We start from the raw sequence: 64,204 nt of genomic DNA on the forward strand, positions 1-64,204 counted from the left end.
TTCAGGATCCTAAACCCTGTTCATGGAGCACAAAACAGCTGCAAGGCTGTGCTGGAAGTATGAAGCAGGCTCATCACTACACTACAAATCAAGACAGGATGTATTTTCTTTCATTCCCATGCATCCTTTGGCTATTTGGGTTACCAAGACAAACATCTGTGAGCCCAGTTGCAGATACTCGTGAAGTCCTATGAAATGTAATTACTGAACAAAAGCTTCTGTAAGACAGAAGTCAGTACTGAGAATACAGCACAGCATCAGAACAGAAAAATGAGGAATAGAAAGGAAAAATACCAAAGAATGCTCACTTACATTCAAGACAATTTGAAATAAAAAAATAAGATTAAAAGCTGCACAGTAATTCACCAAACACAGAATGAAAGATTTACATTTAAAAATAAAGTTGGTAATGCTCTCTGCAATAACTCCATGCCTCAGTATTTAATCTTGTAAATATGCTCGTCCTCCCAGATAACAACAACATAAATAATATCCTACAGTTGGTAGCAGCAAGGTGACTTTTTATTCTCTCAGGTCAGTGGGAGTTTCAATACTTTCATATAAATCTAAATCAGAATCTTGAGTGTTCTAGGATAAATTTGGTGCATCATTGGGACCATTTATTAGTTTTTATAAAAAAAAATATTTGAAAAACTAGTTAAAAAAAAGAAATCATGCTAAAGTTAACCAAAAAGTACTCTTTATGTTACTAAAAATATGAATCCTGGTAGAATTTTGCATTATCATGAATTGCAACTTGCCAGGTTTAGGTGAAAAGCCCTATCCAAGACGAAAACTTCTCTTATGTTTTTTATACACATCCAGGGTGTGTGGTAGAATATAAAGTCGAATATTAGCTACATATTAGATAAATAAAAGGTAGAATATTAGACTTAATGTAATTGAACACATATGCTCTTAATTCTTTACTATTACAAAAACTTTTCAAGTGTCTGACTGAAGACAGACAGCAAATATCACTCCATCAAATATCCTTTACCTTCCTAATGCCTCCCACATGCAAATGAGTGATATCAGGGTAATATTTATTTGCCATGAATACACAAAAGAAGAAACTAAAATTCAGAATTTGAGATACACTGTGGATACACTGGATGTTGAAAAATTACATCTCATTCTGTAAAAATATTCTTTGTATTTCACTACCCAAGTTTTACTGACATGGCAGTGAGCTTGACAAACAGTAGAACAGACTGAGCTCATCAGGCTATTTAGGTGCATGCATGTACATCTCAAGTTAGTTTTTGATCAAAAAGGTGGAGTGGGGAACAATCAAGTATCAATACCTGATAAAAGACTCCACCCACTGAACAAGAAATCAAGGAGTTTGGTGAATCATTGTGTTGATATGCAAGAGTCTTGCTAACCAAATCATGACTCACACAGTCCTTCACTACCATAAGAGACAGTCAAAGAAAAAGTAAAAAAAAGTCAGAGAAAAGTCAGATCTCTCTAGAGGGAAGAAAACATTGAAACAGATCAAGAAAAATGCAACATTTTTCCCCCCAAGCTTACTCTGAGGATATGTAAGACAGCTAAAACCTTTATGAACTTGCATTTACATTGCCAACTCCACAGCAGGATTTATAGCAGGTAACAATTCTGAAAGCCACAATGTGCATCCAAATTAAGCACAGGGAAGAATGTCATCCTCCTCTGACAGAAAGTTCAATTTTCTGGAACAAAGCACACTTTCATCCATATTTCCTTGGTCTAGTGAGAGTAAGAGAGAAAAATAGATGGCAAACAGTAGTTAGGCTTCTTAAAGAACAGCTGGCAGGAACTTAGGTGCTGATAGTGAGAGCAGAACTAGAAGCAACACGGACATGGTAACAAAACTAATCCTCGTTACGTGGTCTAACCGTGACAGCAAAGGGGAAAAAGGGTACTGTGAAAATTAATTTCATGATTAATGGGATTCAGTATCCATTCTGCTTTTGTTTTATTTGCATTGATTAATGCTGTCAGATCTTTTCTTCAGACACTGTGGCTAGATTCTCCCTGTGCACAGTTAAATCAGAGAAGGGCTCATGCTCACTTTAGCCCTGTGTCTTGCAGTGTGGTACAAAAAATAATGAAAATGCTGCTATATGTTACTCCATTGGTATTTTAATTGCAGTAATATACTTCTGCTGTCATAAAATTTTAGATACAATTTAAACTTGGTGGAGCTGTGAGACATAAACTAGATAAAGGGGGAGATTTATAAGCAAATTCACCCTGAACTGGAGGATTAATGAAAAATGAAGCATTCTGGTTGCAACATTAGTCTCTGGAATGGCATTAATAATGTTATAAAGGAAAAAAAATATATTTTATATTATAATCAAAATTTAATTAGCATTTCAATAAACTGAAAGTCAGTGATTAGAACACCAGCAAAACTAATAATTTTTAAAGTCCACAGCAGGTCTGCAGGGGACTTAGTTCATTTATTCTAAATGTGCATTTTAATAGTCCATTTTGCCTTTGGAAAAACAAAAACTTTGACAATTTCAAGATTAATCTTTGCAATTGAGGGTGCTGTAAATATGGAAGAAAATGAAACAGCATAAAATGTCCATCTCCCTCTTCTCCTTCTCCCTCCCCAGTCCCTCTGCCAGGAACTACATATGAAAACAGAATTCCATTTTATTTCTAAAGTAAAGTGCCTGTACATATTTGAGATCAAAGAGTAAAGGAGAAAATCCTGATTGATGAATCACTCAAATAAGAGGTCCAGCATTACTGAGTTACTTTTTAGTGTGTGTTGGACTGACCCTGGTTGGAACCAAAGCTGCACTGACACTGCCTTCCTCACCTGGGCAGGGGAGAGAAAATAAAAGGCTCATGGATAGATATTACAACAGGGAGAGATCACTCAGCGTGGGCAAAACTGACTTGACGTTACAATATTTAAAAACTGATTGCCATTTTAATTCAGTTTTAGTTACACTTTTCATTCTTCAAATCACCAGCTAACTGATAAATCAATCAAGGTTTTATCAACAACAAAAAATAAATCTGCTATTGAATATTGAAGTTCAAACAGATTTACCTTTAAATTTAGTAGACAGAAACAGATATTTCTGTTGATGACTCATCTAGTCTAACAGATGTATCAAATGAGAAAAAAACACTCATTGAATAATTCAGACACCACGGTATTGATGAACACACAGAGAAAGTCCTCTTTAAAATGTGGTTTCTGATGCTGAGGTAATCATCTTTCCTCTCTCCTCTCTCACCTGCCTGGACATAGCCACAGTAGGAGCCTTCATTAGATATTTGCCCTCCTCTAGGCCTCCCTGGAAATCCTCTTGCATAAATGTCCCTGTGAGTTCCTCTGTGCTCCCCTTCCATCCCTTGTTAATGCACAGGGTCCTTAGGCAGACATGAGAATTTCCAACAGGTGAACACCCAAAGGATCATACTGATGGGGAAAAGGGGGGAAAATTGTGGGGGTGTGTGTGGAATGTGGGGAAAAAGCTGCATATGACTGCCATGGACACTTGATTGAGAAAGAAAAAGGCTCACAAGGACTCATTCAGGTGATATCCCCAATCAGGAAACTGTTGGAGGATGTGATTTGAGTCACAGGCCTGATTACATACTGAAATTCATCAAATTAAGACCAGCATGTTTCAGATTGATTTCTTTTCCTAGATTGAGGTTCTTTATAGAAAATATGAAAGTGGTATGGATCAGGAAATCTTTTGCAGAACAAAATGCATTTAGGATACCTGTGGTCTCCAGCATGATCATAGTGAGAGGATCATGCTGAAAGACCCCTCAATCAATCAGCTGTGTGATGAATCCTCCTCTCCCCATGCTTTCATCTATATTTTTCTTGTCACTCCTATATCTCATAAAACATATTACTAAATTAAAAATAAAATTAATAGCATTTATTCTATCTGTGTTTTTTTTAATGCTTTTCCCTTTGCCTACAGTATACTAATATTAATCTGATTTATGTTTCTCCTATTTTTCCTATGCTTTCACCAAGCCAGAGAAGTTACAAGGTGGTAGGGATTGAATCCTAGTTTATTTACATGGAAGAAATAAAAAATGCACTTCTATAACTGTAATTTTTCTCTTGAAGCTCTATGAACCCCTGAAGAGTCACATCATTCAAGTTACTAGTTTTCAGTAAACAAGCAGCTGGATTTTGTTGTATTTATTCCTTCCTGGTCATTCAGTCTCATCTACTATAATGATGTAGAAGAAAAATAAAATCTATGGTAGCATATTTTTATCAGAAAAACCCATATAAAAGACCTCTGAGACAATGTTTAGTGTCAACTTTATAGTATTTTCCAGGATTTTGTTATGGAAACATCCACATTATCTATAGAAAATGATCCTGATTTACAACAGCAGAGCTACTGAACGTTTAATGTTTTCATAGAACTAATTTGCAATGAACAAATTCTTGCTGAGACAAGAGACTTCAACCTTTGAGGAGTGAGCTGAAGAGACTGACTACTAGGGGTAGGGGAAGACCTCAATTAGTCCCAGCAGCTTGACAAGTTACTAGTTATTGCCTTGACCCAGACCCTGTGGAAATCACCTCCCTCTCCTATGAATGGTTCCTCCACTGCTGCAGTCAAAATAAGCTGAGCTAGCAAAGACCTGTTTCTCTTTCCAGCCTCTCCAAACGGCAGCACTTGCTCAGGTCAGCAGAGGTGGCAGCAGAAGGCACGAAGGGCACTGAGCAGAGGGAGAGGGAGCAGCAATTAGCAAGGGAAGGCTACAGGCTGCAGCCTCTGGTGGTGACATATTTGCAACCCAAGGAGTTTCCTCTTTAGAGGAGTAGCCACCTCTAAGCCCCTACTCCCTGTGTGATTACAGGAATAATCAGTAGTCTTGCACTATGCAGTTTCCTGCAGTTGACTAAAACTGTGCAAATTAATAAGTTTCCGTCTATTCTCTACTCAAGAGATGTGTAAAGCTAGTTTCTCTTCTCATTAAATTAAAGCCTAAAATTATGTTCTCTGCTGCTAGATGTATAAAACTACTTTCTTCCCTCCAAAATAAATGTGGCAACTAAAAATACCTTTAATTATTTCACCCACTGACCTCTAATTGTTATCTCCATGGATTTATGATCAAGCAAACATTTAATTTAATTTAATTTAATTTAATTTAATTTAATTTAATTTAATGAAGAGGTGCATGCTTACTTCAGAGATCTGAATACATTATAGGTTACCAGATGATAAATTTGATAACACAGCTGCTGTGTTCTGCTCAAATGAAAGAATAAAACTGCCATGAGGGTTTTCACTGACTGATTTTTCCTGATATCAGATGGCTCTGTGGAAACAATTTTGTTTTCCCTAAAAAACACAAGGAGTTTATTTGATCTGGCTTATTACAAAATTTGAAAATCTTGCTTATTATTTCTGTGTTTAGTCAGGCTTCATTTCACTCTATTGGCAGATTCAAAATTTCCCTAATCCTTGTTTTCTAATGTTCCTTGATATTCCTACTGTGCTTTTCAGATTTTCTGTTTTTCACTTAGAAAATACCTGAAGAGATCAATTTTATCTTAAAACTGGGTATAGGTTCATGAAGAAGCAACACAGCCTGCTGGATGACAACTCAAGGTTTTAAGAGATTTTTTTCTAAAACTGCATCTTATTTTTATAAGGGATTGGCTTTCAGCTACTTTGTCCACATTTTACACCAGCCCCTGACACTTGTAAACCCAGGCCTGTCCACAGCTCTCCACAGGAGCTCACCACTCCAGGTGACGAGATGGGCATTTCAGCATTTCTCACTCCTTGGAACAGGCTGCTCCGACTCCCACGTGCGGTCCTGCCTGGGATGGGGATGTGATGTGATCACACTTGGGAGCTCAGCTGCTGGTAACAAAGAGCAGCACGCCAGGAGCAGATGGAGCACATGCCAACAAGGCAGCCCCATGCCACGCGTGGCACAGCAACCCTTCGGAGGCTGACAGCAGAAACGGAGGGAGGGATATAAGGGTTTGTTGGCTACTGCAACACTTCAGCAAAGCCACCTCATCCCTGCAGCTGCACCGTGCATGCCAGGGGTCACACTGCAAGTCACAGCCAGCAGTGCAGCTTGGGAGCTGGGGCCCAGCTCGGCCCAGCCAAGCCCAGCCCAACCCAACTCAGCCCAACTCAGCCCAACTCAGCCCAGCCCAGCCCAACCCAACTCAACCCAATTCAGTCCAGGCCAACCCAACCCAACACAGCCCAACCCATCTCAGCCAAACCAAATCCAACCCAACCCAACTCAGCCCAGCCCAGCCCAGCCCAAGCCAAGCCAAGCCAAGCCAAGCCAAGCCAAGCCAAGCCAAGCCAAGCCAAGCCAAGCCAAGCCAAACCAACCCAACCTGGCCCAATCCAACCCAGTCCAGCCCAGCCCAACCCAACCCTACTCAGCCCAGCCCAGCCCAACCCAGCCCCACCTAGCCCAGTCCAGCCCAGCAGGACAGGACAGGAATGCTAGTGGTAAGAAATTGCTATTTCAGTGACAACTCCTGCATGTGAGAAATGATACTCACTTCTACAAATTTTAAAAGTTTTGTTCAAACCTTATCAGAAATATGAGAGAAGACTGAATAGAGAAAATATTACAGTGCTGGGAGCAAAGGATTTTTCCCACCATGTGCTCATCTACACAATGGATGTTTTGCCTTTTGACCTTTTAGCCCCTCCCAAAGTTCTGTCCATTGACTCCTCCTTCTCTCTCCAGTGGTGGAGTTCACTTCCTTACACCTTGATTGGAGGTCAGGTGCTGCCAATGTAACAAGCCTTCCCTCCCAAATGTCTCAAACTCAGGACATCCCGTGATAACAATGCAAGGGGCGGTAAAACATATCTATAAAACTTCTCTTGACATATACATAATATCTGCCTTTTAATTGTGAGAGTAAACCATAACATTATCATGGTTTACTCTCACAATTTAAAAGTACCAGCTCTATCACATGCGTGAGCTGGCACTTTTCCAGTTTTGAGTTCAAACTTCTGACCATTCTTTAGTTTGGGGTAGAATTTTCCTGTCATGTTAATGCAGGTAATGACTATCTGGGTTGTTGGTCTCTTGCTTTACCTTCACTGCTTTATATATTGCTTTAACAATACTGCCTTACATATAAAAAAAAAGGAATTCAAACATAGCTGTACATCTGCTGAATTATGTATTTTGGAAGTAAATTATAACATTGAATGTATATTATTAGCATTTTCAGTAATGAGACAATATATTTTTTTCACTTGCTTTAGATTTTACTGATTAAATCTTGGTGTTTTTAACACGAACTTTTTGTTAGCACAGGTTATGTATATTTGCACCAAATACTTAGTCTGAATCATCATGCAAGAGCTGCACTTTCAAAAGTTGCTATCTGAAATATAGTTAAGAAAACGTATTGCTTTAATTAGAGAAAAAAAGAACTTAAAGCTCAGAGAGTGTAGATTGTATTGAAATCACAACAGAATTGCTTCTCACCATTATGAAATTCTTTTGGGGTAATTTAGGGTAAATTGTAATTTGTTCAGTGACTGTAGAACTACTTCTGAACTATTTTCTTTCTCTGTTTTTTCTTGACTAGAGCTCTAACTTTCTCTGATGTTTATAATACATTTCTCTTTTTAGCAACAGTTTCTGCATGTTGCATCTTGAAGACAGTTGCTCATATCCTAATTGCTCATATCCTAGACTGTGACACTAAATTTATAGCTTATAAACTAAATACACAGACTATATTTTTTTTTCTGAGTTTTGTGTAAATATCCCAAGTTTTGAGAACTCAGTCTAAACAGTCTGTGAACCTTTTGACATGAGCTGACCTGCTGACCATGCACTTGAGTAAAGCCTGTTGAATAATTCATCATAAGTAGTAGTCAGTGTGAGTTTTCACATTTTATTGCAATAGACATACCCCAATTAATTCTACTACTGGATATTTTAGTAATTAATCCAGAGCTTTCACTTTTAATTTTCATTCAGTTCTTTGGCCAGAGTAGGGGCAGGGATGTTCCTTCTATGACATGAGATTGCCACAAATTCCAATGTGTGCCATGACTGAAGGATCAGCTGCAACTGCATCTTTTTCTGGATAATTTGATTACACTCACTGAGGGCTTTATCGTTGTCAGTACATTTACTCTATATCAAAATAAGACAAGGGGCAAAAATACTTCTTTAGAAACTCTGAATATAGAAAAAGCTGGTAATAATATGTGTTGTCTTTTATTGCATCTTAAGCTTAAAATACCTCCTCCAGGAATTATGGCTAACTGTTCTCAGTTCCTCAGGTCATAATTTAGTATTAAACTCAATTTTTCTTACTTTTTCTTCAGATTTGCCTCGGTATTTGTAAAGAAACTCCAGTTCCGTAGGAAACAGTTGAGGCATTTTTTGCCCTGAAAGTCCTCAGAGGTTATATTTTTATAGTAATATTGTGTAAAGTGTTACTAATACCCATTAGATGAAGACTCTGATATCAAGGATTTTGGGACTTGAAAAAGAAAGGTGCTTAAGTATAAGTCAAAGAACTAAAAAAAAAAAAGAAAACACCACCACATAATCTTTATTCTGACCCCCTAGGTTTTTGGCTATGACAATTACTTTTTCAAGTGTCTCCTCCTAATATTAATATGTGATTCTGGAATTCCTTCCAAATGTTAAACTGTGACAATGCTAGTTCTGGCCAGACTTACTCAGAACACAGAAAATCAATCTTTTGACAAATTTTTAAAACTTTCTTCTTTTAATCTTCTTTCTACATTTCTTTCTCATATCCTACATGTTTAATTATTATTACTGTTACTGTCCTAGTCAGCACAGCAGTCCCCAAAATGAGGACAGAATAATTACATGTGTCCTGAGAAAAGTTTCTGGATTGCATAACTCTGATATTGCTGTTCATCTGAATCATTTCTCTGCCTGGTCCGGTTGTTCTCACATCACAAGTTGGAGGGAGAAGGGGATTACTGGAGAGATGGCACACACTGAATCTGTTACAGAATCATAGGGTTCCAAACTTGTAATGCTAGTTATGTCCTGAAGTACAGTTACATAACACTATAAAAATAATTGGCAGTCATGAAGAAATTTGAAAGGATATGTAGCAACACTGTGTGCAATATTGTTTTATGTTTATTTGTTTTGTAGCAGCATTAAAGATGAAAATATTTTCTGTCAAAACTATTCACATCTAAGCAGCATTAAAACGTTGTTTGCATTTATATGAAAATCTCAGGGGTTCAAAAATTGGGCCTGGTTTCTTCTGAGCTCCAGAACTTATCCAAATGTTCATCTAGAGACACCTCTGGGGAACTGGCTGAACAGTGTGACTCTGCAAGGGCTTGAGACAGACCTCTAGATGAAAAAAAAAAAAAAAAAAAAAAGTTGTAAATTGCTAGTAATTGGAGAAGAGCTAGCTTTGTGGAACTCTAATGGTTGCAAAAATAATTAAGCCTCTTAAGATAGCATCAGTGGCTGCAAATTTATAATAAGTATAAACATAATAAAGCTCCTTTAGATATTGTCATTTCTAACAGCATTAGCCACTGTCTCATGTGAATAGCATGGATATAAGGAACATTTGTGCAGACAAGATTGTTCACATAGCCTGTTACAAAGTCTGTTAGGATCCCAAAATATAGCTAGGGTAGGTAGGTATATTTATCAAAACTGAACAGGAACTTAAAGCTTATTAAATAAGAACTCATATGTGATGTAAGCCTGGAAATCACACACTCTAAATTCTGTTAACCAGTCCGATAGTAATAATTTTATTGATATTTGTATTCTATGCATCCTATAGCACTAAAAAATTAGAAGTGGATGACTGTTAATTGAATTTCTTAAGAACCTTAAGGGAAGAAACTATGGTCACAAAAGGGACAGTGGTCAAGATTATTGTTGTTTTATGAGTAGGAACTGATATATTCTTAGAGGAGAATAGCAAGTTAGGACCCCAGGCTCACAAAATTATTTTATTTTTGTTTTATATTCTCAAATGAAAGGTTACAATGAAGACAATCGCTGTTTATTAGACTCTTGAAACATAATTCAATAAAGTTCAGAGGGAGAAGAATGTTGTTGCTGTGCATCTGCAGTGTGAAAGTGTTCCTCTTAAACAGAAGTTTTGAGCTGGCAACTGTCCTGTTAGTTTATTTTTCCACAATGAAATAATACATCCTTCCTTATCTTTAAGAGGTATAAAATAGGAAAGATTAATAAAAAATCCTCTTTCTGAAAGTTTTCAGTTCTTAATGGGACATAGTGAATTATTTGTATTTTATGACTGGAAAAAGATGGACAGTTTATACCACTACAATTTAGACTAGAACTGATTTAAATGAGCTAGATGCTGGGATCTAAATGATCATTCATTTGGTGCACCATTTCTTTAATCAAAGTAGAGTTCTACCATATTTCAAACAGGAATGCGTTTCAATGGATTATGCTTATTTCAACATTTGACAAGAAAAGTAAAAAATTTCCATCTCATGTTTGGTTTTGAAACTTATTTGGGGAGAGGGGTGAACTAGATTAAATGCTAGATATTATTTTTACATAAATTATATTTTATAGAATAATTATATATATATATATATATATATATGATTCAGAATAATAAAGTCAAAATACATCATCCAAATCAAACATTTAGATCGATGGGATCAGAATTCCTTTTCTAAAGGAGATCTTATTCTTCCTTTACTGCGTGACCCAGCTCATCTGTTGGGTTTGCCAAGTGTAGGACACCATTCCCTACTCCATATGTACAGGAATATGTAGCCAGCATCTCTGTGGGAAAATACTTGATGGCTGGCAGAACAGCTAAAAATTGTGCTCTGACTATTTGAGAGCTTCAAAGACTGTCAAGATCATATGTAGTTTGCCTAGGAGATAAGATTCATATGTTGTTTTTCACATCAAAGAAAGTGCTATTTGTTCTCCTTAATTTCCAAATAAAGTATATATATATGATACATATTTTTATATTGCATATTTTTCATTACAGGTAAACCATTATCTGATCGTTAGTCTCAATTTTGACCTCTGTGAGGTAAAAAACCATATATATTCTTTAGAATGTATTTCTGTGTATGTTTTATGAAAGCATTTTATCCTTATGTGACTGATAAATTGAGTATACAGAAACAGCTTTGAAATAAATTTAGTAAGGAACTATCTGTTTATTACTGCATAGATTACTTGCTGACAGTAAGCAAGTTTTAAGATAAAAGAACTTCCAGTGAGGGTTAAAAATAATTGACTTTAGTTGGTTTTTCATTGTAAATCCTTAGGAAGCTTGAAAACATTGCTTTAGTCAATTTGCTGAAGAAGGCTTTCATTAGTAATATACTGAGCAGCACTTTAATCAATACATAAATCCACCAATTTCAAATAATTGGTGCTAATCATCATTTCTCAACATAAAAGGACTTGAACAAGGATTTTTGTCAACAGCAAAGTTGAATGATACATGAAGGCCCAAGGCCTTTCAGTCATCTTGCAAGCTCACCCTCACTCCTGGAACAGAGCTGTTCACTGCTGAACGTGTGCTAGATGCACCAAAGGCCACAGACTAAAAACAGTCACACCTGCAATTATAAATCTTGGCAACTTGCAAGAAATCTGTTGTCCAGTCTGCATTTTCATAACAGGAAGACAGGGCAGGTAGCACTGAGTGATCAGGCAAGTATGCTTAGTCCCTCCTTACCAAAGCTGGATAATGGCATCCAGTCTGCTTTCTTTTGGACTCTCCTCGGTCCCTCCTCACCCTTAAGCAGTGACCAAGAAGTGTTTGGAAAGCACAGGAGTTTGCACTGGCCAGTTTTGCCATGGACTCTGCTAACAGTTCAGCACTGTATTTTTGTTCTATTACAGATGTGGCCCCCTTTCACAAAGACTGAAGTGCCTGACAAATACTGTCCAAGATACTCCAGCCACTCAAAAAAAATGGGAACTGGGGAAAAACTGGAATCTATTCTCCTCTATCATGTAGTAATGGCATAAGGAGGTAGGCATAAGGACGAGAAAGTATTTGGGTTTTTTTTAAGAAGTGTTGGCTATCATGTTTGAAGATTAACTAATTATTTCAAAGATCATTTGCATGAAAAGTATATTGGTGAGTTCAATACATTTGTTAGTCCCAAAAGCCTCAAAGGCCCAAATCTGTCTATTAAAGACAATGTTTCCCTCAGGTCATTCTGAAATTTAAAAAAAAAAAAAAAAAAAAAAAAAAAAAAAAAAGAGGATTATCTTGCCATGCTCTCACTAAAAATATGGATAGTTGTACAGCAAAAAGATTTGTTCATATGTGACAGAGGAGAAAAAATTGTGTTATGGCACAGTGGGACATCAGTTTGCAATAGGACAGCTGTGAGCTAACCATCTGTTTTGGGATGCAGCCTCCACACATCGAGAGCCAGAACGGGAGGCTCCAAGCACACCCTGTACCTTGTTGCAGACCTTGCTGGTAAGATTTGGGCTATAATTGTCTAAATGGTTCTCCTCACCTGACCCAAACAATAGGCTTTTGGTTAGGATTGTTACCAGCCATGGAAGCATTCTGGGCTTGAATCCCTTCAAGGCTGAAAAGGGAATTCAGCTGGTCTCTTTTCTTCAGGATAAGTGCTTTAAATTATAGTTTATAATATAAAAGTTGTGAGCAGTATATTTATGCTGTTTTAAAGGTGGGTCCCTATAGTGAGTTTTTCAGCTGACTAAATCATATGTAAGTTTTCTAGGACAGGTAGAAGAGGTCTCCATTCATTTACCAAGTCTCTGCTGACTTGGTAAATGAATGCCTAGTTACTAGACATGACTAGTAGACAAAGTTGGGTTATTAAAATCAGGTTTTTGAAAGCAAATATGTTAGATTTTAAAATGCAAGTAATTTTTCACATGTTTCAGATTTAAATTTTTTAGGTCTGGCTTTATACCTCTCAGATGGCTTCTATGAGAAACAGATGTCTTAAGTCTAACAATAATGTATATGACATGGTCTCCCTTGCGAAGTAATTTTAAAAATGTCTATCACAGAATTCAAAGACTGGCAAATATTACACCAAAATTTTCTAGTGAACCAACAGTTTTTAGATGCTGTTTCATGGGACAGGAAGTATTCTTCATCCAGACATGATTTTAAGATCTTTTTTAATGTTAAGAACATAAGAATCACCTTCTTGGAACAGATTCCATGCTGTCTGCCAGGGAACAGTGTTAGAGTCTTAATGTCATAATGCTGTATCTGAGACATCAATGCATAATAATTTCCAGTACAAAATCATGCAGATTTTGGCTATACAGTAATCTGTCTAATATCATATTCCTCTTATGTACTATCTTATACATGCTTAATTTTTAATTTTCCACTTTGTAAAATATAAATCTAGTTTCTGAGCAGAATACCATCTTCCCCAGAATCAGCTTTTCTTCTGCAAAATGAAGTAATCACCTCTGCACTGCAAATATGTGTGAAATGCTGTGGTCAGGAAAAAATAGGTCAGAATAGATGGCCATTGAGGTGTTTTCTGGTGAAAAATCTATGCTACATAATACTGTAACCATGCACTGTGTGATTTTAAACTACCTGAAATCCACGTGGGCTTAGCTAAATTAATGCCCAGGTTTTACAGCCTATGACATCTTCCATTTTGCAAAGTTCAGCTGGCAAAATATAACAGGATGAATCTGGGGCTTTGTTAGGCATATCTGAATGGAGAGAACATAATGTTTTTGAAATAGAACGTGGAGCTTTAGCCACCTGTCTCCAATTATACTCAGTGTGACTGCAAGATTAAAATGCCATCTAGCTCACTGTGAAAATATGTCCCATAGCATCTCCTTTTAGCTCAGGAGCATTAATGCTAATAACACCCCAACAGAGAATCAATTTTATTTTGATACTCTCAGTGATTAAATATTTTATACAAAGCTGTAGCAACACTTTCAAAAACTCTCAAACACAAAATTGGAGTTGAAAACGTACTGACACTGACAAAAACTACATGTGAAAGAGTTTTTGTTAATTGAATGACTAGCACAAGTGGTAGCCGAAAGAAGTATATTCACCTGAAAAATTCATATGAAGCAGAACATGGAATGAAAAAAACAGTGAAAAATCAAAAATCAAGCATTGATTTCAAGTTGATCAGACTGGGATGATGTTGTTGTTGCTGTTGTTATTATTTTGAGTGTATGGCTACTTTGCCCTTTGAAAAATCTATGCAAAACTGGCCAGTACTTTGGTACTTTTACTGTATGTAAAATTCTGTAACTGGTATTGATGCCAGATTTGCTTTCTAGACTTCCTCTGTTCTTATTCTGAGTTACAAGGCTCCAAGGTCATAACACCATTAAGAAATCAAGTGAAAACTATAACAAAAGTCATTCACAGTCTTTCAAGTTGATAGTTATGTATTATTTCTGACAAACTCACAATGTGAAAGTAAAAAGATTAGCAAACCTGGGCCATCCTGACAGAAATATTAGCTATTGAGATGCTGCTGAAGGCATCATTATTATATTTAGAATGTTTAAACATGAATTTCCATTTTGAGGTTGAGATGTTTAATTTCAAATTACAAACAAGTACATTTACATTAATTACAGCTGTCTAAGATTTTCTGTGTTGTTTAACAAGTGCTCCTGTTTAAATTCCTTTCTAGAAAAAAAAAGGCAAAAAGAGAGTCTGAAAGAGAGTAGCCATTGAATCAGACTGAGAAATTTCTATCTCACATTTTTATGCAAGATTCTGATCCTAAATAGGACATTTATACTGTCTATACTACCTCATACAGTCATGTACTTTAGAGATGTTAATTCTGGAGAAGGTTAACAAACCAAGTACTAGACTTTTTCACAGCAGGGATCTTTGAATTACCTTTAATGCCTTTAATATCTAAATCAATGCCCTTTTTTTTCCCAGATAATAATACTTCATAATCAGTTCATGGAAGAAATCTAATAGTCTGCATTTGGTATACAAAGCACTAAAGATGCTAATTTTATAGAAATACTTATATTAGAAAAAAAAAGTTTCCCTTTCTGCTCCATAGTGGTGAATCATTTAATCTCCATATTAAATGTCCATAATGCTGTCATCTCTGCAGAATTTCAAACCTACCCTTGCTGCAAGTCACAGGGACTCAATGCCATGGCCACTTCCCTGGAGCTGATAATGTTTGTCTTGTGCTTCACCGCAGAGTTTACACAAAACATCTCAGGGCTTCCAGATGTTTGGGAAGTAGTTGGCTCACATATTTCTGGAAAAATGTGTCCTTTGCAATGATATATCACCAAAACCAAGCAAAGAAGCTGTACAAGTTCCTTCATTGAATGGCCTTCAAAAGAAAGAATGGGGTCTGTAGGCAGGCTGAGCAAAACCAGCAAGGGCAATGGCTGGCTGTGTAAAACTCAGACCTGGCAGCTCTGAACCCATCTCTAACAGCACTGACCTGTTAGAGGAGAACACACAGCAATTTGTTTTAGTTTGAGATTCTTTTACTAGGATACCTAAGTGTGATGAATAATATATGTATCTAGCTTGCAAAAAAATAGGGACAAAAGCAGAAATATTTAACATTTTGCTTTTCAGTTTCTTTCTGGACTTTTGCTTCAAATTTAAATCAGTTTTTGCTTTTACCTGGAAATATCTTGGAAAAAACATTTATTATTTTAGATGTTCCAGTTTTCAAAGGGGGAGTCAACCAACCAGTCTAAAACCTGTGTGTTGGGCTTTTACTGTTATCTTCAAACTTCAGCAGTCTCTGCTTGTGGAGTTTCAGCTGCAGACATGGGGGAAATGTGTGCAGTCCAGAGACTCCAAGAGAGTTACAAGACAGCTGGTTCTGGGAAAAGGAAACAGACTGCTAATAGCATGGTGGTACATCCAAGGAAAATTTGCAAAACTTATTTCCATCACCATGGCACCATGTGGATGTCAGAGTGTGGTTGGTTTGACCTTGTTGGAGCAACATTGTGCACTGCAGACATATTTCATTCTAAAAGACAAGTCTGACCATTTTTTACCTTAAATTAGAGGAAATTACAAGGACACAGATAAAATGTGGATATTTTTAGCTTCTCAGAATTATAGACTTTAGCAGCCCACCTTTTATGAATAAAAATAGTTCTGCTTTGCTATCCAGCAGTTATAACCAGTCATTCAGGTTTTTTCACTCAAGGAAAAGAGGTAAAAAAATAGTAACCTTCTCAACAACTCTGACACAGGTTGCTTTTAGAAATGCCATAATCTGAACAGATTTGTCTTATTTAGAGATACATATAAAACCAAATAGAAAATAATTTAATGTCTGGAAAATGCATCAACTGCCCAAAGGATATTTATAAAACAGACAGACAAAGACAATTTTGGGGCTTTTATTCTGGCCTTCAGGGCTTTTAGCCAGTTGCTTCTTCCTGCTTTACCTGCACCTTGCTGTGAAGTTATATGTGTCTCAAAGTCAGAAAGGACTGGAAGGTACACTTAAAAGAGCTGTGTTCTGGTTTTCAACCTGAAGCTAAAATATCAAATTTTTTCTTCCTCAGCAAGTGAAATGTTAGTAATGATATAGTTGTTTTCTCAAATCTAAAAGTAAGAAAGACAAATTACAAAGCCTACTGTTGTAAGTTTTGGTGACAATAAACCTCTACCCAATTAAAGAGGAGACCTCATGGCTGCAGGGCTCAGCATTTATAACTGCCAGGTAAATTCACATATGAAAGGAAACCATCAGATCAGAGCTGGCCACTGTGTAGAGAATCACTACAGACAATAGAACAAGAATTTCTCTTTTTTTATCTGTAATTCAACCTGACTTACATCTATAAATTCAGTTGTACTGTTAAGACTTAGTGTCCCATTGCTTCAGAATAAAATAAACGTTGTGTTTCATGAAACATCTCTGTATATTTAGAGCTCTTATTCCCTAGGCTCAGCCACTGATCCAAGATAGACTAGCAAAATGGATTATATCATCTCTATGCCAAGGGATCAGGAGCAATAAAATCCAGTTTTGTTGTCATTTACTTTATTTTTCTCTGAAACTGAGAGATACAAAACATAAAAAATTATATACAAAACAAGTGAAAATACCCTCTGTAAGCAAATATATATCATAATAAAATACACAAGACACAAGACAAGTTAAATGTAGAAGTAGATTACTTGAATCTCTGATAATTGGATAGCCACTCCATCCCCTGTTGGAAGCTGCTCATGGTCTGACTCTCACATTAGAAAAAAGAATCACCAACTCCTTTAACTTTATCTAGTCATTTTCCAATTTGTAATTTAACTCTTCTTCTGGGTTTAGTGGGTGATCTGCATTGATGCCTTGGCAAGTAAAGTCTTGCTATTTTGCTACTTTTTATATTCTTTTTTTCAAGACTCAGTCATGATTTATAAGATGCTTTTGAAAATACAATGTAATTGAGTAATTAAGGATTTTCAGCCCCTTAAAAAAAAGGCAGCTTTTGCTGCATTGCATTTTCAAGTTCCATAGTTTGCAAACATGAAGGGGACCCTTATATATGGAATTGAAAATTATCTCTTGAATGATCTGGGGGACATAGCATCTCAAGAAAGGGAGATTTATAATAATGGTTAATACTCCAATGGAAAAAGTGGTAATGGAATCCAATATTTGAAAAATGAATCTACAGGGATTCAGATTAATATTGAAACATAAAAGTTTAATCAAAGACAATTAATTGCACAAACTAGCCCTATACCATTTGTTGTAGTTTTAAATCAAAACTGAACATCTTTCAAAAGCCTACAATGTAGATACAATATTGCAATTATGTGCTTGAGACAGATATTCATCAGTTCTTCTGTCTTGAGAAATCTAAGAAAAAACCACTAGTTCTTACAGTGTTTTACCATTTAAGTAATTAAAACTGTCATTGATATTTTGATAGATGAGGATTTAAAAATTCCATTAATGAAGTAGCATTGTTACATGTTCCAGTGCTTAAAGTTACAAAATGTCAAAACCCAGTTTGCCAGCATAGAGATTTATCAATTGGGCAAATATAGCGATATTTTTGTGCCAGCAGTCAATGACACCCCTGAAGCTAACCAACATAGTGCATATTATATAGCCTTTCCAAAAGAAGGAAATAGGGATTTATTGAAAACACCTTGACTGACATATATAGATATGTGAATATATATATAATGGAATATAACTTTGTAAATTTAATTTTAGACATATCAATTTTTTCTTGGTTGAAGCTTCAAAAATATTCCTGGGAAATTTCAGCTTACATCATTAAGGTGGACTAAGAAGCAGGTTAAAATGAAAATGCTTTTTTTACAGATGAAAATCTTAATCAGTCTTATCCTCATATAAAATTAGCTGCAAGATTTTGCTATTTAACAAGTACAGAAATTTGTGTTGATTCATACTGAAACGTGGCTGTGTATTTTAGCCCACCATGTTTGCTCATTTTGAGAGGGATTGGTCTTACCCACCATCCTCTCTCAAACAGTCTAGTTCAAGCAAGTCATGTATCCCCAGGTTAGAAAAGATGTAAATGCCTTCAGTGATTGATTTGTCCTGTTGACGTCTAGACATCAGGATGACAAACAGACAGCTTCTAGAAGAGCTTTCCCCCTTGATGACCGTAAAAACAGAATCGAGTGATAAGCCTAAACCGAACTTTAAGCTTTTAAATTGCAAAAGTGATATGTGAAACTCCAACAGTTTATGATGTTTCTTAGCAAGCTATTCATAAGAACTATTTGGCAGGTCACAACCCAGTCCTACAGCATATTTTTATGTGAATAAATTCTAATTCATGCAAATGTTTATGTACATGAGTGCTTGCAATGGAGCTGTTCCTTCTGTAGTGGAACGACAGTGGTGGGTGGCAGAGCCAGGACTGCACCACCAACCAGTCCTCACCTGTCCTCTCAGACCCAACAGCAAGTGCTCTGACAGAGATCAGTGTTTTCTTACATAAACAGCTTTGATTTTATGTGCATACTTCTCTGTGAACTAAAGTGGTGAAAGAGCACTGAGCCTATTTTACAGCAAGTTTAACAATAATGACCAGCATCAGATTCACAGTGGATTGTTGGTTTGCTGATAGACTATTGAGCCAGATGCCCTTCTAAGGTCAAAGTAATTAATCTACAGTGTTTTCAATCTACCTGTGTTGCTTTGAGTTATCCTGCAATTTTGCTGATAAAATAAATATTACAGTTCTCTAAGTACATGGGGAAAATAATTAATGGAGTCCTTCATTATTTTACTAGCAGCTGCAATACAAATGTACATTTGTGGAAGTTGTCCTCCAAACTTTTTATAACACTAAATAGAAAGTAATTGTCATCTAAATTCCCCATTGACAGCCACTTTATAATGCCAATTCACCTATTAGTATCCTCAATTATGCATGAACAGAATAAGAGGTGGAACACTGCAAATGTTAATTTAGGAAATATTTAAAATGCTTTATGGACAGAAAATGCTGCTATGATTGAAGCCATTCACTGATTAGATGATAAAGGAAAAGGTGAGAGGCATGTCAACCTTGGTACCTCAAAAGTATTATTTCCCTTACTGAAGGTGAGTCCAAAATATCCATAAAATCCTGTCCTCATTGAAAGGTAAACCTGTCATGTCCTAAAGGGAAAAGGAATTAACTTTGTTTGTATCAAATATCTGTCAGCAAGTGAACTAAAAACTAGAATTCAAATCAATCAGCAAAGTACAGAAAAATAAAGGAGTAAGATGCAATTTTTTTTCAGTAAGTTTTGATTGGGAATTACCACATTGGAATTTAGCCAACTACAAATTTAAGACTTGATCTAGCGATTTATTATTTCTCTCTAATCAATGTATGGAAGTTGGCATTTACAAAGAACAAGCACCTACCTTAATAGGAGGGAAGAGAAACTTCTCTCCCTGTGTTGTCTTAGAATTCTGAATCTAACAAACTGAATACCAGACTTTGAGATGGCTGCTTCATTTCCTCAGCACCAGGAGTAATTTCTACTGATGAGACAGGATCTTGGAACCACATCTCATGTACAGTCTGAGCTCCTCACCACTACCATGATTTCCAGAGTTTAAGGTGCTTTGAGCAACGTGGCTAACTCCTGCTCAGGCTCACTGCTCTGCAGCTGCATCAGCCCAGCCGGATCAGATCAGCACAGAAAGGTGTTTGCCATGGATAACCTGCTGGAAATTTGGCAATGACAGGCAGTCTCAGGGCTTGCAACACCACACTAGACAACTGAGTAAGACAATTACATCTCCTTCCCTCCAAGCTGGTTTTTCTCCATGTTAAATGTCAGATAAGCTTGACATGTCTTAGGGAGGAATGGGAATAACTGGGGGTTTGCTTTGATTTCTTGGTCAGCATTCAATACCATATCTACTGATATTCTTAGAAGCGCTGAGAATGAAGTATGATTATTTTTTCTTTCCTCTTCTGGCATATTTTTAGTAACTATTAAATTAATCTTTTTTTCCCTTAAATCTTATGTTTTAAGTTTAACTGTCAGTGTATTTTTTCTGTCATAAAAGTCAAAAGTCTGAAAATCCACCCACCTCAGAGAATAATCCAGAAGGTGATAAAACCTCAAAGTATGTGCTATCCTACAATATTAGCTGAAAATAAAAACTATCATCCATTATCATTCCTGGACCCTGGTCAAAAATGACTGTGTCACTTTTTTTATATCGCCCCGGGAAACATCAAAGAATATTTTATTCCTTCTTCATTCATGTTAAGCTAATGAGGAGCATTTATACTTCAAATGCATCTGCACTTCCTGTATGTATATACAACATGCCTGTTCCTGAATGGGATTTTTCCTAAAGATAATTGTTGAAATTTATTTTCTAAAAAAATTATTTCCCCTGTATGAAGCGAGGGGAGAGGATGCATGAATGATCACACAGAGGGAGATATTGAGATGTGAAGTAGAAAGGATGCATTTGGCAACAAAAATAATCCAAAATTAAAAAATATTTACTTTATCCTGTGTTGTTGTGAGTGAAGGACTTACAGAAATAGATTCAGGGATGGAAAAATAAGGAAGTGAGTAATTTATATTTATTTAGGGGGGATGATGAAAGGAATGATGTGCATTACTTTGATGAACTGGCAGTCGCCTTAGCAGATCTGTTGAGTCATCTGTGTAGTACCATGTTGAGTCATGATGGATTGTTAGGTGGCACTGCAAGCACAGAAAGACTTACTGAGCAGAAGTAGGTTTTATAAGAAAAGCAGCTAAATCCCATTAGAATTCTGCCTGAGACAGAGTAAATTCAGCTTGTGTGCTCACTGTTTGGAAGAGCCTGGAGTGACTGACAGCCTTGGCATGTAATGCAGTGTTTGGGTGCCTCGGGGCTCCCCTGTTGGGGATAACACCACTGTAGGGAGCTCAGCTGCTCTGTGTCACACAGCCTCAAGTGTGGGCTGGCTGGAGCAGTGAAAGCTGCCCTCCTGGAAATCCCCTCCTGGAAATCCCCTCCTGGAAATCCCCTCCTCTCCACACAGAGCACAGCAGAGCCACAAGCAGCAGCCATGTTCACTTGTGAGTGAACAAAATACAGCAGCAGGATGATTTATGGTATCTGTTGTAAACCAGTTAAATGCACTACTATATTGTCTACTGAAAAACATAAGCCTGTTTTTTCTTCTGTTTATTATTAAATGTGGATTATGAGTAACTGAGATGATGGCATGAAGGCCAGTCACTAAATTTGGACTAATTTTCAGTGCTAACGGAAGCACAGAGGAAAACAAGTTATATGAAAATTGTAGGCACACCTGCAGATTTTTATACTAGGAAATCAATGATTCCTGTTGAATTAAAATGTTTTTATTATTCTCCTTTGAGCAAAGATTTTGCAGAAGATTAAGTAGATGTGTAGGCGTTGCCTCAACTTCTTTGAGGGCAAATTTGATTCTGAGAATATAGTCAAGATAATTTACCTGGTTTAGGGACAAGACCTCCTGTCAATACTAAATTCAAGACCTTTGTCTGGATAAAGTAACCTGATTCTTTAATGAAACAGGCCAACAGTATTGGGCTTTTCTGTTCTTTGGTTTCAAAATAATTTTGTACAAGCTCTCAGGATAAAATCTTTACAATCTTAACATGTTTCAGTGAGATCACAAGTTAAATGGAGTTTTGTCTGAGTTAGAGTTTAAGATTTAGAATATATGTTTCTTTCCTGTACTATGTTACTTTCCTTCTTTTTTAGTTTTGAATTTTCTGTTACTTGACTGCTGAACAAAATTACCCTAAAGGTTTTGCACATTGAGAAAAAAACATAATTAGCTTTTTCTGGCTTCTCTACTCACTGAGCTCAGTTGCTATGACAACTAAAATTTTACCACTTTCTTAACATCATTTCTTTTGATTTCTGCAGTTTAAATAAACAAAACAAATCTTTAAACTGTGTAAAAAAATCTATAATTTCAAATACTTAGAACAATATTGTTCACCTTCATCAATAGTCACCATGCATAAGAATTTTCTTTATATCTTCTAAGAGTCAAAGAGGTCTTCCAAAGGCTACTGACAGTTCAGTGAAACAAGCGTTTGTAGCCCACCACTGATCCTACACTGATCCTACAGCTCACTTATAAAGGGATAATACAGACATTACAGTTGAAATAAACAATTGCTGTAGTTCTGATGTCAGAAGACGGCATACAGCACATCCCAGTTTGGCAAACAGGGAGTTTTTATTTTTTATTTTGATTGCACAGGTAATAAGGCATTTTTGTGATGGGTGATATGATGCTCATTTTTTCAGATACAGCTTTTCCTGGCTGGGAAACTTTCAATTTGCTTCCAGCTGTTGTTCACACTACTGTAAAAGCAAGTTTCATTTCCTATTTGAAAAAAACTCCTTTTAGAAATTATAGACCATGTAGATCTTTCATTGAAAGAGAATAAAACAGTTATGTGCTGAAGGCTATAAAATAGAGGATTGTGTTCATCAGTGGAAATTTGTGTAAAATCTTGTAGATGTGTGAGGTCCAGATAAAGAAAAAGATTTAGAATGGGTATGTATCATTCTACTCCCCTCTATTAGTCACTTGGAGAGTAAACAAAGGTTGATGATTCCATACATGAGCAAGGTCTGGACAAAATTAGGTACTTCAAAGTACAGCTGCAGTGAAGTGCATGGAATCATAAATAATTTAAATTGGAAAAGACCTTTAGGGTCATCAAGTCCAAGCGTTACCCCAACTGTGCCAAGACCTCCGCTCCACTATGTCACTAAGTGCCATATCTACACCCCTTGTAAATACCTCCAGAGATGGTGAATCTATCACTTCCCTGGGCAGCCAGTTCCAGGGCTTGATGTCCCTTCCCATTAAGAATTTTTACCTAAGATCCAGTCTACCTCATGCTGGCACAACTTGTGGCCATTTGCTTTCATCTTGTCATCAGGCTGACTCCCACCTCACTACAATCTGCTTTCAGAGAGCTGCAGAGAGTGGAAGTCTCTCTACAGCTGAACACCCACAGCTCCCACAGCTGTTCCTTTCACACTTTTGCTCCAGGCACTTCACCAGCTTCACTGCCCTTCTCTGGACTTGCTCCATCCCCTCAATATATTTCTTGAACTAAACACAAGATTCAAGGTGGAGCTTTGCCAGTGCTAAGTACAGGGACACTGACAATCACTGGTCAGCCCTGGTCCTACTCAACACACTGTTCCTGACACATGGAATGGTTGACACAAGATATTTCTGCAAATCAGCTCCCTGTGAACTTTTACACATAAATTAAATGGGAAACTAAGGAAGCTGTCTGCCCACAGGGGTTGAAATTGCTCTGCCTAGAGAAATAGCCACAAGATATGTCTTTTTAAAAACAAATAAGGTTTATGTTTTGAAATGTAGTAGCCCAAAAATGGTCACAATTTGGCAGAACTGGAAATGTTGCTCCGTCACTTTCAGTTCTCTCTGGAAAAGATGGAGCAATTTCAGGAGGAACTTCAGGCAAAGCAGCTCTTTGTGAATTTTTAACTTTATTGCAGTAAATTGAATTCAAGTGTGTAGAGCTACACTAGTGCATGAAGCAAGGGCACACTAGAACACAAACACCATTGTGCACGTTGCTTAATTTGCACCCAGTTTCTGTCACAGTTTTGGCCCTTGAATGGTTTCCTCTATTGTGTTTTAATCACAGCTGCTCCTTCTCTTCACTCATCTCTCCTATTACCTTCTTTCTGCCTCCTATACATGGTTTCTCAAGCTGAAGGCTGTGATATTTAGTGAACAGCCTCACTGCTTTGCTGGCAGGGAGATCAGACTCACTGTAACCTTTCCAAAAGCATTGCTTCTTCATTTGTATGCACCACAGCCACCTTTCTCTGCAGACTAGATCAATCTCAGTATTGGGGAGATTATACTGCTGTCAGTAAGCCCTCAGCATTTGCTTCACATTGCTCTAGCATGAGGCTACATATGGAAGACTAGATGAGCTTGTCATTTCATTTCACCCATTCAATATACCAAAAAGGAATTTTGCTTGAGGAAAAAGTGATTCTGATAGAACCTTATGTGGTTTGTAGGAAAAAAAGTGCCTCTTCTTTGTGATCTAGTTAAAGACAAAGGTCCTTCTGGAGAACAGGTGACCAAGAACTCATTTAGTGTTTAGCCAAAAAAAACTTGCAAATGTTATGAAGTCCTCTAGGCAACATTTGGTAGAGCAATGGAAAAAATTGGGAAATACAGTCAAGATTTCTGTGTTCTGATCCTCTATGACTCCGTCTATGATGTGGCTTAACCTGTCACAAAATAATTCCTTCTCTTTTCTTCTAAAACTTTGGAGAAACTTGAAAGACTTTTATGGATTTTTGATGAAAACTTGCCAAATATTTTGATATCAGTGATGTTTTAAAAAAATACAAAGCTACATACTAAATTTGTCTCCCCAGCAAAGCTGCATAAACACGTACAGCTTTGAGATTTCTGGTGCCTATGGTTTGGAACAGGTGATAAAAATAATAAATTTCAAAGCTTCCAATTTGAAAAAGTACTTTTTCAAAATAAATCACACATTTGCTCAAGATCTGCATACTAAATAATAATGTAAGTCTGCTCTTAATAATGGCTTCATGGTAGTTGAACTTTTTGTTTTGGCTTCATTTGATTTTGTTTGTTTTGTTTTGTTTCTCTAATATAATATTTCACTCCTGAAGGGGAAAAAAAAAACACTAATAATCTTAGCTATGTATTTAGGAAAAAAAAAACCCTAAAAACATAGAGAAAGAGCAATGAGAAGATTTACCCAAGGTAATATATGGACTGGATAATGTTCAATGTGATTAAAAGAGAATTTTGGATGTGATTAGAAGGGAAAATAACACTTAATTTAGATATTTATTCTGTAAGACAAGATTCTTCTTTCACTGTCTCACAACATTGCTAATGCTTTAATTTTCCCACTTGGCTTTATCATTGTGTTCTTTTCATTTGAAAAATAGAAGTTAGAAAGAAAAAGTGACATGCCCGCAGCCTCGCAGAGGATTTTTGGCTGCATCTCCTGAAATCATGTGCAATCTTTGTTTATGTGAGTGGCTCAGTTGCTGCTTTTAATGTTTCCATTTGGATGTGTAGAAATTGCCAAAGTGGATTCCAGTTACCAATGCTACTCATAAATTTGCATTCTTGGTTACTTTGGATGACTGGATGTGAAATAAATCCAGAAAACTGGTGCAAGACAGGGTGGCTGGTGGACTGGGGAGCACAAACATGCAGGAAAAGTCGTGCTAAGTCAGAGGATGCCAACAGGGTGTTCAGGAAAGGTTGTGATGGACAGTCCTGACCTTGTGTAACTGACAGCACTGTTAGACAATTTCTTTTGTTATATTGAGATTAATATTATTAAATGTCTTTACATTTCTTACCAGAAGGGTTCCTAGGAAGAGGGAGTGCATATCTGCTGTCAGATTTATTATTTCATGGGGTGGGTTTGGTTTTTTTTCTCCTTCCTTTTACATTTTCTGTTTCACAGCTTCTGTTATTGCAGTCTCTCTCCAGCACTTCCTTCTCTAGAAGAGTTCTTCAGCCTTTTGGACATTCCTCCTATTTCTTGTTGATTTGTGTAAGGGCAGCATTTTAGTAATGCTTGATAATGAAATTCATTGATAAAGACTAAATGAGGCCACGAAAATATGTCTGCCATATGTCTGACCTCCAAAGCACCTGTCATGTGAAGGGGTTTGGGTTTTATTTCTTTGTTTAGCTGCATCAGTAAGGTTTTAACTTGTGATGAAATTGCTGAAAGAAATTGGAAAATTTAATATTTTCTTCTCCAGTGGTATTTCTGGCAAATATAAATTTCCTTGTTATAACAAGGAAATTACCATTTCTGTTACTTTGTCCAGATCTAAGCATGAAATAAGCAATGGTGCAGAGCAGCAAGACCACAGAGATTCAGGCACAGTCCTGGAAGGGTGGTTTAGCACAGGAGGACAGAATGTGGGCTGTTCTTTTGCTGCAGGCCAAAGTGGGCACAGCAGCAAAACCCAAGCCAAGCATACAAGTACAAAGCAAGAAGCACGTTTTAGGTGGAGACTGGGTTGAGTTGCCAGAGGGGTGAACTCACTTGGTCTTACCTGCAAAGCACATCTCTTCTTTGTCCTTGCCTTTCTATTGACTGCATGTGATGAGTTTATTGTTAATTTTATTTTAAAACATCTGCAGAATTATGTGATTTTTAATTTTGGGGACCTGCCTATTTGCTATAATTATTTTAATTAGCATTCATTTATACATGGAAATACCTTAATTTTTCCACATTTTTTTCCTAAGAATTTATGAAATATAAATCTATTAAATACTCCTGTGAACTAAGGAAAGAGGAAAAAAGATGCAAAACCAAAATTGTAGACATTAGGAAATACAGTTTTTCAGGAAATTTCTGAATAGTTTGGTTTCTGTGCCAACTTGTGCTTTTTTCCTGTTTTTATAGATTGGAATTTGATCTAAGAACAGCTAACTGGGCACTGGCTATTTATTTTTAAATTATAACACCTTTTCATTTAAAATAGAACTGCTCATTGAATAGCTACCACATGGCTTTTCTCCTTTTTACCTGCAAGATATTTACAAAATCCTTTAACCCAGTCATATTTCTTCCACATCTGCAGCACTCTGCAAAAGCCTGACTTCAGAATCAGGAATTGCAAATGATTTCTCAATTCCCATACCTGAGCTGGAATCAGAAGTTCTAAACCAGGATTTTCTCTTTAGATTGATGATTACATGAGGCAGGAGGTAGCTGGGGAAATCTGACCAGTCATTGAATTAAATTGCTTCCATGTGGACTGAACTCTGTCAGCTGAAAGATGGTTTTTATTGTAGTTTTTTTGTGTTGACTTTACAACCCATGATAATAAAGTTGCTTACAGCAGATAGAAAAAGATGTCACAACAAAAGCAAAAAACCAAAAAAAAAAAAAATTAAAGAAATAATACCAAGTCAAGAACCTCTGAGTTAAATGTGTTGCATAGGTCTGATTTTCAAAAGAATGGAGGAGCATTGGTTGTTTTCCCCAGTGCACAGCTGCAACAGTGATGTGGAATTAGAGAACAGTCTGTTGAACTCATACTCACGTGGTGACTCATTTGTATGTTCCCATCCAAATGAACAGGACACATCTGAAGTTACCTGTTACCAGTATTTAATATTACTTGAGGTTTGACCTGAGCTTTGGTTTTCCTTCTTACTACAAGCAACCAGCTCTTACACGGATTTCATTCACAGCATGATCCTTTAAGGTAGTGATGCCAAATGCCTTCTCCTGTTCCCCTTTTAAACCATGGCTACTGAGCGTGTGAGCATGTGTATAAGCTACTACACAAATACAACTAGGACATTTTCAGTTTAAGTGTATATAATACATTTGGCTTATATAAGTTATTTCAATAAACCAGAAGAATTGATGGAGTTGCATCTGTCAATAAAGCCATTAGCTTCAGGGAAATTACTCACTGAAGCAGGATGTGTTTTGGATTCCACAGAGGGAGATATGAGCCGCTTGTTTTTCACTGAAACAGCCCTCCTGATACCACTCTCTAAGTTGCTCATATTAAGCTTGTGTTTTGAAGCACTTCAAAGCTGCAGGGCTGCTTTGAGAAAAGCACATGCTGGGGTTCAATAAGTTACACTACTGTTAATAATGTGGTTTAAGTTTTGAAATATAAACCGGAGATATGAAATCATACAAAATATTTTTTTTATAATTACAGACTGTGCTCCCACAAATATGCAGTGATGTTCTTGCCTTTATTCCAGACTTAGGTCTTTTTATTTCTTTAACATAATTAGGTGCTAGTCAATATAAGGAAAATTCATAGATTTGAGTCGTCTGGTTTTGGAGAGGAGCAAAAAATCTCTTGTTTTACTTGGAAACGAAAGAATACTTATATCCAGAGGCCCATCCTATTCCCTTCTCAGCTTTGATTAATTTATTCATATATTAACTTGCAGGTTATCCCTGAGTGGGTCTTTAATGTCACCAGCTGTTGCAAATGCTAATCTCTGTTGTACTCTACCCTGTGTCAATGGATCTGACTGCCATACATGACATTGTGGCTTGAATTCTTTTCCATAAAAGCCTGGGCATAGGATGTGGCTCACCTTGGGCTCCATGTGGAACAGGATTCCTGCTGAGCAGCACTAGCCATGCTCTGCAGGAGCCAGGCTGAGGGCACTGCTGTCACATTTTGAGTTTCACCAGGTAGCATTTTGGAGATGGCTGTAAAGCTGCACAATCTCAATTTCTTCCTGTGATACAATATGGGACAACAATGCTCCTTCCTTGCCACAGGGGGAAAAGGAAACTGGAACATTAATTAGCACCTGGGAGTAGGTTTGCATTGTGGTAGATTCATAAGCAACAAAATACCATGTCACTACATAAGATTGTTACAATACAGTGACAAATTCTCTATATCTATAAATACTAAAACAATATTTGCTGTAACACAGCTCCTCCTGGGCAGAAGTAGAGCAACTGTATGTTTGGGGATAGATTCACTATAATTTCCAGAAACTTCCAGTATTGTAAAAGGAAAAAGGAGTTCTGTAAAGATGAAATAAAAACATTAATAAAACCACCCCAACTTATTACTGTTGCTGCTATGGAAACGGAACAAAGAACAATAACTACTTGCCAATTTCTTCTGAGTTTTACAGTGAATAAGCCTAAAATACTGACATTTGAAGGACAAGAATTGCTGTCAATAACTAAATATTTTGCTATTCTACTTGGAGCTTTTTAGTTTTTAAACCTTTGTGAATTATTTTTTTTTCTGAAATACAAGACCTTATAAGTACATGATGCATGTTGTTATGGCAAGGCAAATAATTTTTACATAGAGAAATCAATTAAAGAGTCAATCGGGTCCTGAAATTAAGAATGTATTCACTACATTTTATTTATATTTATAAAGGACAATGCTTTTATAAAAAGAAGAAACATATTAAATTTGCAGATGTCCTTAGCCCTGCAGAGCATCTGGGAGCTTCTGAGGAATGAAACGTCCTTGTTTAGATGTTTATTGCCACTCAGTTATAATATGCTCAGTGCAGCTGTATCCATATAAGAGGCTTCTGCTGAGACTCCCTTCTTCTGGCTCACAGGTGGTTTTCCTCTGCATGAGAGAAGCAGCCAAAGCATTTTTGCCCAATAATAATGAATGTAAGGTTTACAATATATTTTTAATAGTCTGCAGTTTGGGCTTCATTTGTAAATGAAGATGCAGCTATTTTAGGGCACAGAATAAGACTTTCTGTATGCTTTCACCATGTTTTCCCACTTAAAAAACAATAACTGAATCCTAAACTTACTGGAATGAAATGGCAGGATTCATCGGTTGGCTTGGCAAAAATTTTTACTTGTTAAAGTTTAGAATAGCATGGGCAAAATTAACCACAGGAAAGTTTTTATCTGTGGGCAAAAAGGTATCTAGACTCTTCTGGCAAGTAAAAGGTGAGAAAATTCACTTCTGTTCTCCTTTGCCTAGATTTATAGTGGGTGTTCTTGTTGAAAAATATCTCTTCAGTGAGAGATGAACATTCTTTTGTTCAAGTTCCTCAAAATATTCTCCATCTTCATCTTCCTCAGTCTGTCTTTAAGGCATGTGGTATTCTTGCAAGTAATTCTCTCTGTCAGATGTTAATTTGAGTATCCTCCAATGTGCAACAAAAAGATATAATTGAAATATCTTTCAACTATAATTTTTCCTACAGCATCTCAGTGATAGGAATATTCTTGGTGTGGGTTGGATAGAAAAAGAAAAATGATGGGGCATAATAGGTGAATGGGTGCTGAAGGTCTTTCAAAGCTGAAGGACCAGATGGGATCCATCCCAGGGTGATGAAGGATCTGGCAGATGAGCTTGCAGAGCTGCTCTCCATCATTTACCAGCAGTCCTGACTCACTGATGAGGTTCCAGAGGACTGGAAACTGGACAAATATGACACTCATTCACAAAATGGGTAGGAAGGAGGATCCTGGAAATTACAGGCCAGTTAGCCTGATCTCTGTACCAGGTAAGGTCATGGAACAGTTTATATTGAGTGTAATCATGCAGCACTTACAGGATGGCCAGGGCATCAAAAACCCAGCCATCATGGGTTTAGGAGGGGAGGTCATGTTTGACCAACCTGGTCTCCTTCTATGACCAGGTGACCCACCTGGTGGATGCAAGAAAGGCTGTGGATGTTGTCTGTTTAGACTTCAGCAAGGCCTTGGACACTGTCTCCCACAGCACACTGCTGAAGAAGCTGCAGCCCATGGCTGGGACAGGAGCCACCCACTCTTTGCTGGGTTAGGAACTGGCTGGAAGGCTGGGCCAGAGAGTGCTGGTGAGCAGTGCTGCATCCAGCTGGGGCCAGTCACCAGTGGTGTCCCTCAGGGGTCTGTGCTGGGGCCAATTCTGTTCAATATTTTTACTGATGACATGGATGAGGGGATTGAGTCCTTCATTAGTAAATTTGCAGATGACACTAAACTGGGACCATGTGTCGATATGTTGGAGGGTAGGAGGGCTTTGCAGAGAGACCTGGAATGGTTGGATGAATGGGCAGAGTCTAATGGGTTGGAGTTTAATAAGTCCAAGTGCCAAGTCCTGGATTTTGGCCACAATAACCCCCTGCAGCATTATGGGCTGGGGATGGTGTGGCTGGACAGTGCCCAGGCAGAAAGGGACCTGGGGGCACTGGGTGACAGCAGCTGAACACGAGCCAGCAGTGAGCCCTGGTGGCCAAGAAGGCCAGGGCCATCCTGGCCTGTGTCAGGAATGGTGTGTCCAGCAGGAGCAGGGAGTTCATCCTTCCCCTGTACTCGGCACTGCAGAGGCCACACCTCGAGTGTCCAGTTCTGACCCCTCAGTTTGGGAAGGACCTTGAGATGCTGGAGAGCATCCAGAGGAGGCAACGAGACTGGAGAGGGGCTGGGAACACAAACCCTGTGAGGAACGGCTGAGGGAGCTGGGGGTGTTCAGCCTGGAGAAAAGGAGACTCAGGGGTGACCTTGTCACTCTCTACACCTTCCTGAAAGGTGGCTGTGGTCGGGGGGGGGGGGTGGGGGGGTTGGTCTCTTTCACCAGGCAGCGACTGAATGAACCAGAGGACACAGTTTTAAACTGAGACAAGGGTTAAATATTAGGTTGGATATTAGGAAAAAATTTTTTACAGAAAAAGTGATAAAGTTCTGGAATGGTCTGCCTGGGTAGGTGGTGGAGTCACCATACCTGAATGTGCTTAAAAAAAGATTGGATGTGTAACTCAGTGCCATGGTTTAGTTGAGGTGTAAGGGCATGGGTTGGACTTAATGATCTTGAAAGTTTCTTCCAACTTAGTGATTTTGTGTTTAATTCTATGTGTGACCCCTTAATTGTGAACTCTAAAAAAATTTTACACAATTGTTCAATACCATTTCTTAAGGATCTTTTCAAGCAGAATCAATGTTTAAAGAAATAGTCATGGAAATTACAGATGATAGGGAAGGCCACTTACCATCAGCAACATTAGCTAGAAAGAGTCAGTGATTTTCCTATAATATAATTTCTAAATGTGCAAGTGCACTTCAGTCATAATAGGTGTGATAACTGGAGGAGGAGATGCTATTGTTCAGAATACTAGCAGCTATAAATACCAAAACCTTCAAACACCTAAATTCCCAAGCCTTTCCAACTCAATTAGGTTCTTTCCTACAGAAGAGTTTCATAAATTCATTTCAGCCATTCACAGGAGCCACTGGAATTTCAAAACTTTCCTGAATATAATATAATATAAACAAAATACATCATCATCAGTTGTTACTCTGTGCTTTTGTTGCATACTTCTTTTTAAGACAGACATTTTTAAAGCATTTTCCTGTCAAGAGTGCATAATTCTGGAAATCCCTTGCTGTTACAGCATATAGCATCAGAAGTTTCTGCCTTGAATTAGAAGGAGTTTCCAGCTGTATTTTTCTTCATCATTTTCCCAGTATAGCAGTGAATGCAAATGACATTTCTGCCTTGGGCTTTTCAGTGTGGAATCCACTTATGACACAAACCTGCCTCTCATTTGTCACTTTCTGTCCATAGACAGTAGTCAGTGCTTCAAATGTGGAAATTTAAATTATCTATAAAATCATAGAATTATAGCATTGCAGAACCACTAGAGTAGATGAGAAAAACAATGAATTTAAAGTACAGAATAATTATCTTATTGTTTAATATAACTGCAAAGTATCTATCTATCACACATAAAGTTACATTTTAAGCAAATTTGCTTGTATAGCTTGTCTTTGTCTTGTATTTCTTAGTAAATTCTTAGTAATTTCTTAGTAAATTTCTTAGTAAATTCAATAATTTTGACAGAATGAAAATAATAGTGGATTTAGTACACTGAATAAAGATTCTTGTCTATGCTCCAATAAATAGAGCTACTTTCAAAATTTCTGATCATTTATTTGCAAATTAAATAGAGAGAGAGTTAGGAAATATTTGCAACTCAGATTAGCTGAGTTTTGTCATACACTGAGTGGAGAGGAATAGGTTAAGTTGGCAATCCTAAATATAGGTCCATTAAACTTGTCTACAATTTTGTTTACTATAAAACTGGTCCATCACATGGCAGCAGCTCACTTTAACACTTAACAATGCAACAGGTGGATTTTTGCCTGTATGAAGCGGAAGGGAAAAATGCTTATTATTTATAGAGAAGTCAAGATTACACACTGCATTTTGAGATGTTTTCAGAATAAAGACAACAGGAATGTTCATCTGCAGGAAGTGATTTCCCTTACACCAGACTTCCTTTAAAAACATATTACAGCTTGAAGTCACAGCTTACACTGGTAAAGTCGTGTTATTGAAGGAATTGTTAGTACCAGACTATCATATTTCTATTCTTCTACAGAGAATAGGCAATACAGATAATTCTAGGGTTTTTTTTTGACAAAAAACAAAATTGTCTTGTTGCTTCTGCGCTGGTAAAGTGAGCAGGGAATAATCCTGAGCTCTGTCACTCTGTCATGTGATTATTCCAGCTCTTCAACCAGTAGGATCCATGGCATGGGTCATGTTCCAGCTCATTGCTTCCTCAGACAATCCCTGGATGTGCTGCAAGGTCAGCACCTGCCAGGATCATGAGCAATAGAAAGTTTGGGTTGGAACTGTCTGTTTTGTGGAAATAAGGAAGACCAGCTGTAAGGCCATAGACTGCATCATGATCACAAATGTGCCTGATCTATTTGATTTGCACAGATGTTGCAAATGAGAAGAGAGGGAAAACCTACTCCTGGAAATATTTTTGTAGAAAAAATAATATTCACTAGGTGAAAATTATACTTCTGTGAGTACTTCATTAACAGCAATCAGGTTTTGTATAAGATTAAACTGAATATCCCTAGAACAGCTTCTCCTTTCGTGCCACATTCCCTCACTGCAGCCTGAAAGAAATGAGGAATATTTGAGCTACTTGCTAGTGGGATCAGAAAAAGACACTTGGCCTTCTGTTTGTGTTTGAAGCCAAAAAAGAAGAATGGTAGTATGGGTATGTGTGCTGCTAGAAGATTGATTTGTCATGTGAAATAGGTAAGAAAAAAAAGGAATCAAGAACAAAAGGCCATTGTTGTGTTTAAGTAATTATCTATTTATCTCTTGTGTGTTGTTTTGCTTGCTTGGTTTGTTTTCACTGGTTCTTCCTAGGTACTAATCTTTCAGTTCTACTTCTTTTTTCTTTTTTTCCTCCTGCCTGTTGATTTTGCCTTTATCTTTTGGAGGGAAGTTGTGAAATTGTTGGTTTCATATTGGCAAGCATGAAAGCTTGGTATTTTATCATCAGTATTCACTGCACTATTCAGATAAGAATTCACTCTGAATATAACCCTGTGTGAGGAGATTTACTGCAAATTACTGCTCTCTGTGCAAGGTTAAAAATGCCAATAAGATACTGGAGGCTCAGAGATAGTGCTCAGTCAACACATAAGGGTCAGCTAAATAAGTAAAAGGCAGATTGCTTTCTATCACACTGATAATTTCTATTTCATTTGGCATTTTGTCCCTGCTTAATTATATATTTTATCTAAGTCAAGTAGAATCTGAGAAACTTTTAATTAGGATTTTTGCATTTAAATAAAAAATCATTAAAATAATTTCCATGCAAAAGAGTGGAAAATTTTGAGTTTGTATTGAACAGATCATGCTAATGCAAGCAGCCACATGAAAAGATGTCTCTAAATTGTCTTTTCTTTTTCTCAAAGTGCAAGCAGTCACAGTGTCAGCACATTTCACTTACAGATTCTTCACGCAGATCTGAGAGTTTTTCAATAGTATTCATCTCCAAAAAGGATCAAAGTGATTAATAACCATCTATTTCCTGTCTCTAAGTTCTTAGAGCTTGCAGTTGTGTTAATTTGCTTCCACTGACTCCCCTTTTCCTAAGTACATCAGACTCTGCATATGTCAACATGAACACAAATATCTGTGTGGACAATAAATATATTTGGATATCATAGCACTTAAATCACACATATTTGCAGTTTTGTTAATGGGATGACTTCCCTGGGCTGTGGTGGAGATGGTGCAGCGGGGAAGAGAAGCCAGTTGGGTTAACATGGGTACCCAACATGGGTCCACAACCTCTTTGTCCTGCTGGGAGCTTTGGTAGTGAGCACAGGCTCCTGCTGGGAGACTTTCATGGGCTTCTCCCTGCTCCATGAGCCCCCCAGATGGAGAGATGATCCCCAATCCTGGAGCATGGCTGGGAGACTTTCCTCCCTAGAGCTATTTTTCAGACACTTCTGGTACTCCTAGTACCCCAGCACACCTGAGCATCCTTATCTTAAGTACTGGATAAAGAAAACGTTTGTTGTTTTCTTATTTGCTTCACTATTGATGGTGTTCATGATATGCTTGTTCTGGACACTATGAGTAGGACTTCTTATAAGTTGTTTTGCCAGTTTGGCTACTTCCCTGGTTATAGCAAAACGATCCTGCTGCCTGAGACAGGGGGATGATCGTGTTTTCAACCTCAAATCTTAGACCTCAGATTTATGAAGAATCTGACTGGGATTCAACACTTAAATAGATTTTTATCCTGTTCTGGAAGGAGATCCAGAAATTCAGTCTGGACTATATCAACGTGTATTATTTTAGTCTGCACTTGACCTTCAAATTCTAATGCCTTAAGTAGAGAAATTTGTAACCAAGGAAATGTGAATTATTTCCCTTATTATTCAGTAAATTTGACTCAAACTACAGAAAGCACCCATTCATTAGCACTCTAAAACTAGAATGTTGTCCTACTTCCTTTCACGTAATTTCTGTCTGTCTTTGATAAATGACTTATAGCTTCAATGTCAGATATCATGGATATACAGACCATAGTAGAAGAAATAAAAAGAAAAAAGCAATTATGGTCCTTGACAAATATGAAGAAAGATTTATGATTTCTCTTTCCTCTGTAGATGAAATGTTTCTTGCAGAACTATAGTACATTTCCCAGCAGTTCCCTCTGAAAAGAGTTATGATGGGAGGGGGTGGTTGTTCTGTCAAAGATCCCGGATTGTCATGATTATCTTTGGTTTTAATCAACAGTTTTGATACCTTTCAGACAGACCTAATTCTGAGAAAGTGCCGATAAGAATAGTGATAATGTTATGATTAATGCACATAATCAGGACTAGAAAGACCAAAGTTAATACTGTAGGTTGGCTACAGAATTGTCTACCCTGTTTAAAACAATGCTCAAGATTTCCTAAGCTTAGTTAGACCCTAGCCAGGTGAAGTATTGGAGAAAATATGAACATGGATTTTTAGTGAAAGAGAGACAGTGATTAGAAATAATCAGTTAATTCCAAATGAATTCTTTGGTCTCTACTGCAGAAGTAAAAATTAGATCCTGCATGACTTTTAAAGATAATACTTAATTTTCCATTCTTTGAGATTATATTTTCTGGATTTCTTCTTTCTCCATCTGCAGCCATCTGAAGTATACCAAATAAACAACCATGCACAAACCAGAAGAGTTTCTTATGTTGCTATAGATTCAGATTTGTTGCAGGCAGGAGTCATCCAACCAAAAACTTGCAAGGAAAACGTTCTGTGACATTTTTTAACAATTTAAGTTGAAAAACTAGGTGTGAAATTGTGAAGGTGAAAACAGCAATGAAATTGTTCAGAGTCTTTTACTATAAATATGTGATTGATTATTATCTGTCATAGTACCAAAACAATTGGTGGCTGGGGAAAGAGAAGGAAACTTGACTTGGTGTAGATAGAAATTAAGATTAGTTCAAAGCCTTCTGGTGTAACTATATCACATTGGCAAAATTATATGGTTTATGGACTGTTAATTAAATCTCCCTTCTCTGTGTCATTACAAATATCTTTATCCAGACAACCAACCCATAATTATCTGATGACTGTACATGGCTTACTGATGCAAAAGTAGACTCAAACAACTCAAAACTTGGCAAATATGACAATAAAAAACATCCACAACCAGAATACTTGTCAACTATTCACAAATAAAATTTAACTTACAATCAATTAATAGTCCTTGCATTTTCTGTAATCATGTAATGAAAATACTTTTATAAATATAGAGTGCAACCTCAGCCAGTCTGCTAATGACACTGGCACCAGGCTATGTGATATGATCAACCACCTGAGCAAACCTCATGAAGTTGAATCAACAAGGCCAAGCACAAGGTCCTGCACCTGGCCCAGGGCAATCCCAAGCACAAGTACAGCCTGGGTGGAGAATGGATTGAGAGCAGCCCTGGGAAAAAGGACTTGGGAGTGTTTGTGGATGAAGACCTGGACATGTGCACTCGCATCCTAGAAAGCCAACCACTTCCTGGGCTATATCAAAAGATTATATGGTTCAGATTAGATAATGGAGGAAAAATCACAAAGAGAGTGTCGCTATAGGACACGTGAAAGCACGATGCGAGCCACCTGCAAGGTAAAGAAGAAAGTTTATTTCTCCAACTCCAATTTTATACTTTCCCAAACGTGACATTGGATTGGAGAGTGAATGGGCCACCTCTCCAAAGACATTGGACAAACCACCAGTACATCAAGTTTCTCCACCCCCATAAAGAAATGCAAAACAATATGTTTATGGAAATTGTGTGGGAAAGTTCTCCAACAGAATGTAAACTCAGAAGGCTTTAGAAAATCTTAAGAATCAGGGTGACAAGAGAGGGGTTAGACACTGGAATAAGCTGCCCAGGAAGATGGGGGAGTCATCATCTCTGGAAGTGTTCAAGAGGTGTCTGGATGTGACATTTGGGGATATGGTTTTGGGGTGATTATGTTGTTGCTGGGTTGACAGTGGGACTACATTATCTTGAATATCTCTTCCAGCCTTGAGGAGTCTGCAATGAGCACTGTGACCAGTGGGTCAAGGCGCTCATGAGCCCTCCCCTGGAGTACTGTGTCCTGCTCTGGAGCTCTCAGCATAACAAGGATATGGATCTGTTGGAGCAAGTCCAGGTGAGGTCACAAAGATGCTCAGAAGGCTTGAGCACATCTCCTATGAAGACTGAGAGTTGGGGCTGTTCAGACTGGAGAATAAAAGACTTCTGGAAGAACTTTTGTCACCTTTCAGAACCTAAAGGGGATTCTAATGTGCTGGAGAGGGACTTTTAAAAGGACATATGGCAATAGGATAAGGGTAAATGGCTTCAAACTGAAAGAAAGCAGATTTATATCAGATAAAAGGAAGAAATTCTTCATTATGGGGTTGATCAGACACTGGCACACGTTGCCCAGAGAAGTTTTGAATTCGCCATTCCTGACAGTGTTCAAGGCCAGTTGGATGGGGCTTTGAGCAACCTGTCCTAGTGGAAGGTGCCCCTGCCCATGGGACACCTAGAAGGTCTTCATGGTCCCTTTAAAGCAAATCTATTATATGGTTTTGTGATTCTACATTCAAAGACTTTTATTAAGGTAGAACCACCTATGGATTCCTTGATTCTGTCTGGCTGATAAAGTTATCAAAGATAGGGATTTTTATTTGATAATAACTTTAAAACTAAAAAAAATCCCATTATTGTTACTATACTATGATTGATTTAATAATAATTATATGGTAATTAGATTTGCCCAGGAAATAAAAGCTATATCTGTGACATTAAAGTCTATATATTATAATGTAAGCAAAGTCTTTCATAAATGAGTTGTGCAAGGATGCATTTCTCATCACTTGATCCATAAAAGGAAAATACTTTCATTAAATAGCTTTGAGCTCCAGCAGCTCCAGATAAAAATTCGGTACTCTTAGAACAATGTTGGCTTTTTCTCTATATAGTCTCCTTATCTGGTCCATAACTTCTAGTATACATAACATTATTAGACTCCATTACAAGAAGCATTAAAATAGATCAGTAGAATATTTTAACAGTTAACAGGCAGAAGAATATTATAAAAATTTAGATTTTTGTGTCACTATAAATGCTCACTAAATCTTGATTTTCTTATTTGCTTGAGTAAATAAATTGTAATTGTTATGAGAGTTCAGACAGCTAAGATGATTTCTTTTTGCTATAGTAACCTATATTTGCATAGCACCTCTCCTCTAAAAGGGTGACTACATGTGACAGGTAAGTATTGCTTATATTTCTCTCTTCCCTTTACCCTTCAGTCACACCATCTTAGCCTCTCTTTCTTTTTGTCTACTATGTTACACCCCCTTCAGCATTACAGGAGGCCTACTGCTGATGGCATTGCTATTGTACTATTTATAAACAGAGAATGATAGTGAAATGGGAAAGGATAATTACTAAATATCAGAAAAGGCGACACGTGAAAGCATTCTATTGTTCTGCTATTACTGACATTCAATTTCTGTGAAAAAAATGAAGAAAACTGAAATTATTTTTCTTCACAATATTCACTTGTTCCAATGCTATCACAACTGCTTTTGTAATAAAAGATTATTAAACACCTTAAAGTAATCAGATAATTAATTCTGGAAAAAGCACATGGGATAGAAGGGAGAGTTTTTGTCTATAGTACAAAACTTTTATCACATCTACACAACATTGCCATCCATCAGACCAATTTCACTTGATTCTCTATGTATTTAATTTGAATTTTTTTTCCTGACTTCTATCTCTTGCTGTGGTGTTTTGAATGCCCACCAAAGCCACTTTATCACTGCCATCCTCACCTGGGCAGGGGAGAGAAAATGCAACAAAAGGCTTACGGATGAAATAAGATCAGGGAGAGATCACTCCTCAGTGACTGTCATGGGCAGAACAGACTGAGCCTAGGGAATTAGTTAAACTTATTACCAATCAAAAGCAGAGCAGGATAATGAGAAGTAAAACAACTTTTAAGACACTTTTCCCTTACCCCTCCCTCCCTCTAGCTTAATTTTATTCACAGTTCTTTATTCCTCCCTCCCAGCAGCTCAGGGAGGTGTGGAAAGGGGGTTATGGTCAGTTCATCACGTGCTGTTTCTCCTGTTGCTTCCTCCTCAGGGAGAGGAGTCCTTCCTCTGCTCCAGCATGGCGTCCCTCCCACAGGAGACAGGCTTCCAAGAACTTCTGCAGCATGAGATCTTCCCATGGGCCGCAGCTCCTTGTGAGTGGGTCCCTGCAGTGGATCCCTCCCAAGGGATGCAGTCCCTCAGGACAGGCTGCTCCAGCATGGGTCCCCCATGGGGTCACAAGTGCTGCCAGCAAACCTCCTCCAGTGTGGGCTCCCCTCTCCATAGGCCACAGGTCCTGCCAGGAGCCTGTTCCAGAGTGGGCTTCCCACAGGGTCACAGCCTCCTTCGGGCACCCACACCTCTGCTCTGGGGTCCTCCACGGGCTGCAGGTGGATCTCTGCTCCCCCATGGTCCTTCATGGGCTCTGGGGGCACAGCTGCCTCACCGTGGGCTGCACCAGGAGCTGCAGGACAATCTCTGGCTGAAGCACCTCCTGCCCATTCTCCTGCACCAACCTTGGGATCTTCAGGCTTGTTGCTCTCATGTGTTCTCACCACACTCTTCTGTGTCCACAATTGCTTCTTCCCACTATATTTATTTTTCCTTCTTAAACATGTTATCACAGAGCTGTTGCCACCACTGCTGATCGGCCTGGCCTTGGCCAGCAGTGGGTCCATCTTGGAGCCAGATGACCTTGGCTCTGTTGGATGTGAGTAAGCTTCTGGCAGCTTCTCAGCCCTCCCTTCTGGACCCTTTGCTATGAGAACACTGCCAAGCAAATCCAAAACATTTGCTCTCTATCCAAAACAGAGGGACAACAGACAATTCAGCTGTCTGAGCATGAGCATTCCTGTCCACTTGAGTTAGCCTAGAGATGCCTCCAGCTGCTGCTGCAGAACAGTGAGAGATGTGCCAAGACACATGCTGCAATTGTCAGCACCATGCAGGTGTTTGGGCAGAGTGGGACATCCCAAACCACGTGTTTAGGGGTCTGAATTGAGACCACACATATGCACATTTTCAGAATATAACTCATCCTCTTTCTTTGAACCATGTAGCTCACAATGATGAAGTGCATTAGGAGAAGGTACCTACCCTTTCTCTCCATTTAGCGGAGTTCTGGGATTTCACTTCTGTGGCTATGCTTGCCACTAAATATGTGTTCATCATGACAAAAATGGAAAAAAATTATTCAAACAGTAATATTTCATAATATCAAATTTAAAAATTGAATCCAAATTAGAAGCACCACCAACATCCAGTCTCCCCAAAAGTGTCAGTAGATGTTAAGGTTATCCTCCCATTGTGAAACTTAATCTTCTACTAGGAAAAGGCCATTGGAGATTAATTATTAGCAATGTCCTATGGGAAATTCTTTAAAAAGAAGACTGGAATACTTTTTGTGTTGCTGTTGCTATTGTCAGATATGTCAACACAGAAGATAATGAACTTTTGGGAAGAAACATCTATTGGATATTTTTGCAAGTATGTTAATAAACCACACAAAATTGTATCTACCATAAAAAAAGGAAGCTGGCACTGAAGTCCCAGCAAATAAGTAGTTCAAAAGTTAGAAAGTTAGACAGAGTTTAATTTCTTCCTCCAGTTTAGGCCTTTTTCTTTTTTTAATTTGCAATAACATTTGGCCACTAGTGTACATTTCCTGAGTGATCTGTTCAGGTTTATACAAACATACCTTAATAGTCTTTGGAGCATGGATTAGAAAAGAGGCATTTGACTTCTCACGGGCCTGTCCTAACCCCCACCCTGCAGAGTTGGTCTGGTGCCCCATTGCAGACTGTGGCTGCTTCCACAGAAGCTCCAGAGCCAGGCAAGGATCCAGTACAGTAGCTGAAGGTAAATCCTATAATTATTATTTTAGGTAGTATGAAAAAAGGCAAAAGATTTTTGAAAAATCATCATTATGCTGAATCCAAAGCAATTACTCAAACAGCTAATAATCCATTGCTTATTAGTACAACATGTTTTTTTCAAGCATCTGGATGTGGGTGTTAAATCCCAAACAGCTGTTAGTGATTCCCTGCTGTATTCCAGTATTTTTATTATTGTAATCCATGTATCTCTTGAATATTAGAAGCATTTTAACACATAGAGTTACCAAGCAACTGCTCAAGATAGCTTTATTATATGCACATTTCTTGCATGCTTCATGAGGCTGCTCTGTGAACAGAATTATCAAAGCACAGGAACAGAAGACAAGCTGGAGAAAGAGACCAGCTAAAGGAGACAGCAATTTTAGAAGAGTAATGCTATGAAACTCACTCTATTTAATAAACATCAAAGACTCAAAGAGCATAGAGGCTGTTAACCTTCTACAGCTCCAGGCTTCACATTCTGACATGTGAGTCTGGCTGCAAGCTTCATGCCACAAAAAGGATTCAAAAGACTTAAGTCTTTCTATCTTGGCCCTAGAATTATACTTGTGTAGAGGATACTCTCAAACATTCAACCTTAAGTAAAAACCCAATGACCCCAACATACATGAGCAGCTCAATATGACAGTTTGTATATGGTAGTAGTGCTTCTACAATTCAGTGTCAGTATTCCTCATTTTATTTAGTCTGGTTTTTGCACCCTTTGGTTGTACCTCATCATATTTTTAGGCATTTCTCCAATATCAAGAGGGCTCAGACCTTGCATCTTTTATAAAACTCAGATATTTCCTGTAATCACATGATTTCTTAAAGCTGCAGTGCTAGGAAGCAAGCAACTACATATTTATTTCATATATTGATCAGCATACTTTGATTATGGTAAGATTCTAAGAAACTGTCATACCATGGTATTTTTAGTGAACTGCCATTTATATACGCATCAATGTTTAAACTGTAACAAATATAAAATTTAATTAGATATTTGAGGAGACTATGGTAATAATATTCCTTTCCAGAAAATTAGGTGTTTCTGAGAATGATGATACCAAACAAGACTAGTGCATAAAAAAGTGAATATATGTGGCATGAAATGTTGTTCATTGAAAGAATTTGGGGTTTAAGGGTAAGTATTTTATTAGAAAATATGATTTTTTTTCAGTCTGAAAAATACAAGCTGTTTTTCTTTCCTTCTATACTTCTAACTCCAAGTGTATTATGGCATTGTAGAATGAATATTCTGTATTTTTTTGCTAGCAGTAACACCCACAAGAGGATCTGCAGGAGTTAGCACATCTCCTGCAGGGTTTGTGTTCAGGCAAAATTAAGAAATCTTTCTAGATAGCAGTTGACATGGAATAGAGCTATTTGTCTTTGTCCTGTAACCTTGAGAACTCCAGCTTCCAGGAACACCTTACTGCTATGCTAACAGGTCTGTTACTGACAGGCAGTTGTCTAAAGCTTTGCTGATTGCCTTGGAAGCAAAATAAATGCATTTACTGGATACTATGCTTGGACTCAGATTGAAGTTCAAGCAGAGCAAGGACCAGTGTCTGATCTACAAGTTGGATAAACTGCTTCTGTATAAATAAGAGTTTTCATGTAGAAATGCAGTATGCTTTCACATTGCTAATCAAATGGGATGAAAAGATGCTGAAAAGCTATAGCATCTGTATTTCCCATTAAATGTATGCTCACCTTAGAGTTAAAGAAAGTGAAAAGCTCTACAGGATAGCTTGAAAAAAAAAATGCACATTATTAGCAGGGCAAATGTAATAGTTTTTCTAAAGTATACTTCTGGTTCAAATTGATTTCAGATTACTTGGAATATGAATCCACATCAAAAGCTGTGACAATCCTTTCTTGAGCAATTCTCATACCATCGCTGATGTAGTTTTTTCCATAAATTGCCACCAGGGAAAGAGAGCGCTGAAGAAAGGATGGGATGACTTTCTGTCCCACACCTAAAACCATGGTGGGAACCATACCAACAGCTGAGCATGAGACTACAGCATGTTTCATGTGACATAAAGAGCATGATAAATCAGGTAGACTCACACTGGATCCTTTTAATTTTTAAGAGGCTTATCACAACATGTGAACCCTAGTTTTATGTTGAAGATTTGCTTATGGGATGCCTTATTTGGTCCATTAGTAACTGGCCACACAATTTCAGACATTAACATCTGCTTCTCTTCCACTAAGCAGCTCTGAAGTTAAACCTGCAGTTGTGTGTCATAAAGCATTTACCCCTCAACACTATCTGAAACTCAGCTTTGTTAGCAAACAGATCCACCCATTTTTTGAAGATGGATTAGCAAAAGTCAACACTAGAATGGCACAAAGCATTATAATGGTCATGCTGTTTCAGGCATCTTCTCTGGAAAATGCATTAATCAGCCTTTCCCCACTCACCTGAGGAATTATGCAGGATAATAAAGTTCATTTAAACTTCATTTCTTCAGACTGCTCCATTTCAGCTGCAGAAGGAGTTGTCAATAGAATATGCTTCTACTAAACTTCTTTCTATGTGTAATATCTGGAAAATGAAACCAGCTTTTTATTTCCTTTTGCATAATACATTAACACCCTGTCACCTATAAATACTCAGACTCAACCTCTTGTCAGATTCCATTTGTATTTCTATTTAATATTTTCTTCCCCTCCTTTCAGCACACTCTTTGATGCTTTTTGCCTTTTTACTGGCTTCTTGGGACCTTGTCTGCACATTAAATTAATTTAGCAACTCCTTTTGAATATTCCTGGTTTTAAATCTTACTTTTAGGTTGATTTAATTTCTGAAGTAATTTAAATAGGTGATAAAATACCCTAATGAAGATTTCTAAATACATTGGTATTCTGGAAAAAATACTGCAGATCACAATCATTCTCTACCTTAATCCAAAATAACATTTTATTTCTGGAAGTCTATTCCTACTGAGACTCTCCCTAGTGAAGTGAGACCATGATTGATGTTGAAAATATAATTAAATTAATAATATAATATAATGTAATTTTTAATTGTAACATAGTTGTACCATAGCAGTCTTTTTTAATTCTACTTTAATCATATTTGATATAGTTCCTGAAAGCTGTGAATGATTCTGGGAATAGAAGACTTCTTATCTGATTGACTTCTATTTTCTGCATGACCATTGCAATACAGAAGTGTCCAAAGACCTTCACAGTGAATACTTTTAATTAGATTAATATGGTCTGTTTAACTGAATTTGTTTCATCTATTTGTTGTACCTCTCATCACTTTGAGCCACTAACATGGGGGTCCCCACATCATTCCATTGGCTATGGACAGAATCTGGAGGATTAGAATAAGGAAAATTTGTCTCTCAATTTCTGACTTATTTTATCATGCAGGCTGCCTCATCTGGACATCTTCTCAGCTCTGGTGGATTGACCTCATTATTGGCATATTGAATCCACAACAGCCTCCTTTTCATTCTTGTCCTCCTCTTCTTCCTCCTGCTCCATGGTGTCATTACACGTCTGCACTGGAGAACGAGAAATGTCCCAGGAGGGACACACAGCACTGAGACCCTTTTCCTACACTCAGCACTGTTATCTTCCCTGCCTGTTTCTGGAAATTTCCAACAATATATCTCCAAAGCAAATCCTAGGGCAATCCTGGGGCACAGATATTGCTAGGAGGCAATATCATTAATTCTACCCATTTCCCAGATGCAAGCATCCCCAACTCTCACTCATGTGAGGCAGCAGGCAGGTTGTGCCATACCTGCAGAAAAACTGCAAAAATGGGGTTTTTTTGGGCCATAAGGTCATCAGATGTGAACATGTGGCTTAGTGCTGTGCTGTATAGTCACATGCAGTCTGTCACAGAGGAGATAGATCAGGACTGGGGGTTGTTTTAAATAATGAGTTTAATTTACTCGTTATTCTTTACTCCTTTGTCATCACCCTCCCAAAACAAAGAAATATTTATTATTAGCCATTTCTACCAGTGAAACTCTTTTTAGAATTGGCTTTAAACACACAGAAAATTACCTCAGTGCAATTATGCATATTGTTCATGACAGTCCTGGAAATCTTATAATTTCTTTTTGTTTGAAAAATACATATGTCCTTGTATACATATATTGCAACTGAGAAAAGCTACTGCTTAGCAAAAAAAGCATATTGTCAATGGAAAATTTGTCGCAATCCCAATTTTCTGCAGGCTCTTACAATGGCACATTTTTCTAGCAGCTTTTTTTACCAGTGCACTTGCTGAGAGTAGACAGATTCTGGGGATTTACACAGGTTAAATTACCTTATGACATTGTATGATTGCTTTGGAACATAGCAATATATCTACTGCATCCAGTGCTTGGGTCCTAGGCACTAGAAACATTATTTAAAGCAAGGAGCTGTCATGAAGATTCTGCACTCTTTGCCCCAATTCAGTTCAAGAGGAGGATACAGCTGCTTCATGCTTCCAAAGATTTTAGCAAAAGAAATAACATTTTTTGTTCCACACTTTTTATTCTGCTTCTCCTATTTACACAGTTAGGATACAGACTGAAATAAAGATTTCTTGCATTTAAAATGTAGTGAGATCTGAGCTCCCACTGAAGGGAGAGGGTTCAGGAGCTGTAGTTTTATTATCAATAACTTTGGACATCTGCCCCTGATCTTCCCCTAGGCCTGGGATTATAACAGTTATTTCCTGCATTGATGGAGGAGGAAAATAAAAAGAGGAACAAATGTCAACACAGTGATGTGTTTAAAAGGTCAGAATTAAACACAAAGTTAGATCTGCCATGGGACAGGACAGTAGTGCATTAAAAAGGGAATGACCATCCCTGAGGAAGTGTCCTGGCAGTTCTGCACCAGGGCAACAGCCAGGAGTTTTCACTGGGTTTGCCAGCAGGGGCACAGCTCCCTCCACAGTGGCAGCAGGGACAGTGACAAGCCAGTCTCCATCCTCTGAGTGGACTCCAGAACTCTGCCCAGCTGCCAGTGACTCTGCACTGTCCCTTAGGCATGGAGATGTCACAGCTCCAGCCTCTTGAAAATCTGCTAGAATTTCCAAACCATTGTCAGATCCCATTGACAGCAGACCTCAAGGCTCTTCTTTCTTGTATGAAAACAAAACAAATATCTGATATATCCTTGATTTTACTTTATAATATCTCATGTGACTGGAAACATGTCACTTGTAAATATAGAAAATACTTGACTTAATTTTTATTTTAATCAATATCTCAAAGAATATTCCCAAGGATTTTTGTTAATACTGAATTTAAGCAATTAATAGATGTGACTATTCTGCCAAATATTAATTAAGGTAGTATAGTGAACAATCTGTACTAGGACTAGACCTTTAAAGGATGTGCAGAAATTCTTCTTAAAAAACTGGTGCTTTTGTGGAGCAGTTAACAAGCCTTTCCACTCATGTTATGATGAAGCAGTTAGGAATTTATAGGAATTTCAAAGCAGTCTGGACCTCAGAGGATGCCATTAAGGGGCCTGCAGAAGACCTGTCAACAACTAGTCAATGCTCCCTCTCACCCATCCACCACCTAAAACTAATTATGAACAAATGTCAGTGAAATTATAATATTGGCTGCAGGATGATAAATCACAAAAGAAATTACAAAAAAAAAAAAAAAAAAAAAAAACATATAAAAGCCAAACCAAAACAAACACAAAAAGCTCCAAAACAAACACATTTTAAAAAAAAATCCCCATAAAACCCACCAAAGTAATTGTTTGTCACAGGGAAATATAAAAAGCAAGCTTTCCCTGCTTCTTGTTCTTGTTGTTATTGTTTTTGTTCTTCTTCATTTCTTAATATATTTCATTTCATTTGTTCTGAGCACCATCTGCTGGTTGTTGCCAGCAGAGACCCTTCCCTGGAGTGAGAACAGGTTATTCACACACACAAGCTGAGTGAGGCTGCCACATACGGACACCAACTTTTATATAAATCTCCTCCTAATCCTAATAAAACAGGCAGCTGGCATATTTATTTCTATACATACGAGAGTAGGTCACTGAGGCAAGTGGAGATGCTGCTTAAGGGCAAAGGCAAAACTAGTGCAGAGGGAAGGAGCAAAATAGAACATGTCTTGAATCGTATTTGAGAGGGATTCAATTCATGTGCCCTAGAATGCAAGACATTTACTCCATAAAGAGCACATAGCAAACAGAAACCACTTCAGGACAATTTCCACTTGTTATTTCTCCTTTGGTAGCACAGGATATATAGACCAAATCAAATATACTATCTACAGTGTTTACAATAAATAAATTCCTTCTACTTTGGATTTTATTGTGACTATATGAAGAATATGGGGGTCTAGATAATAGTATGTGTCTGCAAAGGGTACATCAAGAACCATCATTGTGAATGTTAATACACCCTCATAATTTCCTTAGAGACTTTCTTTTCTGAAATGAAAAAGATTATGAAAATGTTGCTTTTTTTTTCCTTCCTTAGTCTTATTGTGGTTGCTCTAGCATTCCAAAAGATAATCAGGGCTTTATAAGCAAAGAAATAGATTGCTGGGGGTCAGTGAGGGAAAAAAAGTGAGAAATCATTTTATGCCTTCCTCAAAAGATGAAATCAATAGTATTAACTTATTCCAGATGGCACAGCACTATTGCCACTGTGATCCAATTGAAGTAAAAACAAAAATATTTAAGATTTATGGAAAGATTGAGGAAGCTGATGTTCTCATTGCCTGAAAATGTTCTTGCAATGTCTGATAACATTAAAACACATTTACTGAGGGAAAGTCAGGGAATTGTTCCATAATATAGGTTGAAATGTATCTTTGGAAGTCATGTGTCCAACTCACCACTCAAAGTAGAGCCAGTTGCAAAGCTGAATCCAGCTTTGAAACCATAAGGTAGTCAGGGCTTTGTCAAGCCAAACTTTGTATTTGAGGATCAAGATCCCACAGTCCCTCTGGGCAACTCATTCCAGAGATTTATCACCCTCGTTATAGTAATTGGCTTTGTCTTACTTAATTGGTTTTTTAGCAGTCTGCATCTTGTGCCCTTTTCCCCCAGCACTGGAGGCTGTGCATGTCTAAGAGGCATCTGGCTCCATCATCACTGTAAAGTGTTGGAGAAAAAGCAATTTTCTTGCCCTTCTATGGGCTGGACAAACCCATGTTTCTACAACTGTCTCCATGTCTCATGTGCCAGTGCCCCAGTCATCTCGATGGCCCTCTGCCATACTCAGCTCAATTAAGCAGTGTCTTCTTTGTGCTGAGAAGCACAAAATTGGGTGTAGTTCTTTCAAGGCAGTCTTGGTGCTGCTACACTGAATAGCCATAGCAATCACATCCCTCTTCCTGTGCCTGTGCTCTTACTAGTGCAGTCCTTGATGTTCTTAAGCTTCACTGCAATACATACAAACCAGCTGCATATAAACAAAACACTGCTGGGTATTGTGTTGCTCTGATATAATTGTAATGTTGTTGTGTCAGACTATAACTGAATTTCCAGAGAAAATGTGTCATTAACTGCAGTTGTTATTTAATTAATAAACATAAAACGTAAGCCTTGTTATCTATTTTAAAGATGGTATCTTAACAAAGTTTTGTAAGCTGGAGAATCCCTCCTAAGAGCTATACAACAAAATGCCATTTGGGAAGACACAGCAAATGCAACTGCAGTAGAAGCACACACACCTTTGCACTGCTGCAGTCAGTTTCATCCAGCACTAATGAACTTTGCAGAACTCCTACAGAGCAGATAATTATTACATTATGCAGAGGGGAGGAACTGAAGCATAAATAAGCAACTGAACTAATTTTGAAGTCCACAGTTATGGCCTAAATGACCTCTTACTGAGTGGGAGTTTTAGGAATGATTTAATTAGAGGAGAACTGGGTCAAGGCTAAATGCTTTTGAAATTCTCAAGCTACCTTTTCTAACTCAAGGTCAAGCAGAGAACAGAAGTCAAAAGAAGACGCCACTCCTAATCCTTTAATTTATTCATGCATATCATACTCATAAACAGTGAATCTGATTCCTCCTACCCAGGTTATAACATTACCACTGGGAGCAACACAGAGTAAAAAAGGGGGCAAATTGGTTAGTTCCACAGTTCTGGGGAATAAATGTAGTCAGCTAGAGAGTGGATGGATGTAATAGTATATAGGGTTATTTTTAACCATTTTTTAATTCAGATATTTAGTGTTTATGTACAATACATTGGTATCCAGAACACTTTTCACATGTTGCAAATAAATTATATCCCATGAACACATTTTTATCAGGGCAACCTGTCAAGCTACCTTCATGACCACATATTTTCACAGCATAAGACAGTTTGCTTATCTTCAAATCCTCCAAATATCTTTTAGAAGCTCGAAGGACTTTTTCTTTCTATTTAATTATATTAATTTTTTTATAAAGTGAAAGAAAAGATCTCAAAAATGTTCCTGTGTAAACAGGGAGATTTTCTTTTATTGTTTTCTTAGAAAACACTTCAAGAATAATCCTAAAGACTTTAAAATTAGAGGTGTTTATTGTATCACAACAAAAATTAACACCCTTAAATGTCAATTTTATAAAGTAATATAACAGAAAAATCAGGAAATAACCTTACACGTGATGAGTGCCACAAGATGGCACTGCTTCATATCATCAGCTCGATTTTAAGTGTCCTAAAACTACTAACAGATTAACCGAGATAATAAATAAAACCAGCAAAAGATACATGTATAGGCTTATAAATATAAAATTATATTTATCAATGAAAAAAAAAAAAGTTTGCTAAATAGCAGATTCCATAGAAAGAGGCTAGAACTCATTCAGCAATGATATATTTGCCTCAATATTATCCAGAGGTGGAGAGGGCCTGGAAGTACAGAACTCATTAAGATTGTCTAGTATTATAGCTTTCATTGTGAAGTTTAAGATTGAGGAAATATTTGTCCCCACAGCATTCCACGACCTTTTTCTTTCCTTTGAAAGATAAAATTAATCTACACTGGTTTCTCTGGTCAGAAAAAGTATTTTGCGAAAGAAAGGAATTCTGTAGCATGGGCACTTAGACATTTGTCCAGTGTGTGTATTAACATTATTGGCAGGCCTAAGGAGAATTGTACCCAAGCTTCCCAAAACAAGAGCATGACACAGAGCATTGCATTTCCATCCCAGAGAACAGGAGTTTGTTTCAAGCTGGGAGAAAGGTGGATCAAAAGAACTTCTTGGACACACCCAATACATTCAGTTTGGTATTGCTGGTTGAAACTTAAGACAGCTGTTTATTGAGACCTAAAAAGTTGTGCCTCTGCTATTAGTGGGTTGCTCCATAAAGCTCTATTAGCTTTATTACTCACATTCCTTCATGAATGTCAAGATCAATTTTACCTGGAAGGGCTTGTCCTACACCTTCTTTGTATTTCTCAGGGAACACTGTGTTCCCAAAGGCCTATGGATGAAGGCAATCATTCCCACTGACTTCACTGGGAAAATGTGGGCCATTAAATCTTTGCCAGGTTAGCAGTCTAGCAGTACAGCCTGTCTTTATATCAAAGCAGGGGAGGACAACTTTCTCTCTTATGGGAAAGTGTCAATTTACAATATTTTTCAGGCATGTCATAGAAAACATGCCTAGGACATTTGACTGAGTTTTGAGTTGTAATTCATCACAAGTAGAGCTCTGGCTTCAAATAAAGCCAAAGATAAAAGGAAAATCCATGTTGAATTTAAAGCAATGTCAGAAATTCTTTCCTTTTTGGACTATTTAAATATTTTACCCATATTTTTTTCTACCTCTGTATTTGGAACATGCAGGAAAAGAAAATATTTAGCTATGAAATGTGCATGTTTGTGTACAACAATATTACCTCAAGTATGAAACATCAAATTCGATAAGCATTGCTAGAAGCTTTCTAAAAAGTATTAATTTGTTACTCTAAAATATTTCTCAGCTCTTTCTTAATAGTAGAATCATTTAGGTTGGAAAAGATCTTAGGGCTGAGTTCAACCATCAACCCAGAACTGCCAAGTCCAGCACTAAACCATGTGCCTAAGCACCACATCTACATGCCTGCAGGGATGGTGACTCACTTCCCCGGTCCCAAGGTTTGCCAGCTCTTCCAGTGAAGAGATTTTTCCTCATATCCAATCTAAACCTACCCGGGTGCAACCTGAGGCCATTTCCTGTAGTCCTGTTGCTTGTTACTTGGGAAAAGAGATTGACACTCACAGCACCACCCACCGTGGTGATGTCCACTGGCAGTCTGTCTTGAAAAGCTATGACTTCATTGATCAAAGTCTGTTCACCTCTCCTACTGGGGAAAAGATTTTCAGGCATTATTTTGGCAGCCTTCATGAAGAAAGAAAGCAAAAAAAAAAAAAAAAAGGGGGGGGAGTAGCATAAGGGATTTTGGAATGCTTTAATCTATTAAAGATAGGAAGCGAATAATAAATGTGAAGCTTGGCAAAGGGTTTCTTAGCTCAGATCTTTATGTATTTGCTGGGAAGGGAGGAGAGACAGGAGGGGGGAAAAACAGACATAGTGTTTGGAAGATTGGCTCAGAACCCTGAAATATGTGTTTGTAGAGAGTTCCTATTCTGCAGATAGTCCAGTCATGTCTCTAAGCAACAAGATCTATAAAATGCACTTTCAGTAACAGAGATTAAATTGCCTCAAATGTGCATAAATTTTAAGCCAGATCTGAATCTTTATTTAATGATTGATTTCTTGTCACAGAAAGTAGGGGAATAAATATTGTCATGGCTTTAAGACCTTCATAAAACATCTAGAAATATTTATATTCAGAATTCTGAGTAATGCTCAAATAGTGGGCAACGCCCTTTACCTGAAAAATTCACCTCTTGATATTTTGCAGAGGATAGTGCTGGCAGAATGTAGAAATCTGGATTATGGAATATTCATTTGTGTTATACTTTTATGCAAAATACATCTTTTTTTCCAGTGCTTGTGATCTAAATGACAGGAAAAATTTACATAAATAGTAATAACTGCATACTCTAAATCCAGAAATAAATTGAGTTGAATTATGAAAAAAAAACATTTCATAGGTCTGTTAGAAGTACACTTCTAGATTGCCACATGCAAATATGAAGTATGTTACGCCTATTCCATGTATATTTATATATGTACATAATTATATTTTTTTAAATGAAAAATATCACAGATTTAAATCTTTCTGGTAACTCGCAACATTCATTAAAAACTGTGCAAGAAACAATATTTTAAAATGGAAAACCAATGTTTTGAAGATTAGGAATAAACCAGTATTTATTGGACATGAAAATTTTACTTTTTTTGGTTTTTTATACCTGCATTAAGATAACTGGTAACATTTCAATATGACCAAATAAGTCTACTATAATTGATTGAATTTTACAGCACAGAAACAGCATTCTGTAGCACAGAATAGAGAGAAGATAGTAACAGCATATGAAAAAGTAGTAGAAGAGAAGACAGTACAGCATTTTAATATGTCAAATGACATTAAAAGGTATGAATTTTGCCATCATTATAAAGTTGGTGCTATTGGAGATATGGGAGTTTTATTTATTCATTAAATATGCCAAGGTAGGTGTATAGCAACAACATTCTGACTGGGAACACTGGGGGTCAATGTGTAGTCAATACAATTTGCTATATAACTCTATATAGAACAAGACAAATTAGCTCAGGTAGACAGGAACCTGGGGAGAGTTCAGTGTCTGTACCTCACTTGATAAAGTTTCTTTCATTGATAACATCCTCTGGACTGGATAATCTTGTCAAACAATAATAAACACCAAGCATACATACAGACTCCTACAAAAGCATAGGTGCCTCCATCTTGAGCTGAACTCTGTCCCAGATGTATTTCTAGAAGACCATTAGAGAGCTGACGTGATTGTCCACACCCTTGAATTCTACGATTGTTAGAAAGGTGTCCCTACCTGCCACTGCAGAATGGCCTGACATGTCTTCAAGGCTTCTAAATATGCATGGCATCCAAAAAAACAGTGTCTATTTATGTGTGAGCAAGTGAACAGAGAATATTTTGAGTTTCAGTATCCCTTTACAGCACAAAAATGGCCCAGCAAGCACCCAACATCTATAATTTTCCTGGCACCAAGTAGCTTTAGTGCCCTTCCTTTTCCCCCTTTCTTTTGTGGAATGTCTTACATAGTCTGGTCTCTGCTTTCAGATAGTTCAAATGGCATCCTATTTTACACATTTTTATATTATCTGATCTTGTAGAATAATTTTCTAAGTCAAGGAGGCTATGACACATTTTTAGATTGCAATTAAATGCGTCCTAAAGTACATGGTCAAAATAGGTCAGATGAATCACATGCCCATTTTTCCTGATTGTTTATACAGTATGGCTAACTCAGGTGTACACATCTAAAGTCGGGTCAGATGAATCATGCAGTGTGGTATCCCTCAAGGACAGAATTGGAGGGAGGAGCTGCATTCCTTCCAAAATGACTTGTTACCACAGTGTTGTCAGAAGCCAGAAAGATTAATTCCACTTGCATGTTTGTATGAAGTATGATCATCATTTTGCATGTTGTTATTTGTAAGTCTCAATAAGTGAAAAGTTTTACCATGAGAAAATAGGCATATAATCATCAATATTCAACAGAGCATTTTAAAATTATTTGGTTTAAAAGATGCAGCTAATCATGCTTTCACAGCATTAGTCTCAAACATATGGCACAAAATTTGTTGGCTTTATGTCTTTCTGCCATTCTGAACACAGGAGAACAGCAAGCATTTTGTGCAGCACAAGGGGGACCAAATAGACAATGACTTACTATGCATAAAACCTAGCAGTGCAAGGTCCATGCCTCACATAAATTAATCATTTAAAAAGGCTTCAATTTACACAGCTGGTTTATACCAGAATAATTATGATTATCATGTGATTATTTTGTTCTGGTACTAGGAGTCCTAGACCTAAATTTACTCTGTCCTCTAAACAAAGACTGAGAGTTGAATAAGGCCTTGCTGGGATGAATATTTTAGCAAGTGCTTTGTTCAGCATAGAATAATTCTCTTCACTTTTGATCCAATTCATCAAATCTTCCTTTATGCAAATACAATTCCTAGTGAAACTGGATTGTACACAGATCAATAAAATTATGGAAGTTAAAAATAACTGGCAGCATCCAGAAGTTCATCAAACAGGAGCAGAAGAAAGAGTACAAAGCAGGGATGAAGGGGATGAGGGAGCCTCACTGTCAAACTGGCTTTAGTGTCAAGAAAATGCCACGTGTACTGCTAGGCAATAAATTACTTCATATGGCCACGACATATGCATATGCAAGTTGCTACAGCTCAAGGGACTGAACAACCACAGAATTACAGGAAAATTGAAAATACCTTCCTGATGGAGTTGAGGACCAAGAAATCCTTAAAGAAGGAAAAGACATGGAGGACTAAACCTGCATATCCTTCAAAGGTAGTTCAGAAGAACGTCATGAGTTCAGATTTTTGTCAGCTCTTGTGCAGCATGGAGGTATACACATATCCTTAGCCAGAGGACTGTGAAGTGTCTATTAGTTAGTCAGACAAAAGATGAGAGGAACCTTTAGAGTCTAAATATTACATAAATGTTACTAGTATTTACATGAAAACTGTGTTTTCTAAGCCTTTATGGCAGTATTATTTACCTTTGCTTGTGTGCCTTCTTAATAAAAAGGCTGCTCACTTTAGCAACTCCCAGTTGGATGACCTGGTTCTACATCCCCAAAGCCTAGAATTTGCAAGAGTTGGACACCACAGTAATAGATTAAAGTTAAATTATATTTAACACCTTTCTATTTCTTTCACATGAATGGAAAACCAAGAGATCCAGAAAAAAAAGCTTCATAGACAAGAAAAAGATAGCAAAAATAATCTGTGGTTTGCAGTATTCAGGGAGATGTGAGTCTTTATTAAAAGGAAATCTTATATGCCTTAAGAATTATTTTTGGCTCTAATTTTAAAGCACATTAATGACTGCAAATGACTGTTACAATTGTAACATGGCATTTTTTGTGGCACCTCCATGCATTCGATATTATTTATAACTATTGTGTCACTGGGAAAGTTGAGAATATTGCATTTATTTTACTGTCTTAAATTTTGCATCCTAGGTTTTTTCACAAAAAAAGAAAAAAAAAAGGGAACAAAGGGAAAATAGCTTTGAACATGTATTCAAATGAAAGATAGTATCTATAAAAAAGATCATCTTGAAATAAGCCAGTAGACCTCCCAGGAATGTTCTATTACAAATATTGTCACAGTTGGAATGAATACCTCCTGCAGCCTAAGCCTGCTACCATAACTGGTCTTACTCTATTACAAGGCATCCCAAAGGGGAAAAAAAAAAGGAATAAAAAGTAGCGACATTTTAACAACGTGCAATGACTCTTAAGGGCTGTCCTCATTGACTATGACACAAACATCTAATGTTCCTAGTGTCACTTTCTACAATCAGCACTTTAGTACGTGCAGTAATTTTTTTTTTTTTTTTTTTTAAGGACATCCTATTTCACTAGATCTTTTGTAAGGGCTTTTTAGAACTGGTTGCACAGAAGCTGCCAAGACCCACATTTGCCAGTTCTTTGAACAGTTAAGCCTTCTCTCAAGTGACCTCTCTGGTCGCAGTTAGGCCACCAGCCCTACACTCTGTTCCTTTTCTTTTAGCATGCTTATAAACAAGAGTAACTGCAAGTGTGTGTCTACAAAGAAGAAAAGCCATACAAGGTTTGATCAAGAACCAATCTGTGCCTTTACAACTGCCTACAAACATTCAACTTGTGACAGACCTCACACTACATTCGAATATCTGGAGTGCCCCTATGGATCTCTGAGGCAAAAAGTGATGAAATGCCCCTGCAGGCATTTGCAGGTTTGACAGAAACACTGGCCTGTTATGAAGATTTAGAACAGACGTGTACAAAAAAGAGTCACTGGATTTTTAAGCAACTGTTAGGAAAAATAATTACTACTTTCTGACATAACCAGTGGGAAGACAGAATTTAGGAGCTTTGCTTTTCTCAGAAAACTTTTTGCTTGAGCCTAAGAGACACTAAATTCCATTAAACTTCATGTTTCTAACAGAAATATACTGTTAAATGTGTTTAATTATAACAGGACTGATTTTGCTGGCCTTGGCCATGTGGCACCATGGCAGGGGCCATGACTGACCCTGTTCCCCCATCCTGGGCTCTGGCACTGGAGAGTGGTGCTGCAGAGTGAAGCCACCCTCGGTGCTCCCCAAACCAACCCCTACCCCACACCCTGCTGCTCCACAAGACTCTGTTTGAAACACAGAGACCCCCAGCCCTTCCTAAGGTGTCTTCTGCAGAAAATGACTAGAAGAAGCTGAATATGCTGTGTCCTTTGCAGGGGAGCTCCTTTGCAGCTTTGATCCCAAGGAGATGCTGGCTGGCAGACAGAGCTCTGCTCCCACCCTCCGTGGGCACCAGGAAGGTGTTGACAGTTTGTGCTCATCACCAGGCTGGAGCAGAGAGCCTCTTCCTGGTTCCTAGTATGGGCTTGATTTGTAGAGGCTTGCTCTAAAATTATAGTAATTTTAAGGAAAGGTTTAGACCAAGGCTGTAGGAAGCACAACTGATGAAATATTGTATCTGTGAAATAAAGTGGGGATTTTGAGAACTAGTTTCCAGATTAAGATGTCTAATTTCAGCCTCAGACACAAATACAACTTGCAGTTATCACTACAAGCATCACCTATATGTTTTGAGGTGACAACTGCTACAGAAAAATAAAATTCTACAATCACAATATGATTTTGTGAAATACATTGTGAAATTTCTTCTTTTTCTTTAATTCATAGCACATATCACTGCTATAGCTATGTCAATTATCCCAGTCCTTTATTGCTGTTCTTAGCAACTTGTCCAGGCCATGATTAGCCATTATGGCTTGCTGAGATGCACATAGCACAGCACAGTACTAATGTTCCAGCTGTGAATGGGAAATCAGGGATGGATTTTTCCTTACTGCATGCAGGTAGTAATTAAAGCAACCAGAGATTTTCTTCATTGGATTCTCCCATGGCTCCCTGAAGTTCCACTCCCAAACTTTATTAAAATACAATCTGTGCAATGCTTTTCTGTGAGAGGTATAAAGTCCCCTTGAGAACAATTGCTTGTGAAGTGATGGGCTTTTGTTGTGCTTTAAAGTAGTTTTAATATTTCTGTATATACAAGAACACACGTCACTGTACACATGCAAGCACTTTGTTTGCAGTTTGGGTTTTATCAGCCTGTGCTAACATAAACATACCCTTGACAGTTATGTGACTATGTAGATACAGTATCATAACATTTTAAGACATCAAAGATGAATTCTCACTATTAGAGGGGGTTTGGGGTTCTGTTATGTGCACCAAGAAATGTTTACCAGAAGGAAAGGGAAACAGAATGCTCAGGTTTATTTAAGAAAATGTAATTAATATTGCTGCTCATTTTCAGCTCTTACTTTACAACTCATGCTTCATGTTTTCTACATAAAATCTCCTCTTGGCATATTTGTGACTTTTCTCAACACTGCAGACTAAAAGTTCAGTTCAGTACCAGCTAGGCTTGCCTTCTATCAATTTTTTCTATGACAAGAACATGTGCACATGTGTTTCCTGCTCGAAGTGAGATTCATATTTACAGGATATGGAAAGTTAGCATGACAAAAGTAATGACTGTGTAGGAAACTCACTTTCATTAGCCGGCATCCTATTTATTCCACTGCCACCTCCCATGATATGTCACATGCCATTTCAGACACCAGAGTTCTTTTAGTGAAAACTTCCTGCACAGAAAATGGAAACTTTGACAAAAAGCCCCAAAAACACCAAAAAACAACCCCCCCACCAAAAAAAAAAAAAAAAAAAAAAAACACACCACCGAAAAAACCACAAGCTGAGTTTACCCTGGGAAAAAAATTTATCAACGAGATCTTTCCTCAGATCTACCCACCCAGCTTGCTGAGCCCACTGATCACATATGAACTTGATCACAGAGGATTATGAAGAATTATTGGGTGTCATTAAAAAAGCCCACTTATTCTTTTAAACCCACTGCATTCTACTCACTGAGAGGACTTGCTGTCTCCAAAATACTTTTTACTAAACCTTTTAATTATGACTTAAGATGGATTTTTCTGGCAGTGGCTGAGGAAGGATTCCTGGACAAAGGAGTAACATCCAGCGACATTGGACAATGATTCTCAGCAGCTATCTATAGGATTACTGTGGGATAAAGAAGGACAGCAGTAAGTCTGCATTAATAAAACCTCATAAAATGGACCCAGAGGCACAATCACTGTGTTGGAGACACCACATTCAAGCCAGAGGCTGGGTTCATAACAACGGGGGAACTGGAGAGCTCACAGTTACTCTGCCCACAGATGGGCACCCCAAGAACTGGAAATTTAAGGGAAATAATTTTCCATGCACTTAACTCTTCTACATGTCCTCTGCACTAAAAAACTGGGCTCAATGTGATTGCAACTCAAAGCACTGAAATTAATATAAAACCAGGAGAAATTCCCATGAATTGGTGCAAATTGGTGCTTTTACTTTTTAAAAAAATATTTTTAGGGTTTCTAGAAAACAATAAGAAAATAACTACTAATTTAGTGCTGCAAGATGTGGCAAGCTTTGCATCTTTGTTTTAAAAATGAAAGTTTGGGATACTGATTTCACCCCAGAATCACCTGCAACCATTTTTTACAAAGGCTATAATACTAAAATTTAAAAGGATGTAATTTACCCACGTGATAAATTATATCTTGTGAAGCAAGATTTGACCATAAGTCAGCTCATATGAATGACTGAATTTAGACTCATGGAATAATATTCTTCTCTGCTCTGTGATGCATGAATTTAATTTTGCACAGTGGTACGGATCACTGAAAATGACCATTTCCAGGGTTATGGAAGAACTTGCCCCAATTAAAAACCATTGAGTGCACCTGAATTTAGGAACAAAAAGGCTGAGAATCAGCATAAAGATGTGAAGTTCTAGCTTCAGGGGGGGAAAAAAGTGTGAATGGTTCACTAGTTACTAAAATAGATCGAGTGTTACAACAGCAAGAGCTTGTAGACGTTACTTGTGTAATAAAAATATGGATGGCAGCAAATTATATTGCTGTGAAGAGCAGATGAGGAAAGACGCCTACTGAAACCTGATGCTGCCTTTGAACTTTAAAATTTTGACTTAATAAGCTTAGCAGTGGCGCTGCTTAGCAAAGAGCTGTCACGAAGGGCAGATTTGTTTCACAGCAGAATTGCTTTATTAAAAATCCTCAGCATTTCCATAAAGTCCTGATTCAGAAACAGAAGGAGGAGTTACACTGAACTTGACTGCTGACCTGACAGTGAGAATGAAGCTATTGTGCCCGGGACTGAATATGCATATCTGTGCTTCTCCCTGAGCTTCACAAGGCAGTTCCCCTCCAAGGGAGAGGAACTCTTTAGAGATCTGAAAGCTGCTACTGCCAGATGCTGAAACCCTGGAACAGACCCTAAACTCTGTAGGTTTCATGGCCATTAATAGGTTAAAATACAACTTTTAACCTTCTCTTTTTTTTTTCCCTCTGTTTGCTGTAGGGTAATCAATGGACTGCAAGCCATGTGCAGCAGCGTGGCCCATGGCGTCATCTTTGTGCTATTCAGCAAACTGCAAGCGAGATGTGTTCAATTAATAGTGAAGATTGTCAGGGAAGCAGAGCTGGAAACGCTTATTTGGTACTGCATGAATTGAACCTGCTTGTTTGAATAAAATACTAATTACCTCACTGACTCTTTTGCATTAAGCCTTCTGTTTATGCTGTGCTTTACTTGGTGGGAAGGAGTTGGTACAATTCAGCACAAAATGTGATACAAACTAATGCTTAGGAAGGAAAAAAACTCTAATGGCACATTAAGTGTTGTCAATTGCATGGCTTTCTCTATTATTGCTGAACTTTCAGGATAAAGAAAATACCATCTGTAATCATGGCTGCACAAATAGAACACACACAGAAAGGAAATTCATTCCCTCATCTTGAACCTCAGAAAAAAGCAAGGCTCTTTTCTGCTCTGCATGTGTTACTAGGAAGACTAGCATGCAACTAAATCACTTTTTCCCCCAGATTTTAACAGAATTTCAAACTCTGTGATGCAGATAGATCTGCTTGTGATTTGATCTGGTGATCATGACAAGAAAAGCTATTTTACTTGACTTCTTCTATGCCATCCGTGAGACATAGAGGCTGTCTTCTCTAGGAAATTTTTAAGTCCTTTTTCAATTTTCATCGTAACGGAAGCTGTGGTGCAGTTAAGCATTTACTTGTTAAGGCTGCATTGAAACAGAGCTCTTGGTTCTAACAGATCCTTCTAAAAGGGATACCAGCAGAAGTAACAACTTATTTTAAGCAAAGACATGCAGAAAATACACTGGAAGACTTAAAGAATATGCTTCGTTCCATTTTTATGTTTCATTTGTTTTATGCAAAATCAATTGTTCCATAATTCAGGGCCCAGTTCCTCCTCTAACAACTGTATGAACAGAACTTTTGTCATAGGAGAAATAGTTTTCTATTGTCACCTATTAATGAGCTAGAAAAGACTTACATAGCCTGTTGTCTGAAAAATACTTTATTTTGCAATGAAGTGACGAACTGAAATCACTCTACAAGTAGAACTACAGGATGTCTATTTAGGACCATTGCAAGAAGCAGTGCCAATGCAATGAGACCCTCTGTGTTCTTGTCAGCAGTGGTGAGAAGCTCCTCTCCCTAGAATGAAAGCTCAAAGCAACATCATCATGGAAGATGGCTTTGTGGGCTTTGGCTCTCCAAAGATAAAACAGGGAGGGGGATGAGATTAGGAAAGGTGATGTTATTGGGTAAACAGAAGAAAGTGAGATGGCAAAAGATATTTATTTCTTAATCATAGCATTTGATGGGAAAAATGAGGCAAAGATTTACTATCTGTTGCTTATCTCTACTAGGTGGGAACTAATAGTAGCTCTCTAAGGCCTTTGAGAAGTTATCAATAAGACCCATCCCTTCTGCAGCCCTGGAAGGCCAAGATATATGGAGCCCTGAGCAACATGGCTTTGAGGAATTAGATGATTTTTAAGGTCCCTTCCAACCCAAACCACTCTGTGATTGATTCTAAGAGAGGGACAGCCTCTCCTGGGTGGTGCATGGCAAGTGGAGGAGTTTCAACACATGTATGCTGAAAACAGAAGTTCAGACTGGTTGTAAGGCAGTGTCCTGAACACGAGGACAGTCACAAGCAGAACAGCTTTCACACAGAGGCTGTGCACTTTACTTCCTTGAGGGTTTTCAAGATCCAACTGGATAAACATCAGAGCAACACGGTCTGAGTAAACCCTACTTGGAACAGGATGCTGGGCTAGAAGCTGAGGTCCCTTCCAACAGGAATTATTTTATGATCCTGTGAGCCTATGATTTTCCACTTTTTTGTGGACACAGGTCTTTTTCAACACATAAATGAACCTTCCATTTATCCTTGTCATTGACTCAGAATTAATTAGTGTTCATTATAAACATCTGTTTGACTGCTGACTATTGACTTTCCGTAATTACTGTATTTACCTTCCAGTTTGGTGATATTTTATTTCATTTACACATAGATTCAATGCTTGTAAGAAGATATGTAAGGTTATTTAGAGAACACAGAAGAGCATGTTCAGCTTTTCTAGTTCAGATGCCAGAAAAGGCCAAAATACTTTACTAAGAATAAGGATATTTACTTTTTTTTTTAATAGTTTTAACATCGTCTAGCCAAAGGATAGTATATGAGCTATAATAATTCTAATAAGACAGAAAAATAATTCTAATAAGACAGAAAAAAGAAAAAAGAATAATGCCCTTTTGGGAAGTGAGGAAAGCATTATCTCAATGTTCCTAACACATCTATTGCTGTGCTGTTTGTATTACATGCTAGAAAAATTATAGTCTAGGCTTGGAATGTCTAAATTGTAGAGGGATTAAATTGTTTTCATGTTGGCACCATCTCAAATGGAATCTAACAGTACTGATATACATATATTTTCTTTGAATTTTTGCACTCCTTTTTAAAGAGGTGGCATTCTTGATTCTTCAGATTTTAGGTGAAAAAAAATAATTATAAGAATGTGAAGATTTTTTTGGTAAAATGACGCGTAAGACAGTTTTAAACTTATCTTCCTTGTTCTCAGATAAATAAAAAAAAAAAAAAAAAAAAAAAGAGAGAGAGAGGCCAGTCTCCTACTGGTTTGCATGTAGTATATATGTTCTACATTTTGTGAAATATGAACAAAGAGAGAAAAGGGCCCTGTAGAAAAGAACTCACTAGATTTATACCAAGTGATTTTTATACATCCTGATACAGGAAATAACAGACAAATCCAAGTGACTTTGACAAAAGCTATAGCATGTGCTTTAAGTTATTTGCTATAGGAGAAGAGCCAAATAATTGTAGGCGAGCTCAGTTTTTTAAGTTCCTTGAGTTTGCTGGGCACTAAGCAGATGCCTGCTCCAGGAACAATCAGCCCATCTCTCTCCACACTGTACTGGCGGCTGTCACATCTACTCATATCTTCTTCTAGAGCTGACAGGGTGAGCACATCTTACTATGGTTCAGTCAAAATGGAGTGACCCAGGAGAGAACTACTTTAATCTAACCTGCCCCATTGTGACTATGATAGCAAATTACCCCCACAAATCTTTGGGAACAACAAACAGAGGCAAGCTGTGAGTGGTGATGTGGTGGTACCAATACAATGGAACTGAGAAGACGACATCCTTAATGCCCCTGCAAAGGAGGGCCTGGATCCTGCAAATCCTTTATAAATAGCTTATGCAAGACAGGGTATTAGATCATATATATCATATGTATTCTTTAAACAATGGTGCTGCAGACATATAGCATTTGCTAAAAACAGTATTTAGAGCTGCAAAATTAAGATTTTAGGAATTAGGAAATATCAGAATCAAGACTTTCATGTACATTTCCCATATTCCAGCTGGGCATCTACCCTTCTTTCTGGCTGAAAAGCAGAGGCTTGGGGAATTGGTTTATAAACAATGGGCATTCATGCATATGGATTTTGCAAAAGTTGGATCCACTGATATAATATGGGAAATTCAAAGCCTGGATTTTCCTATTACAAAAGACAGGAATCTAATTTAGCAACCCAACTGTCATTTCAAAACACTTGTGTAATTTCCTATAGCAACTGCTCATCACTTCATACATCTTCAAATTGGAGTCCTGGCCTTTTAAATTACCTACAAAGATTTCAGCTCATTTGAAGTTTGGTGACTGCCATGTAGCAATGGAGCAAAATTAGAAAGTTGAAATCTCCAGTTCCATCAGCTCTGTACTCCTCTCCTTTGAAAGAGCCTG

At 37.6% G+C, this 64,204-nt stretch overlaps 1 long non-coding RNA gene across 1 annotated transcript; it reads left to right on the forward strand.

Annotated features, from left to right (window-relative positions):
* The first annotated feature begins 35,493 nt into the window (after nucleotides 1-35,493).
* LOC116183495 (uncharacterized) lies at nucleotides 35,494-60,603 on the forward strand. Its single transcript, XR_004148130.3, has 2 exons — nucleotides 35,494-38,003; nucleotides 60,413-60,603. It is a non-coding gene; the product is annotated as an uncharacterized LOC116183495 (long non-coding RNA).
* The last annotated feature ends 3,601 nt before the right edge of the window (nucleotides 60,604-64,204 follow it).

This window comes from Lonchura striata, chromosome 3 (assembly GCF_050655825.1).
Source record: "Lonchura striata isolate lonStrDom1 chromosome 3, ASM5065582v1, whole genome shotgun sequence".
Classification (NCBI taxonomy): domain Eukaryota; kingdom Metazoa; phylum Chordata; class Aves; order Passeriformes; family Estrildidae; genus Lonchura; species Lonchura striata.